The sequence below is a fragment of the Sceloporus occidentalis genome, unplaced genomic scaffold, assembly GCF_023333645.1.
Source record: "Sceloporus occidentalis isolate IW3139 unplaced genomic scaffold, rSceOcc1.0.p SCAF_242, whole genome shotgun sequence".
Lineage (NCBI taxonomy): Eukaryota > Metazoa > Chordata > Lepidosauria > Squamata > Phrynosomatidae > Sceloporus > Sceloporus occidentalis.
In genome coordinates this window covers 438,605-510,693 of record NW_028317222.1, presented here as the reverse complement: position 1 = coordinate 510,693, position 72,089 = coordinate 438,605, and the positions used below count along the sequence as shown (strand labels likewise).

Here is a 72,089-nt window from a genome sequence, read left to right as displayed (position 1 = left end):
TTTTAAAGGGCGGCCGCCATCTTGCGATTGGCGAAATCACTCGCAGTGGCGGTTGTGAATTAGGGGGTGCCAAACAAGCCCAAATGAGTCATAGAGCCACAGACACGCTTCCACCTGTGCCCTGTAATGTGCAGAAAAGCAAAACATCGCCTCTGCATGTATTTCCGTAATCCTCCACGGCGCAGTACAATACGTGTCATTATGAAATATATGACGTTACTGGGGCTGCAGATAGTGTTCCTGAGCCACAAGTCACGTGAATCCTCCCTACATGCCCTAAGAGAAGGTCCACACTCTGCAGAAGAGTATGTAGCAGAATTCCCTAGAAGCGACCATCGGTTTAGTTGTCCGTACAGATCGAAGGTTCCGAGAGAGACGCATGGAAAAAACACAGCATGGATCCCTGCCTATTCGGCCTGCTGCTGAAATGAAACAAGAGGGAGCTATGCAAACGGGACTGGTTCGCGGTCCTCTCTCGGCATCAGAAAAGGCCCAACGTAGACTCAGCCTCTGTCTGTACTGTGGTCAAGCAGGGCACACCGAACGCCCATCAGTGTCTAAATGTAATCCCAGTGAATCTATGTTTCTTGGAGGGGTCTGGCTCCTAAATTTGATCAGACCTGTCTCTTTATAGTGGAGCCTTGAGAAGAACGGCTTTGATGCCATCATCAGTTCTGGGGCCAGCAGCTGCTTCTTGGATGCCACAACTAGTAAAGAAACCCAACAGACCTTCACAGATAAAGAAACATCCAACTTCAACTCGTCAACGGGAGACCAAACCAGTCTGGATCTGTCACCTCAGAGCCTCAATTAATAACATTCGACAGTCAATCTCGCTCATTTGCGCTTATATTGGGACTCCCTTGCTTCGGTAAACACAATCCTCATATTAACGGCTCCACAGGTTCTGTGTCCTTCCATTCCCGAGAGTGTCGTGATATCTGTTATATACGCTAGCTCTGCGCTAATGGGCGCCCTCGCCCCTACAATACCTTCCACCCAAGAGACTTTACAAAAAAACACCTAAAATATATCATTCTTTTCAATAAAAGGGGAACAGAAACCCTTCCTACTCGCCGAACATATCATTGGCCTATCGATTTACTGGAGCTACAGTTCCATTTGGGCGCATATATATATATATCCGTTAGCCGAACCAGAGCTTAGCCCTTATCACGTTTCCAAGAACCTACAGAAAGGGTCTATTGACCATCCTGCTTTCCTGCCGGTGCCAGTATTTTCTATGTCGGAAAAAAAAGAGGGCGCTTGCCAGAACTCAATAAAATACAAAAAAAACCCCTGTACCCACTACCTCTTATTCCAGAACTGATGGGTCGCCTGAAAGCTGCGCATATTTACTCAAAACTGAACGTATAATTTAGTACGCATTCAGGGGGAAGACAAGTGGAAAACAGCATTTAGATTAAGGACATTTTCTAACAATATCTTCCGAGGCATGTTGGACACATTCATTGCAATCTACTTGGATAATATCCTCGTGTATTCTTCCTCCTTGGAAGAACACAGGCATCATATGCAGCTTGTTCTCACTAGATTATGCTAGTTCTAGAAGCTAATACTGTTGACAGTTGGGATACGGATTGTCACCCGACAATATCCAGATGGACCCCCAGAATCCTCCGATGGCCTATTCCGACTACAGCAAAAAAAGATTCAGCAGTTTCTCGGGTTCGCTAACTTTCACCAAACCACTAAGAGCTCTTACCAAAAACACTGCTTGTTTTCAGTACTAAAACGACGCTTTGCTCCTGTCCTGGTTATTCCTGACCCGCTATACATACTTATCCTAGAGGTCGATGCCTCTGAGACTGCAGTAGGAGCGGGTCTACCACAAAGACATGGACTTATGAAAAGTTACACCCTGTATCATTCTCCAAAAAGTTGATTCCAGCTGAAAAAAATGATACCGTAGGAGATCACAAACTTCTAGCCATTAACACAGCCATGGAAGAACCGATCCCAGCCAAACGTTTCTGCCCCAGACAAGCACGAAAGGCTTTGTTTATTATGCGATTCGTGTGGCATATTACAGACCATCTGTCCTGCCTGCACGAGGGACGCAAGACACTAGTATAGGCCACCGAGACATGATCCGAGCACTTGCCAGCTTGTGGGTCATGCTAACGGGTTTAAAACATAATGTATTGTACCCTAAAATAAATGAGACGGACAACCAACTGGATTTTGAAAAGGCCACAGCTTTATTTATTGTAAAATCACTGTGACACATAAAACTTTATTTGAATTTTAAAACGTACACAACTTTGTAACATTGTAACCTCCATGACTTAGGGTCCCTCCACCCCTACTACCACACTTCACCCCATGGAGGTTACTACCACACCCCTTAAGGATAAACCGACATCCTTTCCAGACAGCTCCACCTCCGCCGGGAGCTGCCACCAACTTTTGCCGTGCACCCCAACCACGAGCCGTAAACCGCACCAGCACGTGGCATAAGCACAACGGCCCCCTCATTCCCTTGGGACCGTGCCCGTGGGAAACGCCCACAAAACGTGACAAATAAACACGGTTCCCATACCTCGGATGAGAAACCACCCAATTATAACCAGGTACCACGAATAAGTATCCTAAAAACAGCCAACCGGAACCTCAGTTCCCCGCCAATGAAGTCAAGCTGCCCCACGTGCCCCCACCACAAGGACACAAACCGGAAACAACACACCAACAGTAGGGCGGGCGGGAGGGAAAAACTTCTTCACTGCTTCCAAAATTTTAAAAAGTGGAAGGCCACGACCCCTGGCCTTCCTTAAATAGCCAAGTGGCCACACGCCCACTTGATCTGCCTAGGGCCAATCTGAGGTCAAGCCTGACCCTTACAATAATCAAGGCCGGATCATGGGGCCCCTCCTGCTATTTTGTGGTGTCTCCGGGGCCTACTTGATCCGAGCACTTGCCAGCTTGTGGGTCATGCTAACGGGTTTAAAACATAATGTATTGTACCCTAAAATAAATGAGACGGACAACCAACTGGATTTTGAAAAGGCCACAGCTTTATTTATTGTAAAATCACTGTGACACATAAAACTTTATTTGAATTTTAAAACGTACACAACTTTGTAACATTGTAACCTCCATGACTTAGGGTCCCTCCACCCCTACTACCACAGTTCACCCCATGGAGGTTACTACCACACCCCTTAAGGATAAACCGACATCCTTTCCAGACAGCTCCACCTCCGCCGGGAGCTGCCACCAACTTTTGCCGTGCACCCCAACCACGAGCCGTAAACCGCACCAGCACGTGGCATAAGCACAACGGCCCCCTCATTCCCTTGGGACCGTGCCCGTGGGAAACGCCCACAAAACGTGACAAATAAACACGGTTCCCATACCTCGGATGAGAAACCACCCAATTATAACCAGGTACCACGAATAAGTATCCTAAAAACAGCCAACCGGAACCTCAGTTCCCCGCCACGGCCAATGCATTCGAACCTACTTGAATGCATTGGCTCCTCCACACAGCAACCGCCTTCTCCAAACCGAAGCGAACATCCAGCAACCAAATATCAGAACCTATATCCGTCAGATGAACACCATCCGCCCGAAACAAAGACGAATTATCACCCTCAAGATCCGGGTGGGGCACAACTATCCCCCCAAACCTGGACACAAAACGGGAAATAGATTTATTAACCTTCACCCGAGCCCTGTTGACGCCCTGAAGAGATTTTGCCCCCCTCCAAAACAGCCGAGGGGCGATATGGGACCAAACCACCACTAGCCCAGGGAAACGGGTCCACAACCGCAGCAAGTCGCACTTAATATTCCGAACTAACACCCGCAAAGGAACCACGCAAAGATCGTTACCCCCCCCATGCAACACTAAAACATGAGGGGGCGAACCAACGGCAGCCCGAGCATAAAACTCCGACAGAACAAAATCCCAAGACTTGCCCCGAAACCCAAACCAGCGAACCTGAGCATCACTGAGCGGGAGACCCAGCTGAGTACCCTGAACCCGCACCGCAGCCCTCTTTTCAGCCCAGTAGACGAAGGAGTGCCCGAAAATCCAGACACGGCAACGCACACGATCTGAAAAAGAGCGAGAAAGTAACAACAAACATCAGAGCAAGAAACCACTAAACCAACGAAGGCCGAACATAAGAGCGATAGCGAGCAGAACCCCAACGCCCCAATCTCATAATCGTCGCCTCTGGAAGACCCCACCTAGCCGCCTCCGTAGCGGCCCCAATACGGAAGGAATGAGAGGCAAATTCCCCAGGAGACAGGCCCAGACCCAATAAACCCTTACGGAAAACGGCCACAAATTGAAACCGGGACAAAAAGGAGCCGTCAGCGTGAACAAAAAGGGGGCCCGGGACCTGCGGACGTAACCGCAAAAATTGAACCAAGCAATCCACAGGACAGAGGTCAGAACCGACCAACTTGCGCAGCACGACAGCAAAACCCCTGCCCGACTGATCGGTTTTAGATCGCCTGATAACCAGACGAACGTCGTCACGACCCACACACACATCCTCAAGGGCTGACCAACTCACTAATGCGGGTCGCCCCAAAAAAGGCCACCACAAAAGCCGCGCGAAACAACACCTGTTCATAGAGATCCGTACAAACCAAAACCAAACGGCCACAGAGCTGACCCAGAATAGAAAAAGTCACCGGCCTACGCGTATCCCGCGTCCGAAAACCCTTCCGAAAACCCCGAAGCGCCTGCCGAACAAGAAATTCTTTACAAAAATCAGCGTCACCAACCAACTTGCACCTGAAGGACACCGCGGCTATCAGCTGATTGACCCTGGACACCGACACACCTTGTTCAAAGGCCTCACCCAGATACCTCAACATAGCCAACACTCTTCCTTCAGTTGAAGACGAGTCGCCAGCCGAAGCCAGGAACGCATCCCACACCGACCAAGCCCTCTGGTAGGCCGTCCAAGTAGAGGGAGCCAGGGACCGCTGCAGCAACATCAACGTGCGACGTCCCCCATGGTCCAAAGCCAAGGTGGGCAAGCCAGACCCTCCTGCGACGCTCCCGGCGCCAGCTCCCGGAACCGCGACCACAGCTGTCGAGACAAAGCATCCGCTAAGGAATTGTCCACGCCAGGGATATGGGCAGCCGTCAAAAACATGTTCAACTGCAGGCAGCGCAACACGAGATGCCGCAGCAAACGTAACACAGGGGGGGAGAAAGCAGAAATATTGTTAATGGCCAACACCACGCCCATGTTATCACAATGAAGCCGAACCCTCTTATTCCGCAGCAACTCCCCCCAGAGTTCCACGGCCACCACAACTGGAAAGAGCTCCAGGAACACCAGATTCTTGCAAAGTCCAGAGGCCGTCCAAGCCGCGGGCCAAGAGGCCGCGCTCCACCGACCCTGGAAGAAAGCCCCGTAACCCACGCCACCAGCAGCATCAGTATAAAACTCCATATCGATGCTAGCCACCGCCTCGTCCATCCAAATAGCCTTCCCATTAAACTCACTCAAGAAGACGTCCCAAACAGCGAGATCTTCCCTCAAATCCGAGGTAATCCGAATGAAATGATGAGCCGAACGGACGCCCGCTGAGGCCAGAGCCAACCGCCTGCAAAAAACCCGCCCCATCGGGATAATGCGACACGCAAAATTGAACTTCCCCAACAAAGACTGCAACTGCCGCAACGTGACCTTTCGAGCCGCACGGAAACGACCGACCCACGAACGCAAATCAGTAACTTTATCCTCGGGCAGCTGGAAAATCATAGACACCGTATCGATTTCGATGCCCAAGAACTTCAGCCGGGTAACAGGGCCCTCCGTCTTATCCAGGGCCAACGGAACCCCGAAACGACTCATGACCCCCTGCAACGTTGCTAAAATCATGGCACAGACCGGAGAACCACTCGGACCGACACACAGAAAATCATCCAGATAATGGATGACGGACGGAACCCCAGACTCCTCCCTGACCACCCATTCCAAAAAACAACTAACCGTTTCGAAATAAAAACAGGAGATCGAGCACCCCATAGGCAAACACTTGTCAACAAAAAACTGCCCATCCCACATACAGCCCAGGAGGTGAAAACAATCCGGATGAACCGGCAATAGCCGGAAGGCCGCCTCTATATCGGCCTTAGCCAACAAGGCACCACGGCCATAGCGCCGAACCCAATGTAAGGCAGAATCAAAGGAAGCGTATGAGACCCTACACAGCTCCTTATCAATACCATCGTTAACTGAGCCCCCCTTAGGAAAGGAGAGGTGATGTATCAAACGGTACTTGCCCAGCTCCTTCTTGGGCACCACACCCAAAGGGGAAACCCGCAAATTAGGAAGAGGAGAACTATGAAACGGTCCCGCCATGCGCCCCAACTCAACCTCTTTGGCCAATTTCTCCCCCACCACCCCAGGAAACGACAAAGCGGATTTCAAGTTCCGAGGGGCCCGAAAAACATCCCCCTCCCGAAACGGAATGTAGAAACCCTCCGAAAAACCCGAAAAAATCAACTCCGCCGCCTGCCTATCAGCATACCTATCCAACCAGGGGACCATCTCATTTACCCTCACCGGAGTCGCCCCCTTTTCCTCCAGCACCAGAGGCCTTTCCCTCTTTTGCCCTTTTAAAGCACTTGGACAGGGGGTGGGAACCGGCACACCCTGAACACTCATGTTTGAACCTACAAGTGGAGCCCCACTTACACTGGCCTTCATTGAATTGCCAGCAATAGCCCTTTCTGGGACCCGCCGAGGGCGAGCTATGGGCTCCGCCGGCAGACCCTGAAAAGGGCTGACGTACCGGAGCCGTAACCTTAAGCCACAAAGCAATGTCCTTGTGATCCCAACGAATGGAGGGACGCACCGCCTTGCGCTGACGGAATTGCTCATCATAACGGAGCCAAGCCAAACCGCCATAAACCCTATGCGCTTCGCCAATACTATCCATATAACAGAACAGCTGCGAGCAGTGATCAGACGCCCTTTCACCGATAACACTAGCTAATATGGCAAACGCCTGGAGCCAATTTTGAAATGTCCTAGGAATCAGCCGAAACCTACGCCGTTCCTCATCCTCCTTCTTTTTCTCCAAATTAAATCGCTCCAAAGGCAGCAGGGTGAAAATGTCTACATATTCACCCTTCCATATCTTTTCCTTAACCTCCTGCTTGAGATGGGCCCCCAAAGGGCCCTCGAAGCAAACATAAACTTCCCCTTTCGCCGTGTCAGAAGGGCGAGCCAAATCCCCTGAATCTTTTGCACCAGCCACAGCCGTAGGGGACACAACTGCAGAAGAGCCCGCGCCGGCACCCCCTTCCCCCACAGCAGCCGATCCTAAAGAAGAGCCAGGGACAGACGGCACTTCACCGGCGCGAGCCACACCACTCTCCCAGACAGAAGCCGGGGACGCGCTCCCAAGCGTAGCAGACGGAACAGCAGCAGAAGCAGCCGGAAACTTGTCTAAAACCGCTTTAAAAGCTGCAACCAGAGATCCCCAATCCCCAGGAGTAACCACCGGACCCTGTGCAGCCGCCCCAGCCCCAGCCACATGCGCAATGGACTGCTGAGAAGCCTGAGATAACCCTGCGGGACCAGTATCCCCTGTAGACTCACCGAGCTGGCCTTGAGATCCGTGCACAGCCGTTCCAGACGCGCTTACATCGCCAGCAGCAGGTGTAGAGAAGATAGCAGGAGTAGCCGACAACCGCTGAGACGACCGCGCCCTACTACGCCGTCTGGAACCGCTGCCCGCATCGCCGTGATCCCGGGAATAACGGTCGCCCGTCCGAGAACGGGGGGTGGAACCCCGCCGAGAGCGAGACCGCCATGAAGGGGGGGGGGGTCCGACCACGCGCCCGGCCCCGGGCCCGACTAGAAGCCGCGGCAGAAGAAAGCGATCCCCGAGACGGGGACCGCCGTCGCGGGACATCCTCCGGCCGTACACTCCCCCGCCGGCCACCGGTAGACGCCGCATCCAGCCGCCCACGGGACACAGGCGCCGGCGAAGCCGAACGCCGACGACACCCGCCGTCCCGTTGTCCCTCCGACTCGCTGGCACGACGCCAGCCACGTCACCCCACCTCAACCGCCGACTCGCGCGCCTCAGATGAGGCCTGCTCACCACTCGCCGCGACGGCCGACGGCCGGGATCGAAGTCGTCTGCTCGGGCCAGTCGACACCTCCGGGCTCAGCCTCACCGGTGGACGAGTCCTCCGAGTCCTCGTAGACCTCTCCTGCGGCACCACCGGATCCTGCGTCGCTCCTGCCGACAGCTGAGCCGTTTCCGCCGCCAGCTGGGCCAAACGCTCCTCGATCCAGGACGTCCCGAACTGCACCGCCGAATCCCGGACCCGAGACAGCAGCCCATCCAGGTCAGCCATGGCACTGAAAAGAGAGAGCAGGTAATAACAAAATAGGCCTCCTGTTAGTTTTTTTTTTTTTTTTTTTTTTTATAGGAAACAGAAAAACTTCTTCACTGCTTCCAAAATTTTAAAAAGTGGAAGGCCACGACCCCTGGCCTTCCTTAAATAGCCAAGTGGCCACACGCCCACTTGATCTGCCTAGGGCCAATCTGAGGTCAAGCCTGACCCTTACAATAATCAAGGCCGGATCATGGGGCCCCTCCTGCTATTTTGTGGTGTCTCCGGGGCCTACTATACTTCCATCTGGTCATCTCCTTGCAAGTATATTAGATGAACTATAAAGCGAGTATGACCTGAATTCTGCCATAGGGGCTGACGCAATCGCATGGACTTTATCATAAGGGGAAACTTGTATACATATGTAATGCCCTTTGACCAAGATTATATCTACATGGTCTTCTTACAGCTTCTATCACAAAGTCATCTTTCTGGTGGGCCAAACTTCGTTGTGATGTTACCCCGTACTAAAACCCTACATCAGAAACTGATGGTCATCCTTCAACCTCTACCCATACCATCTCAGCCTTGGGAGGAGGTCACCGTAGACTTCATTGTAGAACTATCCCCCATCTTAAAAAAGTTCTGCGATCATGGTGGTAGTGGACAGACTCACAAAAGTGGCAAATTTCATTCATGGCTCAGGAACAGCTGTAGATGACAGCACACAGTTATTTGTCAAAGACATATTTCACCCATTTTAAAAGAGTTTAAGAGGTGATCAAGGAGAGCGGTCACAACCGCCACTGCGAGTGATGTTGCCACTTGCAAGATGGCGGCGCGTCCTGTAAAAAGAATAATGTTTAAACACGTTTCCCAGAGGGTCTTTCCAGACCCTCCTGAGAACTCTGGCTCCCCTTGCAGGTTGAATACAGGTACTGCACTCAACCATGCAAGTCAATGGAGCCCAGCTTACCAATCACAGTGTGATTAGTAAAATACATTTAAAAATTAAAAATTATTTCCCACTGATGTCACCATCAGGGAAACCTTCAAGTTCCAAATAATTAAAAAAAATATATAAATAAAGGCAAAAAAGCCATAAAATATATATATATATAAAAAATATTTTTATGAGCAAGTCCTAAAATTTGTGCATTATCTTCAAACAGTTCTCGCATGGAAAGAGTTAAAATACTGGCATGTTAAATGCCCATGGGGTGTCTTCTTTAAAAAAATGTACAATTTGATGGGGTGTATTAAATTGACCGGGTTCAACAATGTACCAATGAACACCGGGGAAAGGATGACCACATGTCTAGAAAAATGCACACGTCCCAAATGTGGCCCTTTTCCCCCAAACAGCCAGGGAATACCCTGGGGTGTCTAGTTTTCAAAGATATATGGTTTGATGGGGTAAATTGCATGGGCCGGCTTCAAAGATACCCGAAATAGCACATGGGGGCAGAATCAACAGATTTGGAAAAAAAGGTTTAAAAATAGCAAAGTGCTACTTGTACTCATTGCCCCAATAACGTGCAAAAAACATAAAAACATTGGGTATTTCTAAACTCAGGACAAATAGTAGAATCCATTTAGCAGGTTTTTTCATTAGATTTTATAGATGAGTAAAAGTAAAAGTTTTTCTAAATGTTTCATCATATTTTACACTTTTTTTTATAGTAAATAATATGATGCAATCAAAACAATGTAATCTAAAGAAAGCCCTTCTTGTCCTGAAAAAAAAATAATAATGTGTGTGGGTTCAGTAAACGGGAAAGAATAAAATTACAGCTGAACACGAGCAGCGCAGAAATGTTAAACGGCCATTGTCACGAAGGGTACAAAAAGTAAAATCAGCCTTTGTCTCGAAGGGGTTAAAGAAGTGGACGAAGGCGAGGTACACAGCTACACATTTTCATCCAAATTAGCGTTCTCTTTCACGCCCTCTCTCCTTCTCTGCTGACCGCTTCCGTGTCTCGCAGCTCTGCGTCCGTGTCTTGCATCTTCATGCTCTTCTCTTTTCTCTCTTCTTTTCTCTCTTTCTTCTTCCGCATCTCCGTGGATTGGAGGATCGGGAAGGAGATGTCGCCGCAAGTCTCGCTATTTTGCCCTAAGATTACCCCGTGGGAGCTTCCACCAAAATGACGGATCTCCTAAAAATGACTTTTTATTGTGTGTTTTGATCCGTCTCTCCTGTCCGTCACCTGTTATCGGTATCCAGTCCCGCGCAGCTGCTTATTTTATGTATGGAATGGAGCGCTCTGCTATTCTTAGCGGCTATTGTCAAAATATACATTTTTATGGATTTGTGTGATATCAGCGCTGCGGGGGTTAACATCACCCGCGTATTTATTGATTTCATGTGTGGTCGGGGCTGCTGCTGGATTTAGGTATTTTTGGGGGGGGATCTGGTTTTATGTATAGTAGATCATTTACTCCAGTCGTGCAGGGGTTAATAATACTGCCATAATTGTTGGCGCATGTTTCTAACATGTATATTTTGATGATATGATTTTGTATACATGTCAGCTATGCCTAGGACAGGAGGCTGTTTGTCCATCAGTGCCAGCAAGTACAACGAGCAAAGGTGCTAATGTGGGTGGGGCTAAAGACAAGCTCCTCCCACATATCCACTTTCTTGCGGGAAGTGCGAAATATAAATATTCCTGATGGGCTGCCTGCACCGGGGCCAGTCTTTAGGCCATTCATCCATGGGCAGCCGGCCCACTCGCGGAGGTAGTCAAAGTCATGAGTGTGTATGTCTAAATGTGTCTGTGTGTTGGAGTGTGTTTTATCATAAGTGTGTGTAAGCATTTTTTGTATGTGAAAAAAGTTAGAGTAGGTGAGCTGTGGATAATAAATCACTAAATCAATATAAATCAATAAAGAACCCCACCTTTTGATTTTTGTATGTGTCTGTCTGTAACTATGTGTGCCATATGGGGTGATAATGCTAAACTTTAGGGCTGCAACTAACGATTATTTCCATAATCGATTAGTTGGCCGGTTATTTTTTCGATTAATCGGATAAAAATAAATGTAAATCTTTCATTTATTTTAAATAACTGGATGTTAAAAACAAACGCCAGAACAAAAGAATTAAAAAAAACTTTGATAAAAATGCATTTCTTGTTTTTATTTCCCACCCTGCCCCCCAGATATGCACATCTGAGCCCAGGCTTGCCACTCTACCTCCCAGATGTCACATACCCCCAGATATGCCACTCCGCCCTCCCCACATAAGCCTTATATACCCTACATGCCTTATACCCCCTGATATGCCACTGTGCCCTCCCCACATAAGCCTTATATACCCTACATGCCTTATACCCGCTGATATGCCACTATACCCCCTGATATGCCTTATACCCCAGATATGCCTTATACCCCCCAGATATGCCATAGTGCCCTCATAGATTCACAGACTCGTTAGCAGCACACTGACACTATACTTTTATAAATAAATACAGGATTAATCTTCACTGCCCCCAGGATTTAGATTCCCCTTAGTTTGCCCCCCTTTATCTCTAACGGCATCTTAAGTTAACCTTATTAAATTAACTAAATTAACCATAACAACCCCATCAAACATAACTGCCCCTAAATTAACCCTGAAGACCCCATCAACCATAACTGCCCCTAAATTAACCCTGAAGACCCCATCAACCATAACTGCCCCTAAATGAATCGATTTTATCGATTAGTTGTTGCAGCCTTAATATACTTAAACACACATACAGCCACCCTAACACCTCTCACATACATACACACGCATACAGCCACTCTAACACCACACACTAACGCATACACACACACTCTAACACCTCTCACATACATACACACACATACAGCCACTCTAACACCACACACTAATGCATACACACACACTCTAACACCTCTCACCAGTAGCGTACCTAGCGGGGGGAGGTCTGCACCGGGTGCCAACTTGCCGGCACCCCTCCAGAGACGGACAGTAATGTCCGCCGCTGGAGGAGCAGACTCGCAAGGGAGCGGTATCGAAGATCTTTAACAGACCTCCGGCTCCCTTGAGTGATTTTAAGCCGGTTCAAGGATCTCCCTTAAACCCTGCTTATAATCACTCAAGGGAGCCGGAGGTCTGTTAAAGACCTCCGATACCGCTCCCTTGCGATCCGCGCGGCAACTGCTGCTGTGCGCCGGGGTTTGTTGTCAGATCCCGGCGAACAACACTGAAGCCGCGCCCACCGCTGTCCGTGCCCTCTGACCCGGAAGAAGGCAGAAGAACTGAAGAGGAGGAGCGAAGAGGAGGAAAAGGAGCTGTAAGGAGAAAAGGTAGGAAAGCATTCAGTGAGAGTGACAGTGAGAGTGGATTGGTATGTGTGGATTGGTATATGTGTGGATTGGTATATATGTGGATTGGTGTGTGTGTGGATTGGTATATGTGTGGATTGGTGTGTGTGTGGATTGGTATATGTGTGGATTGGTGTGTGTGTGGATTGGTGTGTGTGTGGATTGGTATTTGTGTGGATTGGTATATGTGTGGATTAGTATATGTGTGGATTAGTATATGTGTGGATTGGTGTGTGTGTGGATTGGTATATGTGTGGATTGGTATATGTGTGGATTGGTAAATGTGTGGATTAGTATATGTGTGGATTGGTGTGTGTGTGGATTGGTGTGTGTGTGGATTGGTGTGTGTGTGGATTGGTGTGTGTGTGGATTGGTATTTGTGTGGATTGGTATATGTGTGGATTGGTGTGTGTGTGGATTGGTATTTGTGTGGATTGGTATATGTGTGGATTGGTGTGTGTGTGGATTGGTGTGTGTGTGGATTGGTGTGTGTGTGGATTGGTATATGTGTGGATTGGTAAATGTGTGGAGTGGTATATGTGTGGAGTGGTATATGTGTGGAGTGGTATATGTGTGGAGTGGTATATGTGTGGATTGGTATATGTGTGGATTGGTATATGTGTGGATTGGTATATGTGTGGATTGGTATATGTGTGGATTGGTATATGTGTGGATTAGTATATGTGTGGATTGGTGTATGTGTAGATTGGTAAATGTGCATTAGTGTATGTGTGGATTGGTGTATGTGTGGATTGGTATGTGTGTGGATTGGTATGTGTGTGGATTGGTATATGTGTGGATTGGTATATGTGTGGCTTGGTAAGTGTGTGAGAGTGATGGGTGTTATGCTGTACCATTTCCAATGTATTTTTCATTATATAATTATGCTCTAAAGTACATCATAACTCCCATCACTCTATACTGTTCCATACAGTGGCAGAGCTGGGAGACAGAGGCCTTGCACCCCCACCGCAGGACTCCTGAAAGGTAAGTGAACTTTAAAGAGGGAGAGGGAAGATAGTTAGGAGGGGTAGATAGGGAGAAGGGAGTGAGACGGGGGATAGGGGGTAGATGGGGAGAGGGGGGGAGAAGGGGTAGATAGGGCAGAAGGGAGTGAGAAGGGTTAGATAGGGCAATCATACTCCTATCATGCCAAGTCTGCGAGTACATCCTGGAATCTGGGTATGCCTGGGCATGATAGGAATGTGATTGCTGTTAACTGTCACGGGGTCAGGGAGAGAGGAAGGATCCTACTATGCAGATAAGCACTGTAGAGAAGTCCAGTATACAGTCCGTAATCAAAAGGGCAAAGGCAGGCAGCGGTGTCAAACGTATCCGAGGTCGAGGCAGGCAGGATAGGAGCAAAACGGTAAAACAGGTCCGAGGTCGTGGACAGGCAGCAGGAATCGTAGTCAAAAAACAGGCAATGGTCGGTACACAAGGAAATCGAGATAATATAGTAATCAGCACACCCAGAAAGCATAACACTTTGAACGGGTGACTACAGGAGAGAAAAAGTGGTGTTTAAATAGGTAAGTGATTACAAACAGCTGTGCAGCGTAATCTACGCACGTTGCGTACGCCGCGTACGCTGCATAGGCTGCGTACGCTGCGTATTTTGCGTACGCTGCGTAGATTGCGTACACTGCGGTACGCCAGATGCGGACCTACGCCGCGTCATACCCGCGTCCCCTTCGGCACGCGCGGGGGACGCGCCGGCGCGACCACGGACAGCAGACGCGACCCTCTCCGAACAGGAGGAGGTGGGACCGCGACACCGCCTTGTGCGCCCGGCGGGGACCGCCGCGGAGTAGTCGGGACCAGGCGTGGCAGCCCTGGCGTCAGAGGTAGGGACGGCGGCGCGCGTGACATTAACAATCATATATATATATATATATATATATTAATATTGTTATTTAATTGTTTTGTCCTATTTTGGTGTGTTACTTACTTTAAATAAAAGTGTTAGATTTTTTTTTATGGTGTGGGGGGGGGGTCATATTCGGTTTCGGCCAGGTAAATGCTGCATTTTCGGTTTCAGTCCAGAATTTGTTTCGGTGCATCCCTACTACTAATGAAGTGGTAGGCCTACACTACATCAATGTTTGGCTTAGTATATAGTGATAGGAGTTATGCTGCACTATTGTCAATGTCTGGCTCAATGTATAGTGATAGGGATTACGCTGTACCACCGTCAATGTGTGCCTCAGTATATAGTGATAGGTGTTATGCTGTACCACCGTCATTGTCTGCCTCAGTATATAGTGGTAGGTGTTATGCTGTACCACCGTCAATGTCTGCCTCAGTGTATAATGATAACAGTAATGCTGCGCCGGTATATAACGGTAGAAGCTATGCAGTTTAAAGTGTGTGTGGGGGGGTGCCACATACAGGATCCGCCCCAGGTGCCAAATACTTTAGGTACGCCCCTGCCTCTCACATACATACACATGCATACAGCCACTCTAACACTACACACTAACGCATACACACACACTCTAACACCTCTCACATACATACACACGCATACAGCCACTCTAACACCACACACTAACGCATACACACACACTCTAACACCTCTCACATACATACACACGCATACAGCCACTCTAACACCACACACTAACGCATACACACACCCCCTAACACCTCTCACATACATGCACACACATACAGCCACTCTAACACCACACACTAACGCATACACACACACTCTAACACCTCTCACATACATACACACGCATACAGCCACTCTAACACCACATACCATGCATAGACTTACACACACTCTAACACCTCTCACATACATACACACGCATACAGGCACTCTAACACCACACACCATGCATATACTTACACACACTCTAACACCTCTCACATACATACACACGCATACAGCCACTCTAACACCACACACCATGCATATACTTACACACATCCATGCAGCTCACCCTCCCCAACCTCCCTCTTACATGTTTAGCGCTAATTTTGTTTTAGGAGAGTTGCAGGTTTTTTGCGCTGTTTATTATTTACAGTGGAAGTGATTTTTGGGCTTTAAAGAGCGTTCAGTAATTTATTTAAAACAGTTGAAAATGGTTAATTTAGTTTTTCACATTATTTGGACTGTAATAGTGCTCTCCCAGTCGGTGTGAACCCGTTACACGTCATGGGCCACAGCCACATCAGGGACAATGTGCTTTCATATGTACCTTATTTATGACTAACGTGTTCTTCAAATATAGTTTAGAAGATGTTGGCGCTGGGACCGCACGCATGTGCCGTGTACACAATAATAGCGCCATGAAATTCAATTATTTCCAGGGCTGCTTTTTATCCCTAGTTTGGCCCTAAAGTATATAAAGTCCAAAAATAGTTACCAGCACTCCAGGGACTTTCCAAATAACCACACAAACAACTTCGGTTTTCAAGTTTATATATATCATATATATATATGATTAACAGCAATCACATTCCTATCATGCCCAGGCATACCCAGATTCCAGGATTTACTCGCAGACTTGGCATGATAGGAGTATGATTGCCTTATCTACCCCTTCTCACTCTCTTCTGCCGTATCTACCCCTTCTCACTCCCTTCTCCCTATCTACCCCCTTTCCCCTGTCTCACTCCCTTCTCCCTATATACGGCCTCCTAACTATCTACCCTTTCCCTCTTTGAAGTTCAGTTACCTTTCAGGAGTCCTGCGGTGGGGGTGCAAGGCCTCTGCCTCCCAGCTCTGCCACTGTATGGAACAGTATAGAGTGATGGGAGTTATGATGTACTTTTAGAGCATAATTAGATCATGAAAAAGACATTGGAAATGGTACAGCATAACACCCATCACTCTCACACACTTACTAATCCACACGCATACCAATCCACACGCATACCAATCCACACGTATGCCAATCCACACGTATACACTAATCCACACATATATACCAATCCACACTTACCAATCCACATGTATACCAATCCACATATATACCAATCCACACACATACCAATCCATACACACACCAATCCACACATATACCAATCCACACACATACCAATCCACACACATACCAATCCACACATATATACCAATCCACACATACACCAATCCACACACATACCAATCCACTCTCACTGAATGCTTTCCTACCTTTCCTCTTTTCTCCTTACAGCTCCTTTTCCTCCTCTTCGTTCTTCTTCTTCAGTTCTTCTGTCTTCTTCCGGGTCAGAGGGCACGGACAGCGGTGGGCGCGGCTTCAGTGTTGTGCGCCGGGATCTGACAACAAACCCCGGCGCACAGCAGCTGTTGCCGCGCGGATCACAAGGGAGCGGTATCGGAGGGAGATCCTTGAACCGGCTTAAAATCACTCAAGGGAGCCGGAGGTCTGTTAAAGACCTCCGATACCGCTCCCTTGCGAGCCTGCTCCTCCAGCGGCGGACATTACTGTCTGTCTCTGGAGGGGTGCCGGGTGCCCCCCTGATGAGCAGCACCGGGTGCCGCTCGCCCCCCCCGCCGCTAGGTACGCTGCTGGCGGCAGCGGTACGCTACGGTGGCGGCGGCGCCCCCTGGAGTGTGGCGCCCTGTGCGGTCGCACAGGTCGCACACCCCAAAGGCCGGCCCTGTTATGGGGTAACATAGAGCCCCAGGTTAGGAGAACGTGAGGGGGCAGATGACCCATGTGGATAAAAACTAATCTATAGTATTTTGGCGGGTAAGAGGGTCTCTTACTGACATCCCAGAGCTTCCTACTCCGTTACGAGACATTGTTACTTGCACACGGGGTAAAAGGTAATGTTACTTACCCCGTACATTGTACGCCGGGGGTAATGGTTCCTGCCCCATTCCCAATAATATTTCTGTATGAATCCTCTACGTCTCGCCCCATTCTGCCCAGTGTCCATTCAGCCTTTACCTAAACTGACCAGCTGCAGCGACACGTAATAGACGGAATTTACAGGACAAGCTGACAAATACCCCTCTCAGGGCAAAATATTCTCTTGGTTATTTCAAGACATGAAAGAGAAAGTTATTGTTGAAAAAGTTTTTATTGAGGAACATCTGTCCGAGGCCTGCTGGGTGGTCTCCAGCCTCTGATGTACTGAGAGAGGCGAGCGCTGTAGGGTGGTCTCCAGCCTCTGATAGTATATTAGGTTGAAAAAAGGCTTCCGTCTATCAAGTTCAACCTTTCACACCTATCTAGTTCTAAAGTTGATCCCAAAGAAGGAAAAAAAAAACCCTACTTGGGGCAATTGCCAATTATGCCACAACAGGGAAAAAAATTCCTTCTTGATCCAATGGCGGCAATCGGATTATTCCCTGGATCCACTTTCTAATGTGTAGAAAGTACTGAGAGAGGAGAGGCTGTAGGGTGGTCTCCAGCCTCCGATGTACTGAGAGAGGAGAGGCTGTAGGGTGGTCTCCAGCCTCCGATGTACTGAGAGAGGAGAGGCTGTAGGGTGGTCTCCAGCCTCCGATGTACCGAGAGAGGAGAGGCTGTAGGGTGGTCTCCAGCCTCCGATGTACCGAGAGAGGAGAGGGCTGTAGGGTGGTCTCCAGCCTCCGATGTACTGAGAGAGGAGAGGGCTGTAGGGTGGTCTCCAGCCTCCAATGTACTGAGAGAGGAGAGGGCTGTAGGGTGGTCTCCAGCCTCCGATGTACTGATAGGAGAGCTGAAAAAGAGAAGAGAATGTATTTAAAATGAGGTCATGCCGGCAGTTTATAGAAGATGTCTAATGTGATCTCCCTTATAAACTTTCAGAGTCGGGAGCCATGTGCCAGCCTGTATTACTATTATTATCGGTTTATAAAGCTCCTGCGTATTCTAGAGCGATGTACAAAAGGCAGACGGTATGTAATATGAGTCGGAGGCATTGCTGGATTACCATAACCGGGAACTTCTGGGCTCCGGCTACCCGGAACCTACCCATGCGGGGCCCGAGCAGGTGCTGAAACACAGAGAATTTCCAGGTTAGACGCTGATTAGCTCACGTGAGCTTACACTCTCTAACGTGTATTCCCTCCCCATGGCCTCTCTGCTTTGCCTTCCGCATTTTACACTCTTCTACTTCCTCACTTACCTTGGGAGAAGCCGACTTTGTTTGCCTGATTTGCCCCAATGACTGAAGTAGTGGATTCGGGCTCTTCTACTCCATGATCTGGACCTGTATGAGGAGGTAAAAGTGAAGACATGATAAAGATGTGAGATGTAGGGAGGGTGCACGTTACAGACGGCAGGAGGGGACAATGTCAAAACTGTTTAGGAATCAGGGTAATGGGCAGAAGGTGCCTATGGGGTATTTGTTTCTTTGGGTGGGTACTAAATGAATGAGGGAGGAGAGGTTATTAAATCACTGTGAGACGGGGCATCTCTAGTCAAATACGTACATGAGGTGCGACCGGCCTCGCCATCCTGTAGAAGCAACTCCATGAAGACCTCTAGTCCCGCAGCTTTGGGCTCTGGAATGAGAAGTCGGGGAGACGCCGACTGTCGAGTGGAACAAAGCTGTCCTGGGTGTCGTTCAGGAAGGACGGGATCTCCTGGAACCGCTTCAGTTTCCTTTCAGGAATCTACAAGGAGAAGAGACACAAATGGACAGAGTTAATGTGAAGTCACCGCCATCTGGAGGACGCAAGAAAGAGACGTCAGGTCTCGCAGGCTCCATGAATGACACGAAGCCCGGCTTGGTTATTTCTTTACTTACTTGAGGTGGTCTTAACGGGGGAGTCAGACTCCTGCTCTCCATCGCTTCCCAGTTAATGTGCTGGAAGAACGGGTGATGTCTGATGGAACCGGTCACCCCGAGGCGTTGGAGAGGATCCTTGGCTAAAAGCTGTAAAGGCAGACGAGAGGAACATGTTATGGATACGTGTTAGCGTGTTAGCATGTTCTGCTTTTCTCTATATATCTCTATATAACGCCCCCTCCCAGTGTCTCCCCAATTGGCGTCTCCCTGTACCTCCCGCCATTAATGTCTGATACTCACATTATTCAGGATGTCCACAGCTTCACGGCTGAGCTCCACGGTGTAAAAAGGGCTGTCATTGACGATGGAATAAACCACGGCCGACCTGACGCCGCGATCAACGAAAGGAGAGGATCCGTTGAGCATCTTGAATAGCACCACCCCAAAGGACCACCAGTCTACAGCGGCGCCATAACCGCTCGCATCCATTAAATGCATCTGACGAGGCAAAGAAACAACGTATCAGACGCTTCCGAGACGTTCTGCCGGAGCCCGTAACCACTTCCATTCTTGTGGATCAACCCCTAACTCTACCCCTCCCCGCTCTGAACTTTCATCCAGTGATTCCTAATCCGTATCGGCCCTATTGCCCTGCAGGGCCCATAATAATATATGAAACACAAGTAGATCCCCTCACCTCTGGAGCCATGTAGGCGAATGTCCCGCAGGCCAAGGTCATGAAGGCGTCTCCAAATATTCCTTCCCCGACCAAACCAAAGTCGCCAATTTTAACGTGGCCCTCCTTATCGAGCAAGATGTTTTCCAGCTTCAGATCTCTGAATGAGAGAATAAATATCTGAGTTATTTGCGCTTATTATACGATTAAGAACCGTGGACTCCGACAACAAAGTGGGCATCGGAGGAGGAGAGAACAGAGAAGAGAGAAAGGGAAGGCGAGTGCTCGCTCACATCGTTTCATATTATAGGGGATTTATCACAAAGACATGTTCCGGCCATCTAGCCCTTCGTTGTGATCTGCCCCGTTCTTATTATAACATTAACTCCGAGAGAGGGGAGGACTAAGACAGACTCTTACTCACCGATGGACAATGCCCTGGGAGTGGAGATACTGGATGCCGCACACCATTTCTGCTGCATAAAACCTACAGGAGAGAAGAAAACACTCAGTGAGATGCATCGTCCAATATAATCGTCCCGTGATAAATAATCCCCGCGCGTGACCATCTGTGACTTACGTGGCCGTGGTCTCCTCCATACAGCCGATCCGGTCCAGACAGGTCTTCAGGCTTCCTCCGGCCATGTACTCCATGACCAGGAAAGCGCAGTTCTGTGCGGGAGAAAAGAGAAGAGATGAAGATGCGGGAGAAGTGGGAATGAAGGCGAGACGTTTGGATGACATTGTATAGAGGGGCGGCAGTTATCTAAACGGGCAGCGCGGGGAGGTATAGATTAATACTAAGAGGGGCTTTTATTCAACGCAGGCGGGTAACAGAACAGTACCTTCGTCTGGAAGGCGGCGTATCCGTGGCATAGAAACGGGCTGTTTCTTGCCACCTCCAGCGTCCTTTTTTCTTTCAAGATGGACGCGGCCTTCGCGGCTTTCTTGCGGATCACCTTCACTGCCACCAGGGAGTCCCTGCCAGCGAGAGACGCCAGCATCACCTGAGAAAAGCAAAGGGTTAAACTCTGTCATAATGTTCCAAAAACGTACGTAATGGCCATAGCTGTATGACCCGGGAGAAAACGGAGTCTTTAGACCAGCATAGAAAAGGGTGCAGGGACCTCAGTGGTCTCTTCTTCAAACACACCCAGGATGGAAATCTGGGATCGGATAAATCCTTACTTAGAAGTTACTAAAAGTAAACGGAGCGCTCACCTTCCCAAAGGAGCCTTGTCCCAAGAGCGCGTGGAAGTCGAAGCTAAACGCGGACAGCGTGGGCGGTCTCTTCAAGCCCCTCACCGCAAGCTGACGGCTTCCTCCTATTGGATAAAAACAATCCTTATTACAGATACAGGCCGGACACCGGGCGGGATTCAGGGTCTAACAGATAGTAAGAGAGCAGAAAGAGCCCGGAGCGGAAATTCTCTTATCGTCGGCCGTCTACATCCCCCGTTTTCTCTCCCCGATTCTCTTACCTGCGCTGTTCTGCTCCTCGATGATCCGCCGCTTGACGTCTTGGTCACAGCTGCCTCTGCTGCTCCGGGGACGTTTTTCGGGACGCTCTCTCTGCACCTCCTTCTCTGGCTCGTTTTTTTTGAGCGATTTCTTCAGGGGAGTCTTTCCTCTCTTCCTCCTGTATTCTTCCAGGTCCTCCTGCGGCCTCGCGCTCTTGCTTGGCTCCTCCACCTCCTTAGCAGCGCGTTTCCTCTCTCTTCTGTCCTCGCTGTCTATGCTGCTGCTCTCCTTCTTTCTTTTAGGAGCCAAGACTCCACCAGCTGGTTCCTCCACTACGTTCGGCAAACTCCTCTCTCGCTCTTTCTTAGCCAGGTCTTCATGGGCTTTGGGTTTCTCCTCCGGCCCCAGACTCTGGCTCGGCTCCTTCACCTCCTTAGCAGCACTTCTGCTCCGTTTCCTCTCTATTCTCTCCTCTCCCTCTGTGCTGCTTCTCTCCTTCCTTTTGTGGGCCGAGACTTCAGCGGCCGCTTGTCCCGCGTCTTGCCCTTTTCTCCTCCATGTTGCGGCGTTCTGTATTGCCGTCTTCACCCGAGTGAAACATTCACGCAGCCGTTTGGGGCAGCATTTTCGTATCCTCCGCTTCAGTCTAGCGGAGAGACTGCACTTCCCCGAGGTCACTGGTGAGCTTCCACTCGCACTTTTCTCTTCCTCCATAATCGCTTGTTGGGTCAGCAACACTTGAAATTCACTGATAGCAACTCGCAAGTGTCTAGTATCCAACTGAACTGAGGAGAGATGCGTTTGTCTTACATTCTGGAGTGACACCTATGATGTCACAGTGGGCATGATGTCACAGTGGGCATGATGTCACCATGCTACATCTCCTGATTGAGCTGCTGGGTTACTACATACCTTAAGTATCAATTATATACGAAGTTCACCAATGGGATTCAACCAATGGGATTAAACATTGTGTGATTTTCTCATCATTCCGGTGACTTTTATTCTTTCTAAATATAATAAATCTGCTCATCGTGTGAAGTTTATTCGTTTGCTTCCAGTTCCCTGATCCGTTATTATTACAGATATTATAATTATTTATATATCGCCGTCATACTCCGCAGCGCTGTACAATGTGTTATTATTATTTATATATCGCCGTCATACTCCGCAGCGCTGTACAATGTGTGTTGTTATTATTATTTATATATCGCCGTCATACTCCGCAGCGCTGTACAATGTGTTATTATTATTTATATATCGCCGTCATACTCCGCAGCGCTGTACAATGTGTGTTATTATTATTATTATTATTTATATATCGCTGTCATACTCCGCAGCGCTGTACAATGTGTGTTATTATTATTTATATATCGCCGTCATACTCCGCAGCGCTGTACAATGTGTTATTATTATTTATATATCGCCGTCATACTCCGCAGCGCTGTACAATGTGTTATTATTATTTATATATCGCCGTCATACTCCGCAGCGCTGTACAATGTGTGTTATTATTATTTATATATCGCCGTCATACTCCGCAGCGCTGTACAATGTGTGTTATTATTATTTATATATCGCCGTCATACTCCGCAGCGCTGTACAATGTGTATTATTATTTATATATCGCCGTCATACTCCACAGCGCTGTACAATGTGTTATTATTATTATTTATATATCGCCGTCATACTCCGCAGCGCTGTACAATGTGTGTTATTATTATTATTTATATATCGCCGTCATACTCCGCAGCGCTGTACAATGTGTTATTATTATTTATATATCGCCGTCATACTCCGCAGCGCTGTACAATGTGTGTTATTATTATTTATATATCGCCGTCATACTCCGCAGCGCTGTACAATGTGTGTTATTATTATTTATATATCGCCGTCATACTCCGCAGCGCTGTACAATGTGTGTTATTATTATTTATATATCGCCGTCATACTCCGCAGCGCTGTACAATGTGTATTATTATTTATATATCGCCGTCATACTCCGCAGCGCTGTACAATGTGTGTTATTATTTATATATCGCCGTCATACTCCGCAGCGCTGTACAATGTGTGTTATTATTATTAATATATCGCCGTCATACTCCGCAGCGCTGTACAATGTGTGTTATTATTTATATATCGCCGTCATACTCCGCAGCGCTGTACAATGTGTGTTATTATTATTAATATATCGCCGTCATACTCCGCAGCGCTGTACAATGTGTTATTATTATTTATATATCGCCGTCATACTCCGCAGCGCTGTACAATGTGTTATTATTATTTATATATCGCCGTCATACTCCGCAGCGCTGTACAATGTGTGTTGTTATTATTATTTATATATCACCGTCATACTCCGCAGCGCTGTACAATGTGTTATTATTATTTATATATCGCCGTCATACTCCGCAGCGCTGTACAATGTGTGTTATTATTATTTATATATCGCCGTCATACTCCGCAGCGCTGTACAATGTGTATTATTATTTATATATCGCCGTCATACTCCGCAGCGCTGTACAATGTGTTATTATTATTTATATATCGCCGTCATACTCCGCAGCGCTGTACAATGTGTGTTATTATTATTTATATATCGCCGTCATACTCCGCAGCGCTGTACAATGTGTGTTATTATTATTTATATATCGCCGTCATACTCCGCAGCGCTGTACAATGTGTGTTATTATTATTTATATATCGCCGTCATACTCCGCAGCGCTGTACAATGTGTGTTATTATTATTTATATATCGCCGTCATACTCCGCAGCGCTGTACAATGTGTTATTATTATTTATATATCGCCGTCATACTCCGCAGCGCTGTACAATGTGTTATTATTATTTATATATCGCCGTCATACTCCGCAGCGCTGTACAATGTGTGTTGTTATTATTATTTATATATCACCGTCATACTCCGCAGCGCTGTACAATGTGTTATTATTATTTATATATCGCCGTCATACTCCGCAGCGCTGTACAATGTGTGTTATTATTATTTATATATCGCCGTCATACTCCGCAGCGCTGTACAATGTGTATTATTATTTATATATCGCCGTCATACTCCGCAGCGCTGTACAATGTGTTATTATTATTTATATATCGCCGTCATACTCCGCAGCGCTGTACAATGTGTGTTATTATTATTTATATATCGCCGTCATACTCCGCAGCGCTGTACAATGTGTGTTATTATTATTTATATATCGCCGTCATACTCCGCAGCGCTGTACAATGTGTGTTATTATTATTTATATATCGCCGTCATACTCCGCAGTGCTGTACAATGTGTGTTATTATTATTTATATATCGCCGTCATACTCCGCAGCGCTGTACAATGTGTGTTATTATTTATATATCGCCGTCATACTCCGCAGCGCTGTACAATGTGTGTTATTATTATTAATATATCGCCGTCATACTCCGCAGCGCTGTACAATGTGTTATTATTATTTATATATCGCCGTCATACTCCGCAGCGCTGTACAATGTGTTATTATTATTTATATATCGCCGTCATACTCCGCAGCGCTGTACAATGTGTATTATTATTTATATATCGCCGTCATACTCCACAGCGCTGTACAATGTGTTATTATTATTATTTATATATCGCCGTCATACTCCGCAGCGCTGTACAATGTGTGTTATTATTATTTATATATCGCCGTCATACTCCGCAGTGCTGTACAATGTGTGTTATTATTTATATATCGCCGTCATACTCCGCAGCGCTGTACAATGTGTGTTATTATTATTTATATATCGCCGTCATACTCCGCAGCGCTGTACAATGTGTGTTATTATTATTTATATATCGCCGTCATACTCCACAGCGCTGTACAATGTGTTATTATTATTATTATTATTTATATATCGCCGTCATACTCCGCAGCGCTGTACAATGTGTGTTATTATTATTATTATTATTATTTATATATCGCCGTCATACTCCGCAGCGCTGTACAATGTGTGTTATAATTATTTATATATCGCCGTCATACTCCGCAGCGATGTACAATGTGTATTATTATTTATATATCGCCTTCATACTCCGCAGCGCTGTACAATGTGTTATTATTTATATATCGCCGTCATACTCCGCAGCGCTGTACAATGTGTGTTATTATTTATATATCGCCGTCATACTTCGCAGCGTTGTACAATGTGTGTTATTATTATTATTTATATATCGCCGTCATACTCCGCAGCGCTGTACAATGTGTGTTATTATTATTTATATATCGCCGTCATACTCCGCCGCGCTGTACAATGTGTGTTATTATTTATATATCGCCGTCATACTCCGCCGCGCTGTACAATGTGTGTTATTATTATTTATATATCGCCGTCATACTCCGCAGCGCTGTACAATGTGTGTTATTATTATTTATATATCGCCGTCATACTCCGCAGCGCTGTACAATGTGTTATTATTATTTATATATCGCCGTCATACTCCGCAGCGCTGTACAATGTGTTATTATTATTTATATATCGCCGTCATACTCCGCAGCGCTGTACAATGTGTTATTATTATTTATATATCGCCGTCATACTCTGCAGCGCTGTACAATGTGTGTTATTATTATTATTTATATATCGCCGTCATACTCCGCAGCGCTGTACAATGTGTGTTATTATTTATATATCGCCGTCATACTCCGCCGCGCTGTACAATGTGTGTTATTATTATTTATATATCGCCGTCATACTCCGCAGCGCTGTACAATGTGTGTTATTATTATTTATATATCGCCGTCATACTCCGCAGCGCTGTACAATGTGTTATTATTATTTATATATCGCCGTCATACTCCGCAGCGCTGTACAATGTGTTATTATTATTTATATATCGCCGTCATACTCCGCAGCGCTGTACAATGTGTTATTATTATTTATATATCGCCGTCATACTCTGCAGCGCTGTACAATGTGTGTTATTATTATTATTTATATATCGCCGTCATACTCCGCCGCGCTGTACAATGTGTTTTATTATTATTATTTATATATCGCCGTCATACTCCGCAGCGCTGTACAATGTGTGTTACTATTATTTATATATCGCCGTCATACTCCCCAGCGCTGTACAATGTGTGTTACTATTATTTATATATCGCCGTCATACTCCGCAGCGCTGTACAATGTGTGTTATTATTATTATTTATATATCGCCGTCATACTCCGCAGCGTTGTACAATGTGTGTTATTATTATTTATATATCGCCGTCATACTCCGCAGCGCTGTACAATGTGTGTTATTATTATTTATATATCGCCGTCATACTCCGCAGCGCTGTACAATGTGTGTTATTATTATTTATATATCGCCATCATACTCCGCAGCGCTGTACAATGTGTGTTATTATTATTTATATATCGCCGTCATACTCCGCAGCGCTGTACAATGTGTGTTATTATTATTATTTATATATCGCCATCATACTCCGCAGCGCTGTACAATGTGTGTTATTATTATTATTTATATATCGCCGTCATACTCCGCAGCGCTGTACAATGTGTTATTATTATTATTTATATATCGCCGTCATACTCGGCAGCGCTGTACAATGTGTGTTATTATTTATATATCGCTCTCATACTCCGCAGCGCTGTACAATGTGTTATTATTATTATTTATATATCGCCATCATACTCGGCAGCGCTGTACAATGTGTGTTATTATTTATATATCGCCGTCATACTCCGCAGCGTTGTACAATGTGTTATTATTATTTATATATCGCAGTCATACTCCGCAGCGCTGTACAATGTGTGTTATTATTTATATATCGCCTTCATACTCCGCAGCGCTGTACAATGTGTATTATTATTTATATATCGCCGTCATACTCCGCAGCGCTGTACAATGTGTGTTATTATTATTATTTATATATCGCCATCATACTCCGCAGCGCTGTACAATGTGTGTTATTATTATTTATATATCGCCGTCATACTCCGCAGCGCTGTACAATGTGTGTTATTTATTTATAAATCGCCGTCATACTCCTCAGCGCTGTACAATGTGTTATTATTATTATTTATATATCGCCGTCATACTCCGCAGCGTTGTACAATGTGTTATTATTATTATTATTTATATATCGCCGTCATACTCCGCAGCGTTGTACAATGTGTTATTATTATTATTTATATATCGCCGTCATACTCCGCAGCGCTGTACAATGTGTTATTATTATTATTTATATATCGCCGTCATACTCCGCAGCGTTGTACAATGTGTTATTATTATTATTATTTATATATCGCCGTCATACTCCGCAGCGTTGTACAATGTGTGTTATTATTATTATTTATATATCGCCGTCATACTCCGCAGCGCTGTACAATGTGTATTATTATTTATATATCGCCGTCATACTCCGCAGCGCTGTACAATGTGTTATTATTATTATTTATATATCGCCGTCATACTCCGCAGCGCTGTACAATGTGTATTATTATTTATATATCGCCATCATACTCCGCAGCGCTGTACAATGTGTGTTATTATTATTATTATTTATATGTCGGACTCTTCAGTATTAACCCCTCACACGACCTGTGCGAAAAATACACGGATTGGTGAAAAAGGGCAGGAAATTATTGCTAGCGATGACTTTGGAAGTGATTGGTGGCCAAATAGCTGCATGTAAAGCGACCAATCGTTGCTGACGAAACACTTTGGATTCACTGCTTTACAGAAATATGTACTTTAACCCCATAAGGACCAGGCTGTGTTTTACCTTTTGTACCATTTGAGTCCGAGGCTGTTTTAACCCTTTTGCGGCGCTCGTGTTTGGATGTAGTTTTCTCCTCACTCATTTACTGAACCCACACAAGTTATATGTTGTTTTTTTCAGGACAGGAAGGGCTTTCTTCGGATATCATGGTTTTGATCGTATTATCTAAATTCCCATTAACATTCTTTTGTGTTTTTTTATCACTAGAATTGCGCTTCAGGTATGGATTTACAGCTCCTGGTATACGACTCTTTCAAACAAGACCCCAATATGTGTTCAGCATCTCCCGAGTGCAGTGATACCCCCCATGTATGGGTTTGTCGGGTTGTTTGGGAGGTAAAAGTGCACATTTTTTAATCTGGTCCTACTGCCCCCAAGTCCTAATAGGGCCATCGTTGAAGCCGGCTAATTCAATTTACCCCAGCAAACTATATATTTTTGAAAACTAGACACCCAAAGGTACTGCAAACGCTAGTATTTTAACCCTTTCCATGCATGAGATTCTACCACCAGCCTTTGCCACAGTTTGTGGTAGTATTTTTTTTTTTTTGTTTGTTTTTCACACAAATTGTATTTCAGGTATAAATTTATAGCTCCAGGTATCCGTCACTATCAAACAACACCCCTCATGCATGGGTTTGTCTGGTGTTTGGGGTTAAAATGCCACATTTGGGAAGTGCACTCCCCCCCCCCCCCCCATTTTGGTCAGTCTGTGCCTATGCCCTATCTTTGAGCCCGGCCACTACAATTCACCCCATAAAACCATTCATTTTTTTAGATTAGACACCCCTTGGGTATTTGAAATGCTTTTATTTTAACTCTTTCCATGTCAAGATTTTTTGGAAGATACAGCACTAATTTTAGCACTTGCTCATAATAATAAACTTTATTTTTTATTTTATTCTTTTTGGACTTTTTTTCTACATTTTGCTGGAACTGGATGGTTCCTCTGATGCATAATAATTTTTAAATGTTACCATTTTTTTTAAGCTTTTTTTTTCCACATATTTTTTTTTTTATTTTTTTAATATTTTACTAATCACATAGTGATTAGAAAGCTGGGCTCCATTGACTTGCGTGGTTGCGTGCAGTACTTGTATTCAACCTGCAAGTGGAGCCAGAGTTCTCTAGAGGATCTGGAGACCGTCTAGTGAACTTTTTCAACTTTGTTATTTTTTTTAAAGGGCGGCCGCCATCTTGCGATTGGCGAAATCACTCGCAGTGGCGGTTGTGAATTAGGGGGTGCCAAACAAGCCCAAATGAGTCATAGAGCCACAGACACGCTTCCACCTGTGCCCTGTAATGTGCAGAAAAGCAAAACATCGCCTCTGCATGTATTTCCGTAATCCTCCACGGCGCAGTACAATACGTGTCATTATGAAATATATGACGTTACTGGGGCTGCAGATAGTGTTCCTGAGCCACAAGTCACGTGAATCCTCCCTACATGCCCTAAGAGAAGGTCCACACTCTGCAGAAGAGTATGTAGCAGAATTCCCTAGAAGCGACCATCGGTTTAGTTGTCCGTACAGATCGAAGGTTCCGAGAGAGACGCATGGAAAAAACACAGCATGGATCCCTGCCTATTCGGCCTGCTGCTGAAATGAAACAAGAGGGAGCTATGCAAACGGGACTGGTTCGCGGTCCTCTCTCGGCATCAGAAAAGGCCCAACGTAGACTCAGCCTCTGTCTGTACTGTGGTCAAGCAGGGCACACCGAACGCCCATCAGTGTCTAAATGTAATCCCAGTGAATCTATGTTTCTTGGAGGGGTCTGGCTCCTAAATTTGATCAGACCTGTCTCTTTATAGTGGAGCCTTGAGAAGAACGGCTTTGATGCCATCATCAGTTCTGGGGCCAGCAGCTGCTTCTTGGATGCCACAACTAGTAAAGAAACCCAACAGACCTTCACAGATAAAGAAACATCCAACTTCAACTCGTCAACGGGAGACCAAACCAGTCTGGATCTGTCACCTCAGAGCCTCAATTAATAACATTCGACAGTCAATCTCGCTCATTTGCGCTTATATTGGGACTCCCTTGCTTCGGTAAACACAATCCTCATATTAACGGCTCCACAGGTTCTGTGTCCTTCCATTCCCGAGAGTGTCGTGATATCTGTTATATACGCTAGCTCTGCGCTAATGGGCGCCCTCGCCCCTACAATACCTTCCACCCAAGAGACTTTACAAAAAAACACCTAAAATATATCATTCTTTTCAATAAAAGGGGAACAGAAACCCTTCCTACTCGCCGAACATATCATTGGCCTATCGATTTACTGGAGCTACAGTTCCATTTGGGCGCATATATATATATATCCGTTAGCCGAACCAGAGCTTAGCCCTTATCACGTTTCCAAGAACCTACAGAAAGGGTCTATTGACCATCCTGCTTTCCTGCCGGTGCCAGTATTTTCTATGTCGGAAAAAAAAGAGGGCGCTTGCCAGAACTCAATAAAATACAAAAAAAAACCCTGTACCCACTACCTCTTATTCCAGAACTGATGGGTCGCCTGAAAGCTGCGCATATTTACTCAAAACTGAACGTATAATTTAGTACGCATTCAGGGGGAAGACAAGTGGAAAACAGCATTTAGATTAAGGACATTTTCTAACAATATCTTCCGAGGCATGTTGGACACATTCATTGCAATCTACTTGGATAATATCCTCGTGTATTCTTCCTCCTTGGAAGAACACAGGCATCATATGCAGCTTGTTCTCACTAGATTATGCTAGTTCTAGAAGCTAATACTGTTGACAGTTGGGATACGGATTGTCACCCGACAATATCCAGATGGACCCCCAGAATCCTCCGATGGCCTATTCCGACTACAGCAAAAAAAGATTCAGCAGTTTCTCGGGTTCGCTAACTTTCACCAAACCACTAAGAGCTCTTACCAAAAACACTGCTTGTTTTCAGTACTAAAACGACGCTTTGCTCCTGTCCTGGTTATTCCTGACCCGCTATACATACTTATCCTAGAGGTCGATGCCTCTGAGACTGCAGTAGGAGCGGGTCTACCACAAAGACATGGACTTATGAAAAGTTACACCCTGTATCATTCTCCAAAAAGTTGATTCCAGCTGAAAAAAATGATACCGTAGGAGATCACAAACTTCTAGCCATTAACACAGCCATGGAAGAACCGATCCCAGCCAAACGTTTCTGCCCCAGACAAGCACGAAAGGCTTTGTTTATTATGCGATTCGTGTGGCATATTACAGACCATCTGTCCTGCCTGCACGAGGGACGCAAGACACTAGTATAGGCCACCGAGACAATACTTCCATCTGGTCATCTCCTTGCAAGTATATTAGATGAACTATAAAGCGAGTATGACCTGAATTCTGCCATAGGGGCTGACGCAATCGCATGGACTTTATTATAAGGGGAAACTTGTATACATATGTAATGCCCTTTGACCCAAGATTTTACATCATCTACATGGTCTTCTTACAGCTTCTATCACAAAGTCATCTTTCTGGTGGGCCAAACTTTGTTGTGATGTTACCCCGTACTAAAACCCTACATCAGAACCTGATGGTCATCCTTCAACCTCTACCCATACCATCTCAGCCTTGGGAGGAGGTCACCGTAGACTTCATTGTAGAACTATCCCCCATCTTAAAAAAGTTCCGCGATCATGGTGGTAGTGGACAGACTCACAAAAGTTGCAAATTTCATTCATGGCTCAGGAACAGCTGTAGATGACAGCACACAGTTATTTGTCAAAGACATATTTCGCCCATTTTAAAAGAGTTTAAGAGGTGATCAAGGAGAGCGGTCACAACCGCCACTGCGAGTGATGTTGCCACTTGCAAGATGGCGGCGCGTCCTGTAAAAAGAATAATGTTTAAACACGTTTCCCAGAGGGTCTTTCCAGACCCTCCTGAGAACTCTGGCTCCCCTTGCAGGTTGAATACAGGTACTGCACTCAACCATGCAAGTCAATGGAGCCCAGCTTACCAATCACAGTGTGATTAGTAAAATACATTTAAAAATTAAAAATTATTTCCCACTGATGTCACCATCAGGGAAACCTTCAAGTTCCAAATAATTAAAAAAAATATATAAATAAAGGCAAAAAAGCCATAAAATATATATATATATAAAAAATATTTTTATGAGCAAGTCCTAAAATTTGTGCATTATCTTCAAACAGTTCTCGCATGGAAAGAGTTAAAATACTGGCATGTTAAATGCCCATGGGGTGTCTTCTTTAAAAAAATGTACAATTTGATGGGGTGTATTAAATTGACCGGGTTCAACAATGTACCAATGAACACCGGGGAAAGGATGACCACATGTCTAGAAAAATGCACACGTCCCAAATGTGGCCCTTTTCCCCCAAACAGCCAGGGAATACCCTGGGGTGTCTAGTTTTCAAAGATATATGGTTTGATGGGGTAAATTGCATGGGCCGGCTTCAAAGATACCCGAAATAGCACATGGGGGCAGAATCAACAGATTTGGAAAAAAAGGTTTAAAAATAGCAAAGTGCTACTTGTACTCATTGCCCCAATAACGTGCAAAAAACATAAAAACATAAAAACATTGGGTATTTCTAAACTCAGGACAAATAGTAGAATCCATTTAGCAGGTTTTTTCATTAGATTTTATAGATGAGTAAAAGTAAAAGTTTTTCTAAATGTTTCATCATATTTTACACTTTTTTTTATAGTAAATAATATGATGCAATCAAAACAATGTAATCTAAAGAAAGCCCTTCTTGTCCTGAAAAAAAAATAATAATGTGTGTGGGTTCAGTAAACGGGAAAGAATAAAATTACAGCTGAACACGAGCAGCGCAGAAATGTTAAACGGCCATTGTCACGAAGGGTACAAAAAGTAAAATCAGCCTTTGTCTCGAAGGGGTTAAAGAAGTGGACGAAGGCGAGGTACACAGCTACACATTTTCATCCAAATTAGCGTTCTCTTTCACGCCCTCTCTCCTTCTCTGCTGACCGCTTCCGTGTCTCGCAGCTCTGCGTCCGTGTCTTGCATCTTCATGCTCTTCTCTTTTCTCTCTTCTTTTCTCTCTTTCTTCTTCCGCATCTCCGTGGATTGGAGGATCGGGAAGGAGATGTCGCCGCAAGTCTCGCTATTTTGCCCTAAGATTACCCCGTGGGAGCTTCCACCAAAATGACGGATCTCCTAAAAATGACTTTTTATTGTGTGTTTTGATCCGTCTCTCCTGTCCGTCACCTGTTATCGGTATCCAGTCCCGCGCAGCTGCTTATTTTATGTATGGAATGGAGCGCTCTGCTATTCTTAGCGGCTATTGTCAAAATATACATTTTTATGGATTTGTGTGATATCAGCGCTGCGGGGGTTAACATCACCCGCGTATTTATTGATTTCATGTGTGGTCGGGGCTGCTGCTGGATTTAGGTATTTTTGGGGGGGGATCTGGTTTTATGTATAGTAGATCATTTACTCCAGTCGTGCAGGGGTTAATAATACTGCCATAATTGTTGGCGCATGTTTCTAACATGTATATTTTGATGATATGATTTTGTATACATGTCAGCTATGCCTAGGACAGGAGGCTGTTTGTCCATCAGTGCCAGCAAGTACAACGAGCAAAGGTGCTAATGTGGGTGGGGCTAAAGACAAGCTCCTCCCACATATCCACTTTCTTGCGGGAAGTGCGAAATATAAATATTCCTGATGGGCTGCCTGCACCGGGGCCAGTCTTTAGGCCATTCATCCATGGGCAGCCGGCCCACTCGCGGAGGTAGTCAAAGTCATGAGTGTGTATGTCTAAATGTGTCTGTGTGTTGGAGTGTGTTTTATCATAAGTGTGTGTAAGCATTTTTTGTATGTGAAAAAAGTTAGAGTAGGTGAGCTGTGGATAATAAATCACTAAATCAATATAAATCAATAAAGAACCCCACCTTTTGATTTTTGTATGTGTCTGTCTGTAACTATGTGTGCCATATGGGGTGATAATGCTAAACTTTAGGGCTGCAACTAACGATTATTTCCATAATCGATTAGTTGGCCGGTTATTTTTTCGATTAATCGGATAAAAATAAATGTAAATCTTTCATTTATTTAAAATAACTGGATGTTAAAAACAAACGCCAGAACAAAAGAATTAAAAAAAACTTTGATAAAAATGCATTTCTTGTTTTTATTTCCCACCCTGCCCCCCAGATATGCACATCTGAGCCCAGGCTTGCCACTCTACCTCCCAGATGTCACATACCCCCAGATATGCCACTCCGCCCTCCCCACATAAGCCTTATATACCCTACATGCCTTATACCCCCTGATATGCCACTGTGCCCTCCCCACATAAGCCTTATATACCCTACATGCCTTATACCCGCTGATATGCCACTATACCCCCTGATATGCCTTATACCCCAGATATGCCTTATACCCCCCAGATATGCCATAGTGCCCTCATAGATTCACAGACTCGTTAGCAGCACACTGACACTATACTTTTATAAATAAATACAGGATTAATCTTCACTGCCCCCAGGATTTAGATTCCCCTTAGTTTGCCCCCCTTTATCTCTAACGGCATCTTAAGTTAACCTTATTAAATTAACTAAATTAACCATAACAACCCCATCAAACATAACTGCCCCTAAATTAACCCTGAAGACCCCATCAACCATAACTGCCCCTAAATTAACCCTGAAGACCCCATCAACCATAACTGCCCCTAAATGAATCGATTTTATCGATTAGTTGTTGCAGCCTTAATATACTTAAACACACATACAGCCACCCTAACACCTCTCACATACATACACACGCATACAGCCACTCTAACACCACACACTAACGCATACACACACACTCTAACACCTCTCACATACATACACACACATACAGCCACTCTAACACCACACACTAATGCATACACACACACTCTAACACCTCTCACCAGTAGCGTACCTAGCGGGGGGCGGTCTGCACCGGGTGCCAACTTGCCGGCACCCCTCCAGAGACGGACAGTAATGTCCGCCGCTGGAGGAGCAGACTCGCAAGGGAGCGGTATCGAAGGTCTTTAACAGACCTCCGGCTCCCTTGAGTGATTTTAAGCCGGTTCAAGGATCTCCCTTAAACCCTGCTTATAATCACTCAAGGGAGCCGGAGGTCTGTTAAAGACCTCCGATACCGCTCCCTTGCGATCCGCGCGGCAACTGCTGCTGTGCGCCGGGGTTTGTTGTCAGATCCCGGCGAACAACACTGAAGCCGCGCCCACCGCTGTCCGTGCCCTCTGAACCGGAAGAAGGCAGAAGAACTGAAGAGGAGGAGCGAAGAGGAGGAAAAGGAGCTGTAAGGAGAAAAGGCATTCAGTGAGAGTGACAGTGAGAGTGGATTGGTATGTGTGGATTGGTATGTGTGTGGATTGGTATATGTGTGGATTGGTATATATGTGTGGATTGGTGTGTGTGTGGATTGGTATATGTGTGGATTGGTGTGTGTGGATTGGTATATGTGTGGATTGGTAAATGTGTGGATTAGTATATGTGTGGATTGGTATATGTGTGGATTAGTATATGTGTGGATTGGTGTATGTGTGGATTGGTATATGTGTGGATTGGTATATGTGTGGATTAGTATATGTGTGGATTGGTGTGTGTGTGGATTGGTATATGTGTGGATTGGTAAATGTGTGGATTAGTATATGTGTGGATTGGTGTGTGTGTGGATTGGTGTGTGTGTGGATTGGTGTGTGTGTGGATTGGTGTGTGTGTGGATTGGTATTTGTGTGGATTGGTATATGTGTGGATTGGTGTGTGTGTGGATTGGTATTTGTGTGGATTGGTATATGTGTGGATTAGTATATGTGTGGATTAGTATATGTGTGGATTGGTGTGTGTGTGGATTGGTATATGTGTGGATTGGTATATGTGTGGATTGGTATGTGTGGATTGGTGTGTGTGTGGATTGGTATATGTGTGGATTGGTATATGTGTGGATTGGTAAATGTGTGGATTAGTATATGTGTGGATTGGTGTGTGTGTGGATTGGTGTGTGTGTGGATTGGTGTGTGTGTGGATTGGTATTTGTGTGGATTGGTATATGTGTGGATTGGTGTGTGTGTGGATTGGTATATGTGTGGATTGGTATATGTGTGGATTGGTGTGTGTGTGGATTGGTGTGTGTGTGGATTGGTATTTGTGTGGATTGGTATATGTGTGGATTGGTGTGTGTGTGGATTGGTATTTGTGTGGATTGGTATATGTGTGGATTGGTGTGTGTGTGGATTGGTGTGTGTGTGGATTGGTGTGTGTGTGGATTGGTATATGTGTGGATTGGTAAATGTGTGGAGTGGTATATGTGTGGAGTGGTATATGTGTGGAGTGGTATATGTGTGGAGTGGTATATGTGTGGATTGGTATATGTGTGGATTGGTATATGTGTGGATTGGTATATGTGTGGATTGGTATATGTGTGGATTGGTATATGTGTGGATTAGTATATGTGTGGATTGGTGTATGTGTGGATTGGTAAATGTGCATTGGTGTATGTGTGGATTGGTATGTGTGTGGATTGGTATATGTGTGGATTGGTATATGTGTGGATTGGTATATGTGTGGCTTGGTAAGTGTGTGAGAGTGATGGGTGTTATGCTGTACCACTTCCAATGTATTTTTCATTATATAATTATGCTCTAAAGTACATCATAACTCCCATCACTCTATACTGTTCCATACAGTGGCAGAGCTGGGAGACAGAGGCCTTGCACCCCCACCGCAGGACTCCTGAAAGGTAAGTGAACTTTAAAGAGGGAGAGGGAAGATAGTTAGGAGGGGTAGATAGGGAGAAGGGAGTGAGACGGGGGATAGGGGGTAGATGGGGAGAGGGGGGGAGAAGGGGTAGATAGGGCAGAAGGGAGTGAGAAGGGTTAGATAGAGCAATCATACTCCTATCATACCAAGTCTGCGAGTACATCCTGGAATCTGGGTATGCCTGGGCATGATAGGAATGTGATTGCTGTTAACTGTCACGGGGTCAGGGAGAGAGGAAGGATCCTACTATGCAGATAAGCACTGTAGAGAAGTCCAGTATACAGTCCGTAATCAAAAGGGCAAAGGCAGGCAGCGGTGTCAAACGTATCCGAGGTCGAGGCAGGCAGGATAGGAGCAAAACGGTAAAACAGGTCCGAGGTCGTGGGCAGGCAGCAGGAATCGTAGTCAAAAAACAGGCAATGGTCGGTACACAAGGAAATCGAGATAATATAGTAATCAGCACACCCAGAAAGCATAACACTTTGAACGGGTGACTACAGGAGAGAAAAAGTGGTGTTTAAATAGGTAAGTGATTACAAACAGCTGTGCAGCGTAATCTACGCACGTTGCGTACGCCGCGTACGCTGCATAGGCTGCGTACGCTGCGTATTTTGCGTACGCTGCGTAGATTGCGTACACTGCGGTACGCCAGATGCGGAGCTACGCCGCGTCATACCCGCGTCCCCTTCGGCACGCGCGGGGGACGCGCCGGCACGACCACGGACAGCAGACGCGACCCTCTCCGAAGAGGAGGAGGTGGGACCGCGACACCGCCTTGTGCCCCCCGCGGGGACCGCCGCGGAGTAGTCGGGACCAGGCGTGGCAGCCCTGGCGTCAGAGGTAGGGACGGCGGCGCGCGTGACATTAACAATCATATATATATATATATATATTAATATTGTTATTTAATTGTTTTGTCCTATTTTGGTGTGTTACTTACTTTAAATAAAAGTGTTAGATTTTTTTTTATGGTGTGGGGGGGGTCATATTCGGTTTCGGCCAGGTAAATGCTGCATTTTCGGTTTCAGTCCAGAATTTGTTTCGGTGCATCCCTACTACTAATGAAGTGGTAGGCCTACACTACATCAATGTTTGGCTTAGTATATAGTGATAGGAGTTATGCTGCACTATTGTCAATGTCTGGCTCAATGTATAGTGATAGGGATTACGCTGTACCACCGTCAATGTGTGCCTCAGTATATAGTGATAGGTGTCATGCTGTACCACCGTCATTGTCTGCCTCAGTATATAGTGGTAGGTGTTATGCTGTACCACCGTCAATGTCTGCCTCAGTGTATAATGATAACAGTAATGCTGCGCCGGTATATAACGGTAGAAGCTATGCAGTTTAAAGTGTGTGTGGGGGGGTGCCACATACAGGATCCGCCCCAGGTGCCAAATACTCTAGGTACGCCCCTGCCTCTCACATACATACACATGCATACAGCCACTCTAACACTACACACTAACGCATACACACACACTCTAACACCTCTCACATACATACACACGCATACAGCCACTCTAACACCACACACTAACGCATACACACACTCTAACACCTCTCACATACATGCACACACATACAGCCACTCTAACACCACACACTAACGCATACACACACACTCTAACACCTCTCACATACATACACACGCATACAGCCACTCTAACACCACATACCATGCATAGACTTACACACACTCTAACACCTCTCACATACATACACACGCATACAGGCACTCTAACACCACACACCATGCATATACTTACACACACTCTAACACCTCTCACATACATACACACGCATACAGGCACTCTAACACCACACACCATGCATATACTTACACACACTCTAACACCTCTCACATACATACACACGCATACAGCCACTCTAACACCACACACCATGCATATACTTACACACATCCATGCAGCTCACCCTCCCCAACCTCCCTCTTACATGTTTAGCGCTAATTTTGTTTTAGGAGAGTTGCAGGTTTTTTGCGCTGTTTATTATTTACAGTGGAAGTGATTTTTGGGCTTTAAAGAGCGTTCAGTAATTTATTTAAAACAGTTGAAAATGGTTAATTTAGTTTTTCACATTATTTGGACTGTAATAGTGCTCTCCCAGTCGGTGTGAACCCGTTACACGTCATGGGCCACAGCCACATCAGGGACAATGTGCTTTCATATGTACCTTATTTATGACTAACGTGTTCTTCAAATATAGTTTAGAAGATGTTGGCGCTGGGACCGCACGCATGTGCCGTGTACACAATAATAGCGCCATGAAATTCAATTATTTCCAGGGCTGCTTTTTATCCCTAGTTTGGCCCTAAAGTATATAAAGTCCAAAAATAGTTACCAGCACTCCAGGGACTTTCCAAATAACCACACAAACAACTTCGGTTTTCAAGTTTATATATATCATATATATATATGATTAACAGCAATCACATTCCTATCATGCCCAGGCATACCCAGATTCCAGGATTTACTCGCAGACTTGGCATGATAGGAGTATGATTGCCTTATCTACCCCTTCTCACTCTCTTCTGCCGTATCTACCCCTTCTCACTCCCTTCTCCCTATCTACCCCCTTTCCCCTGTCTCACTCCCTTCTCCCTATATACGGCCTCCTAACTATCTACCCTTTCCCTCTTTGAAGTTCAGTTACCTTTCAGGAGTCCTGCGGTGGGGGTGCAAGGCCTCTGCCTCCCAGCTCTGCCACTGTATGGAACAGTATAGAGTGATGGGAGTTATGATGTACTTTTAGAGCATAATTAGATCATGAAAAAGACATTGGAAATGGTACAGCATAACACCCATCACTCTCACACACTTACTAATCCACACGCATACCAATCCACACGCATACCAATCCACACGTATGCCAATCCACACGTATACACTAATCCACACATATATACCAATCCACACTTACCAATCCACATGTATACCAATCCACATATATACCAATCCACACACATACCAATCCATACACACACCAATCCACACATATACCAATCCACACACATACCAATCCACACACATACCAATCCACACATATATACCAATCCACACATATACACCAATCCACACACATACCAATCCACTCTCACTGAATGCTTTCCTACCTTTCCTCTTTTCTCCTTACAGCTCCTTTTCCTCCTCTTCGTTCTTCTTCTTCAGTTCTTCTGTCTTCTTCCGGGTCAGAGGGCACGGACAGCGGTGGGCGCGGCTTCAGTGTTGTGCGCCGGGATCTGACAACAAACCCCGGCGCACAGCAGCTGTTGCCGCGCGGATCACAAGGGAGCGGTATCGGAGGGAGATCCTTGAACCGGCTTAAAATCACTCAAGGGAGCCGGAGGTCTGTTAAAGACCTCCGATACCGCTCCCTTGCGAGCCTGCTCCTCCAGCGGCGGACATTACTGTCTGTCTCTGGAGGGGTGCCGGGTGCCCCCCTGATGAGCAGCACCGGGTGCCGCTCGCCCCCCCCGCCGCTAGGTACGCTGCTGGCGGCAGCGGTACGCTACGGTGGCGGCGGCGCCCCCTGGAGTGTGGCGCCCTGTGCGGTCGCACAGGTCGCACACCCCAAAGGCCGGCCCTGTTATGGGGTAACATAGAGCCCCAGGTTAGGAGAACGTGAGGGGGCAGATGACCCATGTGGATAAAAACTAATCTATAGTATTTTGGCGGGTAAGAGGGTCTCTTACTGACATCCCAGAGCTTCCTACTCCGTTACGAGACATTGTTACTTGCACACGGGGTAAAAGGTAATGTTACTTACCCCGTACATTGTACGCCGGGGGTAATGGTTCCTGCCCCATTCCCAATAATATTTCTGTATGAATCCTCTACGTCTCGCCCCATTCTGCCCAGTGTCCATTCAGCCTTTACCTAAACTGACCAGCTGCAGCGACACGTAATAGACGGAATTTACAGGACAAGCTGACAAATACCCCTCTCAGGGCAAAATATTCTCTTGGTTATTTCAAGACATGAAAGAGAAAGTTATTGTTGAAAAAGTTTTTATTGAGGAACATCTGTCCGAGGCCTGCTGGGTGGTCTCCAGCCTCTGATGTACTGAGAGAGGCGAGCGCTGTAGGGTGGTCTCCAGCCTCTGATAGTATATTAGGTTGAAAAAAGGCTTCCGTCTATCAAGTTCAACCTTTCACACCTATCTAGTTCTAAAGTTGATCCCAAAGAAGGAAAAAAAAAACCCTACTTGGGGCAATTGCCAATTATGCCACAACAGGGAAAAAAATTCCTTCTTGATCCAATGGCGGCAATCGGATTATTCCCTGGATCCACTTTCTAATGTGTAGAAAGTACTGAGAGAGGAGAGGCTGTAGGGTGGTCTCCAGCCTCCGATGTACTGAGAGAGGAGAGGCTGTAGGGTGGTCTCCAGCCTCCGATGTACCGAGAGAGGAGAGGCTGTAGGGTGGTCTCCAGCCTCCGATGTACCGAGAGAGGAGAGGGCTGTAGGGTGGTCTCCAGCCTCCGATGTACTGAGAGAGGAGAGGGCTGTAGGGTGGTCTCCAGCCTCCAATGTACTGAGAGAGGAGAGGGCTGTAGGGTGGTCTCCAGCCTCCGATGTACTGATAGGAGAGCTGAAAAAGAGAAGAGAATGTATTTAAAATGAGGTCATGCCGGCAGTTTATAGAAGATGTCTAATGTGATCTCCCTTATAAACTTTCAGAGTCGGGAGCCATGTGCCAGCCTGTATTACTATTATTATCGGTTTATAAAGCTCCTGCGTATTCTAGAGCGATGTACAAAAGGCAGACGGTATGTAATATGAGTCGGAGGCATTGCTGGATTACCATAACCGGGAACTTCTGGGCTCCGGCTACCCGGAACCTACCCATGCGGGGCCCGAGCAGGTGCTGAAACACAGAGAATTTCCAGGTTAGACGCTGATTAGCTCACGTGAGCTTACACTCTCTAACGTGTATTCCCTCCCCATGGCCTCTCTGCTTTGCCTTCCGCATTTTACACTCTTCTACTTCCTCACTTACCTTGGGAGAAGCCGACTTTGTTTGCCTGATTTGCCCCAATGACTGAAGTAGTGGATTCGGGCTCTTCTACTCCATGATCTGGACCTGTATGAGGAGGTAAAAGTGAAGACATGATAAAGATGTGAGATGTAGGGAGGGTGCACGTTACAGACGGCAGGAGGGGACAATGTCAAAACTGTTTAGGAATCAGGGTAATGGGCAGAAGGTGCCTATGGGGTATTTGTTTCTTTGGGTGGGTACTAAATGAATGAGGGAGGAGAGGTTATTAAATCACTGTGAGACGGGGCATCTCTAGTCAAATACGTACATGAGGTGCGACCGGGCTCGCCATCCTGTAGAAGCAACTCCATGAAGACCTCTAGTCCCGCAGCTTTGGGCTCTGGAATGAGAAGTCGGGGAGACGCCGACTGTCGAGTGGAACAAAGCTGTCCTGGGTGTCGTTCAGGAAGGACGGGATCTCCTGGAACCGCTTCAGTTTCCTTTCAGGAATCTACAAGGAGAAGAGACACAAATGGACAGAGTTAATGTGAAGTCACCGCCATCTGGAGGACGCAAGAAAGAGACGTCAGGTCTCGCAGGCTCCATGAATGACACGAAGCCCGGCTTGGTTATTTCTTTACTTACTTGAGGTGGTCTTAACGGGGGAGTCAGACTCCTGCTCTCCATCGCTTCCCAGTTAATGTGCTGGAAGAATGGGTGATGTCTGATGGAACCGGTCACCCCGAGGCGTTGGAGAGGATCCTTGGCTAAAAGCTGTAAAGGCAGACGAGAGGAACATGTTATGGATACGTGTTAGCGTGTTAGCATGTTCTGCTTTTCTCTATATATCTCTATATAACGCCCCCTCCCAGTGTCTCCCCAATTGGCGTCTCCCTGTACCTCCCGCCATTAATGTCTGATACTCACATTATTCAGGATGTCCACAGCTTCACGGCTGAGCTCCACGGTGTAAAAAGGGCTGTCATTGACGATGGAATAAACCACGGCCGACCTGACGCCGCGATCAACGAAAGGAGAGGATCCGTTGAGCATCTTGAATAGCACCACCCCAAAGGACCACCAGTCTACAGCGGCGCCATAACCGCTCGCATCCATTAAATGCATCTGACGAGGCAAAGAAACAACGTATCAGACGCTTCCGAGACGTTCTGCCGGAGCCCGTAACCACTTCCATTCTTGTGGATCAACCCCTAACTCTACCCCTCCCCGCTCTGAACTTTCATCCAGTGATTCCTAATCCGTATCGGCCCTATTGCCCTGCAGGGCCCATAATAATATATGAAACACAAGTAGATCCCCTCACCTCTGGAGCCATGTAGGCGAATGTCCCGCAGGCCAAGGTCATGAAGGCGTCTCCAAATATTCCTTCCCCGACCAAACCAAAGTCGCCAATTTTAACGTGGCCCTCCTTATCGAGCAAGATGTTTTCCAGCTTCAGATCTCTGAATGAGAGAATAAATATCTGAGTTATTTGCGCTTATTATACGATTAAGAACCGTGGACTCCGACAACAAAGTGGGCATCGGAGGAGGAGAGAACAGAGAAGAGAGAAAGGGAAGGCGAGTGCTCGCTCACATCGTTTCATATTATAGGGGATTTATCACAAAGACATGTTCCGGCCATCTAGCCCTTCGTTGTGATCTGCCCCGTTCTTATTATAACATTAACTCCGAGAGAGGGGAGGACTAAGACAGACTCTTACTCACCGATGGACAATGCCCTGGGAGTGGAGATACTGGATGCCGCACACCATTTCTGCTGCATAAAACCTACAGGAGAGAAGAAAACACTCAGTGAGATGCATCGTCCAATATAATCGTCCCGTGATAAATAATCCCCGCGCGTGACCATCTGTGACTTACGTGGCCGTGGTCTCCTCCATACAGCCGATCCGGTCCAGACAGGTCTTCAGGCTTCCTCCGGCCATGTACTCCATGACCAGGAAAGCGCAGTTCTGTGCGGGAGAAAAGAGAAGAGATGAAGATGCGGGAGAAGTGGGAATGAAGGCGAGACGTTTGGATGACATTGTATAGAGGGGCGGCAGTTATCTAAACGGGCAGCGCGGGGAGGTATAGATTAATACTAAGAGGGGCTTTTATTCAACGCAGGCGGGTAACAGAACAGTACCTTCGTCTGGAAGGCGGCGTATCCGTGGCATAGAAACGGGCTGTTTCTTGCCACCTCCAGCGTCCTTTTTTCTTTCAAGATGGACGCGGCCTTCGCGGCTTTCTTGCGGATCACCTTCACTGCCACCAGGGAGTCCCTGCCAGCGAGAGACGCCAGCATCACCTGAGAAAAGCAAAGGGTTAAACTCTGTCATAATGTTCCAAAAACGTACGTAATGGCCATAGCTGTATGACCCGGGAGAAAACGGAGTCTTTAGACCAGCATAGAAAAGGGTGCAGGGACCTCAGTGGTCTCTTCTTCAAACACACCCAGGATGGAAATCTGGGATCGGATAAATCCTTACTTAGAAGTTACTAAAAGTAAACGGAGCGCTCACCTTCCCAAAGGAGCCTTGTCCCAAGAGCGCGTGGAAGTCGAAGCTAAACGCGGACAGCGTGGGCGGTCTCTTCAAGCCCCTCACCGCAAGCTGACGGCTTCCTCCTATTGGATAAAAACAATCCTTATTACAGATACAGGCCGGACACCGGGCGGGATTCAGGGTCTAACAGATAGTAAGAGAGCAGAAAGAGCCCGGAGCGGAAATTCTCTTATCGTCGGCCGTCTACATCCCCCGTTTTCTCTCCCCGATTCTCTTACCTGCGCTGTTCTGCTCCTCGATGATCCGCCGCTTGACGTCTTGGTCACAGCTGCCTCTGCTGCTCCGGGGACGTTTTTCGGGACGCTCTCTCTGCACCTCCTTCTCTGGCTCGTTTTTTTTGAGCGATTTCTTCAGGGGAGTCTTTCCTCTCTTCCTCCTGTATTCTTCCAGGTCCTCCTGCGGCCTCGCGCTCTTGCTTGGCTCCTCCACCTCCTTAGCAGCGCGTTTCCTCTCTCTTCTGTCCTCGCTGTCTATGCTGCTGCTCTCCTTCTTTCTTTTAGGAGCCAAGACTCCACCAGCTGGTTCCTCCACTACGTTCGGCAAACTCCTCTCTCGCTCTTTCTTAGCCAGGTCTTCATGGGCTTTGGGTTTCTCCTCCGGCCCCAGACTCTGGCTCGGCTCCTTCACCTCCTTAGCAGCACTTCTGCTCCGTTTCCTCTCTATTCTCTCCTCTCCCTCTGTGCTGCTTCTCTCCTTCCTTTTGTGGGCCGAGACTTCAGCGGCCGCTTGTCCCGCGTCTTGCCCTTTTCTCCTCCATGTTGCGGCGTTCTGTATTGCCGTCTTCACCCGAGTGAAACATTCACGCAGCCGTTTGGGGCAGCATTTTCGTATCCTCCGCTTCAGTCTAGCGGAGAGACTGCACTTCCCCGAGGTCACTGGTGAGCTTCCACTCGCACTTTTCTCTTCCTCCATAATCGCTTGTTGGGTCAGCAACACTTGAAATTCACTGATAGCAACTCGCAAGTGTCTAGTATCCAACTGAACTGAGGAGAGATGCGTTTGTCTTACATTCTGGAGTGACACCTATGATGTCACAGTGGGCATGATGTCACAGTGGGCATGATGTCACCATGCTACATCTCCTGATTGAGCTGCTGGGTTACTACATACCTTAAGTATCAATTATATACGAAGTTCACCAATGGGATTCAACCAATGGGATTAAACATTGTGTGATTTTCTCATCATTCCGGTGACTTTTATTCTTTCTAAATATAATAAATCTGCTCATCGTGTGAAGTTTATTCGTTTGCTTCCAGTTCCCTGATCCGTTATTATTACAGATATTATAATTATTTATATATCGCCGTCATACTCCGCAGCGCTGTACAATGTGTTATTATTATTTATATATCGCCGTCATACTCCGCAGCGCTGTACAATGTGTGTTGTTATTATTATTTATATATCGCCGTCATACTCCGCAGCGCTGTACAATGTGTTATTATTATTTATATATCGCCGTCATACTCCGCAGCGCTGTACAATGTGTGTTATTATTATTTATATATCGCCGTCATACTCCGCAGCGCTGTACAATGTGTGTTATTATTATTTATATATCGCCGTCATACTCCGCAGCGCTGTACAATGTGTTATTATTATTTATATATCGCCGTCATACTCCGCAGCGCTGTACAATGTGTATTATTATTTATATATCGCCGTCATACTCCGCAGCGCTGTACAATGTGTGTTATTATTTATATATCGCCGTCATACTCCGCAGCGCTGTACAATGTGTGTTATTATTATTAATATATCGCCGTCATACTCCGCAGCGCTGTACAATGTGTGTTATTATTTATATATCGCCGTCATACTCCGCAGCGCTGTACAATGTGTGTTATTATTATTAATATATCGCCGTCATACTCCGCAGCGCTGTACAATGTGTTATTATTATTTATATATCGCCGTCATACTCCGCAGCGCTGTACAATGTGTTATTATTATTTATATATCGCCGTCATACTCCGCAGCGCTGTACAATGTGTGTTATTATTATTTATATATCACCGTCATACTCCGCAGCGCTGTACAATGTGTTATTATTATTTATATATCGCCGTCATACTCCGCAGCGCTGTACAATGTGTGTTATTATTATTTATATATCACCGTCATACTCCGCAGTGCTGTACAATGTGTGTTATTATTTATATATCGCCGTCATACTCCGCAGCGCTGTACAATGTGTGTTATTATTATTAATATATCGCCGTCATACTCCGCAGCGCTGTACAATGTGTTATTATTATTTATATATCGCCGTCATACTCCGCAGCGCTGTACAATGTGTGTTATTATTATTTATATATCACCGTCATACTCCGCAGCGCTGTACAATGTGTTATTATTATTTATATATCGCCGTCATACTCCGCAGCGTTGTACAATGTGTGTTATTATTATTATTCATATATCACCGTCATACTCCGCAGCGCTGTACAATGTGTGTTACTATTATTTATATATCGCCGTCATACTCCGCAGCGCTGTACAATGTGTGTTATTATTATTTATATATCGCCATCATACTCCGCAGCGCTGTACAATGTGTGTTATTATTTATATATCGCCGTCATACTCCGCAGCGCTGTACAATGTGTGTTATTATTATTTATATATCGCCTTCATACTCCGCAGCGCTGTACAATGTGTTATTATTTATATATCGCCGTCATACTCCGTAGCGCTGTACAATGTGTTATTATTATTTATATATCGCCGTCATAGTCCGCAGTGCTGTACAATGTGTGTTATTATTTATATATCGCCGTCATACTCCGCAGCACTGTACAATGTGTTATTATTATTATTTATATATCGCCGTCATACTCCGCAGCGCTGTACAATGTGTGTTATTATTATTTATATATCGCCGTCATACTCCGCAGCGCTGTACAATGTGTGTTATTATAATTATTTATGTATCGCCGTCATACTCCGCAGCGCTGTACAATGTATGTTATTATTATTTATATATCGCCGTCATACTCCGCAGCGCTGTACAATGTGTGTTATTATTATTATTTATATATCGCCGTCATACTCCGCAGCGATGTACAATGTGTTATTATTATTATTTATATATCGCCGTCATACTCCGCAGCGCTGTACAATGTGTTATTATTATTTATATATCGCCGTCATACTCCGCAGCGCTGTACAATGTGTGTTATTATTATTTATATATCGCCGTCATACTCCGCAGCGTTGTACAATGTGTGTTATTATTATTATTTATATATCGCCGTCATACTCCGCAGCGCTGTACAATGTGTTATTATTTATATATCGCCGTCATACTCCGCAGCGTTGTACAATGTGTTATTATTATTTATATATCGCCGTCATACTCCGCAGCGCTGTACAATGTGTTATTATTATTTATATATCGCCGTCATACTCCGCAGCGCTGTACAATGTGTGTTATTATTATTTATATATCACCGTCATACTCCGCAGCGCTGTACAATGTGTTATTATTATTTATATATCGCCGTCATACTCCGCAGCGCTGTACAATGTGTGTTATTATTATTTATATATCACCGTCATACTCCGCAGTGCTGTACAATGTATGTTATTATTTATATATCGCCGTCATACTCCGCAGCGCTGTACAATGTGTGTTATTATTATTAATATATCGCCGTCATACTCCGCAGCGCTGTACAATGTGTTATTATTATTTATATATCGCCGTCATACTCCGCAGCGCTGTACAATGTGTTATTATTATTTATATATCGCCGTCATACTCCGCAGCGCTGTACAATGTGTATTATTATTTATATATCGCCGTCATACTCCGCAGCGCTGTACAATGTGTTATTATTATTTATATATCGCCGTCATACTCCGCAGCGCTGTACAATGTGTTATTATTATTTATATATCGCCGTCATACTCCGCAGCGCTGTACAATGTGTGTTATTATTATTTATATATCACCGTCATACTCCGCAGCGCTGTACAATGTGTTATTATTATTATTTATATATCGCCGTCATACTCCGCAGCGCTGTACAATGTGTTATTATTATTTATATATCGCCGTCATACTCCGCAGCGTTGTACAATGTGTGTTATTATTATTATTCATATATCACCGTCATACTCCGCAGCGCTGTACAATGTGTGTTACTATTATTTATATATCGCCGTCATACTCCGCAGCGCTGTACAATGTGTGTTATTATTATTTATATATCGCCATCATACTCCGCAGCGCTGTACAATGTGTGTTATTATTTATATATCGCCGTCATACTCCGCAGCGCTGTACAATGTGTGTTATTATTATTATTTATATATCGCCTTCATACTCCGCAGCGCTGTACAATGTGTTATTATTTATATATCGCCGTCATACTCCGTAGCGCTGTACAATGTGTTATTATTATTTATATATCGCCGTCATACTCCGCAGCGCTGTACAATGTGTTATTATTTATATATCGCCGTCATACTCCGCAGCGTTGTACAATGTGTTATTATTATTTATATATCGCCGTCATACTCCGCAGCGCTGTACAATGTGTTATTATTATTATTTATATATCGCAGTCATACTCCGCAGAGCTGTACAATGTGTGTTATTATTATTTATATATCGCCTTCATACTCCGCAGCGCTGTACAATGTGTATTATTATTTATATATCGCCGTCATACTCCGCAGCGCTGTACAATGTGTGTTATTATTATTATTTATATATCGCTGTCATACTCCGCAGCGCTGTACAATGTGTGTTATTATTTATATATCGCCGTCATACTCCGCAGCGCTGTACAATGTGTTATTATTATTATTATTTATATATCGCCGTCATACTCCGCAGCGTTGTACAATGTGTTATTATTATTATTTATATATCGCCGTCATACTCCGTAGCGTTGTACAATGTGTGTTATTATTATTATTTATATATCGCCGTCATACTCCGCAGCGTTGTACAATGTGTTATTGTTATTATTTATATATCGCCGTCATACTCCGCAGTGTTGTACAATGTGTGTTATTATTATTATTTATATATCGCCGTCATACTCCGCAGCGCTGTACAATGTGTTATTATTATTATTTATATATCGCCATCATACTCCGCAGCGCTGTACAATGTGTGTTATTTATTTATAAATCGCCGTCATACTCCTCAGCGCTGTACAATGTGTTATTATTATTATTTATATATCGCTGTCATACTCCGCAGCGTTGTACAATGTGTTATTATTATTATTATTTATATATCGCCGTCATACTCCGCAGCGTTGTACAATGTGTTATTATTATTATTATTTATATATCGCCGTCATACTCCGCAGCGTTGTACAATGTGTTATTATTATTATTATTTATATATCGCCGTCATACTCCGCAGCGTTGTACAATGTGTGTTATTATTATTATTTATATATCGCCGTCATACTCCGCAGCGCTGTACAATGTGTATTATTATTTATATATCGCCGTCATACTCCGCAGCGCTGTACAATGTGTTATTATTATTATTTATATATCGCCGTCATACTCCGCAGCGCTGTACAATGTGTATTATTATTTATATATCGCCATCATACTCCGCAGCGCTGTACAATGTGTGTTATTATTATTATTATTTATATGTCGGACTCTTCAGTATTAACCCCTCACACGACCTGTGCGAAAAATACACGGATTGGTGAAAAAGGGCAGGAAATTATTGCTAGCGATGACTTTGGAAGTGATTGGTGGCCAAATAGCTGCATGTAAAGCGACCAATCGTTGCTGACGAAACACTTTGGATTCACTGCTTTACAGAAATATGTACTTTAACCCCATAAGGACCAGGCTGTGTTTTACCTTTTGTACCTTTTGAGTCCGAGGCTGTTTTAACCCTTTTGCGGCGCTCGTGTTTGGATGTAGTTTTCTCCTCACTCATTTACTGAACCCACACAAGTTATATGTTGTTTTTTTCAGGACAGGAAGGGCTTTCTTCGGATATCATGGTTTTGATCGTATTATCTAAATTCCCATTAACATTCTTTTGTGTTTTTTTATCACTAGAATTGCGCTTCAGGTATGGATTTACAGCTCCTGGTATACGACTCTTTCAAACAAGACCCCAATATGTGTTCAGCATCTCCCGAGTGCAGTGATACCCCCCATGCATGGGTTTGTCGGGTTGTTTGGGAGGTAAAAGTGCACATTTTTTAACTTTTTTAATCTGGTCCTACTGCCCCCAAGTCCTAATAGGGCCATCGTTGAAGCCGGCTAATTCAATTTACCCCAGCAAACTATATATTTTTGAAAACTAGACACCTAAAGGTACTGCAAACGCTAGTATTTTAACCCTTTCCATGCATGAGATTCTACCACCAGCCTTTGCCACAGTTTGTGGTAGTATTTTTTTTTTTTTCACACAAATTGTATTTCAGGTATAAATTTATAGCTCCAGGTATCCTTCACAAACATGCTGCTGAAATGAAACAAGAGGAAGCTATGCAAACAGGACTGGTTCGTGGTCCTCTCATCAGAAAAGGCCCAACGTAGACGACTCAGCCTCTGTCTGTACTGTGGTCAAGCAGGGCACACTGGACGCCCATCAGTGTCAGAAAATGGTTACAGTTTTAAACGCCCGATCACACAATCAGGCATTTCCTTCCGGGTCGCGTCACTGCTGACGTCACCCGGAAGGTCATTGGAGCACAGGATATCCCTGCAGGGTCTGTTCAGGGGATATCCGATCGCTGTGATGAGGCACAGACGCTTTTTTTATACAAAAAGCAATAAAGTGAACTAAGTGATGCCATTGTGACATCACTGGCATTACCAATATGTTGAAGAGGTCCCTAAGAGAACCTCTAACCATACTGCACCGATAACCTTGCAATTTGTTAACAAAAAATACAAAAAACTTAAATAAAAATTATAAAAAAGATTATAATGATAATAATAATAATAAAAGAAAAAAACCCTTCACATCGCATTGCCCTAACACAACATGTAAAAGGTATAACCCTCCTGCCCCCGTTCACAACCCCAAAAGTATAGAAATACTGCCCTATAGGGTACTATATGTAAGGGATAGATACTGCCCTCTATAAAGAAAAAAATAAGGATGTGGGGTATTTCCATAATTTTTGGAGGATTCAGAGGGGAAATGTATAAAAATGTGTTTCCATGGGTACACTATTCGCAGGAAAGGGGAATAATCGCTGAACCGACATACCCCAAAAATGGCAAAATTGCTCAGGGCTTTGAGGTACCAAAAACCCCTGGGACTGAATCCCTCCCGCAAATTAAAAAAAAACAAGCATTGTCCTCATATGTTAAAGACATGGAGGTGCATCTGCAGGGTACACGGCAGGCACCGGCAGGCAGATTTTACAGGACCAAATGTCCCCTAAAGAAGGGGATAAAGAAGAAGGCTGAGCTGCAGCAACAGCGGTAGGTGGGGAGAGCACAGGGCAGGCTCAACAGAGGTGGGTGGGGAGGGCACAGGGGAGGCACAGCAGAGGTGGGTGGGGAGGGCACAGGGCAAGCACAACAGCGGTAGGTGGGGAGGGCACAGGGCAGGCACAGCAGAGGTGGGTGGGGAGGGCACAGGGCAGGCACAGCAGAGGTGGGTGGGGAGGGCACAGGGCAAGCACAACAGCGGTAGGTGGGGAGGGCACAGGGCAGGCACAACAGAGGTAGGTGGGGAGAGCACAGGGCAGGCACAACAGAGGTGGGTGGGGAGGGGACAGGGAAGGCTCAACAGCGGTAGGTGGGAAGGGCACAGGGCAAGTTGTTGCAGGATTACATCCCTTACCAGGTGTATCGGCTTTAGAAATGCCTCCCTCTGCATGATAGATTTCCAATTCTTGTCACTTTGTCAACCCAACTCAGCGCTTACCTTTGATATTGTGGTTTCTGATCCTTTGAGTGTGTTTGTGTGTGGGGGGGGTAACCAGTGCACTGTCCGGGACAATTTTGGGCTGCCTGGCTGATATGTACCACTTATGTTTTTACAATAAGAACTTTATTGTACTATGTTGAGCGATGCGTAGTCTCCTTTCATAATTGAATTTAATAATAATCACTAATATTGTGAATGTCAGTACATACTTGCCCTCCATCACTGTCACTATGTTTGTTGAATCAACCTTGGCTTTTGTATGTACAATGTGTATTTGTTGTATTTTATGCATCCTTTGTTATAAAAAAATAAATGAAAAAGAATTGAGTAAGGAAGGAGATTGAGCGGAAGACGCAGGGTACAACATTAAACAACTGACCACGGAGCAAGGAAGGAGATAGAGCAGCAGCAGTCGTTAAGCGCGTGGGCAGGCACTGGCAGATAGGCACATCTGGCCCCTTGATGCAGTACTGAATTTCCCAAATACTAACCCTTGCCAGTTTGCCCCTTAAGCAAAGCTGTGCTGTTCTGTGTATATCGCCTAACTTCATTATGAACATAGATCTGCTGCTCTCATCTGATTGTACCTGCCCATCATCTGATTGTACCTGCCCATCATCTGATTGTACCTGCCCATCATCTTATTGTACCTGCCCATCATCTGATTGTACCTGCCCATCATCTGATTGTACCTGCCCATCATCTCACTGTACCTGCCCTTCATCTCACTGTACCTGCCCTTCATCTCACTGTACCTGCCCATCATCTCATTGTACCTGCCCATCATCTCACTGTACCTGCCCTTCATCTCACTGTACCTGCCCATCATCTCACTGTACCTGCCCATCTTCTCCTTGGTAGTAACTAAAACCACGCCTTACTTTGGTAGGTGGAGTGGACAAGATTTTAGCCGTAGTAGTAGATCGAGGCTCTGCGGTACTCTGCGGTAGTCAACTACTGACTCCAAGCGAGAAGGATTCATCCTACTTGGGACTGGAAAACCAGGGGTCGGAAGAGTGGTTGTGCCAGGTGTTGTCCTAATAACTACTGCACTCAGGCCAAGAAAGGGAGCCTCGCTTAAACGAGCCTATCTCTGCTCCCCTAACCAGAGGAGATTGTTTCCCAATTGGTCTCCATAGAAGGGAACAATATTCCAGTCTCTTTTCTTGACTCAATGGGTCGCATTAACTTGTCTTTTGGTGGATAGACATCAAGCACCTTTCTGCAGGGTATTTCTACCTTTTACTGTCTATTGATGGCTACCCCTTGCATCTGGCTACCATTACCCAGCAAACCTCCCCTCTGCTTGTCTGTGTGGGTCTACTCCACCAGGAATCAATGACATTTTGTGTCATTTTCGTTGTCCAGATATCTCATCGTTTTGGGTCTCCCGTGGCTGCAGGTGCACAATAAAGAATATGCTGATGTGTTCAATAAAAAAACAAACCAAGCAACTTCCACCCTATCGCCCCCATGACTGCCCGATTTTCACTCAGCTGGACCTCAGGGGGCATACAACCCGATTCCTATTAGGAAAGGCGACGGGTGGAAGACTGGCTCCAATACCCGCATGGGACACTACAAGAACACCGTGATGCTCCTTGGTCTGCTGTGTTCCAAGAATTTATATATGATAGATTTTGGGACATTGCCCTACAGTTTGGAATCGTTTATTTAGATGATATTCTCATTCATTGTCATGATCTTGAATCTTGTCGTAGGCATGTCTGTATCGTCCTTCAGGGGTCATGTCAAAACCATTTATCCTGTATGCCAGGCTGGAGAAGTGTCAATTCGAGATCTCTCGGGTCTGAAAAGGAGTCACAATGAGAAAATAACCCCTGAACCCATCATTCCTCCTTCTCAAATCATTGCCTCTGCTACACCCTAATTGTCATCCCCGTTATTCAATGGAATTCTGAAATTCCAGTCTGGAGCCCCCCGTTCACCGTAACTGGCCCATTGGCACTATGTCCCCGAAACGAGAGATGCAATGTGCTGCTTTTTGTGACACCCAACACACTCAGGATATTGTTTCCAGGCACCTTTCGTGGCTGAAACTACAGTTTGATTGTACAGAGTCCGTAGCAGCATGCATTCCCTGTGCTACCAGGAAATCCTCCCATTCCTGACCGGCTGGAATACTTCCTGCTAGTCCTTGGACCCACTTGACCATGGACTTTATCGTTGACCTTCGCCTTATGCCTACTATGCTTAAACTAATGGGATTTCAGGAAGAACCAAGCAGTCGTTGGAGCAATTTCTCCGGCTCATGGGAGACCACCAGGCGATTGGGCACAGCTCCTTCCGTGGGCAGATTTCGCTAGGGATAACGTTCATCGCGAAGCTTCCAAAATCTCTCCCTTCGTCTGCAGTTATGGTTACCAACCCTCTTCTTTGCTAGACTATTATGTGACTCAGTTGCACCTCTCGATGATAAGGTTTCACATAGGGCTGCAACTAACGATTATTTTAATAATCGATTAGTTGGCTGATTATTTTTTCGATTAATCGGAAAAAAAAAATAATAAAAAACGTACAATTTACCCTTTCATCTCTTTATCACAATGGCCTCTCTCTATTCACCTTCTTATTTTACTGACATAATAATAAAAGCTACAAGAACACAAACACAGTGTTTCTCAAACTAGGTTTTAATACAAAGTTATTAGTAAATATTAATTCATATGTTAACTATTTTTCAGATTTATTAAAAACTATGAGAAAAAAGCCTTGTTTATATTTTCTTTTATTTATCAAACTGCCCCCAGTTATGCACATCTGACCCCCAGCTTGCCACTCTGCCCCCATATTTGCCTTATACCTCTTATATGCCAGAGATTCCACTGTGCCCCTGATATGCCTTATACTCCTTATATGCCAGTGATATGCAACTGAGCCCCCTGATATACCTTTTACCCCAGATATGTCTTATGCCCCCCCCGATATGCCTAATATCAATATGCCTTATACCCCCTATATGCCACTGTGCCCCGATATGCCTTTTACCCCCAGATGTCTAATGCCCCCCCGATATGCCTAATATCGATATGCCTTATACCCCCTATATGCCACTGTGCCCCCTGATATGCCTTATAACTTCCAATATGCCACTCGCCCCCATTTATGCCTTATACCTCCCTATATGCCACTCCGCCCCCATAAATGCCCTGCACCACCCTGAAATTCATTATACTCCCTGATTCACCACTCTGCCTCCCCCAGATATGCCACTCTGAAATTCATTATAACCCCCATACACCACTCTACCTCCCCCTATACACCACTCTAACTCCCCCAGATATGCCACTCTGCTACCCTGAAATTCATTATACCACCCCATACACCACTACAACTCACCCATACACCACTCTGTCTCCTCCACCTCCCATACACCACTCTGCCTCCTCCCCCCTCCCATACACCACTCTGCCTCCTCCCCCCTCCCGTACACCACTCTGCCTCCTCCCCCCTCCCATACACCACTCTGCCTCCTCCCCCCTCCCATACACCACTCTGCCTCCTCCCCCCTCCCATACACCACTCTGCCTCTCTACCCGACTCCCTGGTGTCTTGTAAACCTCCGTTGCTGACAGGAGGCAGAGTGGTGTATGGGAGGGGGAGGAGGCAGAGTGGTGTATGGGATTTCTGCGGCGAGTGCTCATTCGTTAACGGCAGACGTTACATGAAGGTCTAACCACCACCAGTGGGACCTGGTACATCATGAAGATCCCTGACTTTACCGTCACTTTCCATGCTATCTTCCCCAAACATGTCAGACACTGTTGGTTTAGAACATTCTCATCTGCCCCAACTGAATAGATGATTTATGGAGCCAGGGACGTTTCCGCTGAGCGCAGCGTCTTACACGTCAACTGTAAATGCCCTGCAGGAGAAATTCAGACCACGTGTGGTAAGTAGAAGATGTCATCTGCAGGTCATCCCAAGAGTACACGCATCTCTCCTCAGTTCAGTTGGATACTAGACACTTGCGAGTTGCTATCTGATTTTCAAGTGTTGCTGACCCAACAAGCGATTATGGAGGAAGAGAAAAGTGCGAGTGGAAGCTCACCAGTGACCTCGGGGAAGTGCAGTCTCTCCACTAGACTGAAGCGGAGGATACGAAAATGCTGCCCCAAACGGCTGCGTGAATGTTTCACTCGGGTGAAGACGGCAATACAGAACGCCGCAACATGGAGGAGAAAAGGGCAAGACGCGGGACAAGCGGCCGCTGAAGTCTCGGCCCACAAAAGGAAGGAGAGAAGCAGCACAGAGGGAGAGGAGAGAATAGAGAGGAAACGGAGCAGAAGTGCTGCTAAGGAGGTGAAGGAGCCGAGCCAGAGTCTGGGGCCGGAGGAGAAACCCAAAGCCCATGAAGACCTGGCTAAGAAAGAGCGAGAGAGGAGTTTGCCGAACGTAGTGGAGGAACCAGCTGGTGGAGTCTTGGCTCCTAAAAGAAAGAAGGAGAGCAGCAGCATAGACAGCGAGGACAGAAGAGAGAGGAAACGCGCTGCTAAGGAGGTGGAGGAGCCAAGCAAGAGCGCGAGGCCGCAGGAGGACCTGGAAGAATACAGGAGGAAGAGAGGAAAGACTCCCCTGAAGAAATCGCTCAAAAAAAACGAGCCAGAGAAGGAGGTGCAGAGAGAGCGTCCCGAAAAACGTCCCCGGAGCAGCAGAGGCAGCTGTGACCAAGACGTCAAGCGGCGGATCATCGAGGAGCAGAACAGCGCAGGTAAGAGAATCGGGGAGAGAAAACGGGGGATGTAGACGGCCGACGATAAGAGAATTTCCGCTCCGGGCTCTTTCTGCTCTCTTACTATCTGTTAGACCCTGAATCCCGCCCGGTGTCCGGCCTGTATCTGTAATAAGGATTGTTTTTATCCAATAGGAGGAAGCCGTCAGCTTGCGGTGAGGGGCTTGAAGAGACCGCCCACGCTGTCCGCGTTTAGCTTCGACTTCCACGCGCTCTTGGGACAAGGCTCCTTTGGGAAGGTGAGCGCTCCGTTTACTTTTAGTAACTTCTAAGTAAGGATTTATCCGATCCCAGATTTCCATCCTGGGTGTGTTTGAAGAAGAGACCACTGAGGTCCCTGCACCCTTTTCTATGCTGGTCTAAAGACTCCGTTTTCTCCCGGGTCATACAGCTATAGCCATTACGTACGTTTTTGGAACATTATGACAGAGTTTAACCCTTTGCTTTTCTCAGGTGATGCTGGCGTCTCTCGCTGGCAGGGACTCCCTGGTGGCAGTGAAGGTGATCCGCAAGAAAGCCGTGAAGGCCGCGTCCATCTTGAAAGCAGTTATGGCCCCGCTGTAGACTGGTGGTGCTTTGGGGTGGTGCTATTCAAGATGCTCAACGGATCCTCTCCTTACGCTAACACCTAACACGTATCCATAACATGTTCCTCTCGTCTGCCTTTACAGCTTTTGGCCAAGGACGCCTCGGGGTGACCGGATGCATCAGACATCACCCGTTCTTCCAGCCCATTAACTGGGAAGCGATGGAGAGCAGGAGTCTGACTCCCCCGTTAAGACCACCTCAAGTAAGTAAAGAAATAACCAAGCCGGACCAACACTAAAACTGTCCATTTGTGTCTCTTCTCCTTGTAGATTCCTGAAAGGAAACTGAAGCGGTTCCAGGAGATCCCGTCCTTCCTGAACGACACCCAGGACAGCTTTGTTCCACTCGACAGACGGCGTCTCCCCGACATGGAGTTGTTTGTAAAGTTTGGTGAGGCCGGTCACACCTCAAGTACGTATATAAGTAGAGATGCCCCGTCTCCGGCTGACACTACAAGCCTCCCTCATTCAGTGTATACTGTGATGGCTTCGTCCTAAATCCCCCCCAGCAGTTACAAATACCCCATACGCACCTTCTGCCCATTACCCTGATCACCACACACATTTCATATTGTCCCCTCCTGCCGTCTGTAATGTACTCTCCCTATTTGCCCCATACAGGTCCAGAGCTTCCAGGTGTAGATGAGGCCTCTTCTCTCTCAGTACATCGGAGACTGAAGACCACCCTACAGCCCCCAGTCTGATCTTTCACCAATAAAATCTTTTCAACAAAGACTTTATCTTCCGTCTCTTCTGTTTGTGGGAGGAGCTTGTCTTTAGCCCCACCCACGTCAGCACCATTAGGAATATTCCGCTCCTCTCCACTGGCGCTGATGGAGAAACAGCCTTTTCCCGTTATTAACCCTTGCCTTTGTAAGATTGGCCCCAGTGCCCCTTGTCAAGGACGTGCCCCCCCCATGTGCAGTCCCCGGACTCCCCTCCCCGTGCTCCTTGGCCATTAGCTGCAGAGCATTAGTGAGATATAAAACCTCTTCGTCACCCACCCCGGGGCCCGGACCCCAGGTCTGTGCATTACTCAAGGACTGTTCCTACACCGAGTCCTCCACCAGTTGTTTGCTTTTCATATTTTTTTAATATTTTCCTCAGAAAGCATCCAGTTTGTAATAAAGAAAATCATTGGTTTGGGACGCGAGACACAATAAAAAAATGTATACACAAAAATCACTTTACATCACGGTACAAACCACTTGATACATCGAGAGGAATTACCCTGTGCGAGATCCTCTCCGTGAGACCGACCTTATGGCGGAAAGACTGACCTCCGAGATATGTATATATATATATATATATATTAGTCGTTTCTGATAACGTGTCCGGGATAATCCCCAATTCTCTAACCCTGGCAGTGAAATGAGTTAATCCTGAGTGCAAGCTCTTGGGCTCAGCGCCAGCTAATACTGATCATTTCACAATGAGGAGCCTGGCCAGGAACGGCAGAAATCCATGGAAATGGAAAACGGAGTCACAATTAGTGAAATAATTAAGTTCCGGCGGCAGGATCCGCTTCACTGACGATAAACCGGAGAACGCAGCGAATGACGAGCCGGAGGAGTGAAACGGACGGCAGACCATAACAACCGCGAGCGCCCAGGGAGCCCACGCCGACAGCCTGTAGCGCAGTGGCGGTCGGGAGTCATTTTGCAGCGGTTTTGGGGTGTTTCACGTTTCTAAACAAACCCCCCAAAGAGACGGATCTTTATGTTCAGGACTCGAGGAATCCGAAGTCTTCTCCTGATCTCCTGGTTCTTCTGCTCCATCTCCGGGAGTCCGCATGTCGCTCCGGGTCCCGTTTAGCAGCCGCGCTCCCCGTTCCAGTCCCGTTTACCGGCCTCGCTCCTGTTCCAGTCCCGTTTACGGGCCACGCTCCTGTTCCAGTCCCGTTTACCGGCCTCGCTCCTGTTCCAGTCCCGTTTACCGGCCTCGCTCCTGTTCCAGTCCCGTTTACCGGCCTCGCTCCTGTTCCAGTCCCGTTTACCGGCCTCGCTCCTGTTCCAGTCCCGTTTACCGGCCTCGCTCCTGTTCCAGTCCCGTTTACCGGCCTCGCTCCTGTTCCAGTCCCGTTTACCGGCCTCGCTCCTGTTCCAGTCCCGTTTACCGGCCTCGCTCCTGTTCCAGTCCCGTTTACCGGCCTCGCTCCTGTTCCAGTCCCGTTTAGCGGCTGCGCTCCCGTTCCAGTCCCATTTACCGGCCGCGCTCCCGTTCCAGTCTCATTTACCGTCCGCACTCCTCGTTCCGGTCCTGTTTACCGGCCGCTCACGCAGAGCTCCATTTCTTCTTGTGCTCGCTGGGCCGGTTCAGCTGAATGTGGCGCGCGGCCTGGAGGACGCGGTATCGCTCGCGCAGGTTCCTCCGTCTTACGTGTTCATTCGTTATTTCAAGAACGCGACTCGCGGGAAACCAGCCCTTCTTTCCATCCGACAGCCGTATCCCCTCGTACCAGCCTGTAAACGGGAATCAGAGTGTCAGCTCTGCGGGTTACAGATCCCTACTGTTTAAATACAGAGAAGATCCAGTATGTAGAGTGTCAGCTCTGCAGGTGGCCCATACCTCTTCTTTATATACTGCATCACCACTGTATATTGGAGTGTTAGTTCTGTGGGTTACCGACCCCTCCACTGTATACAATGTATCCTCCCTGTATAGTAGAGCGTCAGCTCTGCAGGTTACAGATCCCCCACTCTATACACTGTATCCTCTGTGTATATTTAAGCGTTAGCACTGTAGGTTATCTCCTGTCTGTACATCACAGCACCAGCCGAACCCTAATCTCTATCCACTGAATCCTCTGTATATTAGACTGTCAGCTCTGTGGGTCACTAACCTTCCCTCCTATACACTGTAACCTCTTTGTAAATTTGAGTGCCTGCTCTGTGGATTACTGGCTGTCTCCGCTCTGTATACCAGCTCTGCAGGGTTGCGGTTCCGTGTATCAGAGCCCTGCTAGCTTGCAGTTCCGCCACTCACCCTCGGGGGATTTCCTCAGCACGTTGATGATGTCAGCGGGTTCGAGGCTGAGCTCATCGGTCTGTACAGGAATATACGGTTCTATGCAGTGGACCTGGGGGCAGTCTGAGCAGAGAAGTGTGACTCAAAATCAGATCAGAAGAGATATCGGGGCAAAGCGTGACGGGGAAATGAATGAAGACTCACCCCAGTCCTCGTATATCGTGTCACTGTCAGAGAAACCGTCATCTTTCTGGCTGGGAAAAGCTGCCACCCAGCGATGGAGGTCAGACCTAGGAGGACAAATCCCAAGTAATTATCACATGGGCAGCTTCCGGTGTCACCCTGCAGGGGGAGGGGCAGACTCACAGCTTCCGGTGTCACCCCGCAGGGGGAGGGGCAGACCCACAGCTTCCGGTGTCACCTGCAGGGGGAGGGGCAGACTCACAGCCTCCCAGGTCACCCCGCAGGGGGAGGGGCAGACTCACAGCTTCCGGTGTCACCTGCAGGGGGAGGGGCACTCACAGCCCCCCAGGTCACCCTGCAGGGGGAAGGGCAGACTCACAGCTCCCCGGGTCACCCTGCAGGGGGAGGGGCAGACTCACAGCTCCCCGGGTCACCCCGCAGGGGGAGGGGCAAACTCCTACCTCCCAGTTGTACTCACTGATTGGATGCTTTAAGGAGCCGGTCGCTGGTCTTTCCCTGGTGATTCTCCAGCAGCGTCAGGAAGAAGCTGTTCTCCATCGTAGGACAGGACTGGAGCTGAACCAGAGAGCGATGAGCGTAATCCAGAACCAGGTGTTTGTCTGAACTGAACAGCGAATCAAATCAGAGAAGGTGAGAGAGGGAGGGAAACAGGAAGTGGAGGACATTGAGAGAAGAAAAAAATGGGCTTCGGGGAGGAATTAGAGCAAAAGGGAAGCATAGATGATGAAATGAGGGAGAGGTCAATGGTGGGACTGGGACACGGAACTGATTGCCAAGATCTCACCTCCTCCTCTGGGTGATGAGCAGGTAGTCATTGAAGAGGAAGAGGTAGACGGGGGTGAGTTTGGTCGGTTTGATCCCAAAAAGGCTCCCTTTCTGGTGCACCTCATTCAGCTCTCCCTGCTTCTCCAGGAACCGGCTCCGAGATATAATGGGGATCGCCTGCGGGGACAACACCATGTTCATGCGGAGCCAGGGCTGTGTGTGCGGTGCTCCAGAAAAAAAGCCTCTGCCAGCCAAAGAGAAGCCTAGGCCTGCTCTCCAATCACAAAGTGGGAACCGCCCCAGCTATAATTAAATGAACTCACCCAACCCCCCTTTTACTTTAACAGTGGTTTGGGGATATTCCCTTTTAAGAATCAGGGGCTGGGATTGGTGGCAGCCTGTGGCAGAGCCAGCATTATCTGGAGAACGCCCTGCTCCTTCCCCACCCAATCAGCAATTTAACAACAGAGATAACTTAATCCTGCAGATCCTGAGAACAGGAAGTTAAAATGGCCGCTTCCATGTGATCCAAACAAGAGGGGGGTTCTAATTCTTAGACCCCCATTAGAGGGGATTGTTTGGGATCCACTAACTCCGTCATCACGATTGGTCGAGGCTGGGGTTTAAAGGTCTAACCTTGATTTTATCAAACTCGATCTTCTGCGCGATGTGAATCAGCTCCTCCGTCTGCTTCATGCGCCCGACCTCGCGGTTGCATTCCTCGATAATCTGCGGAGCGACAGCAGGATTAGAGCTCTACCGGGGGGAAGCCGGAGCCGCGGGTCACCCCGCAGGGGGAGGGGCAGATGCCATGGGTTCAGTACCTTTGTTACGGCGTCTAAGGCTTTCGTGGCGTTTTGCTCTTTTTCGGACCCCTCGTCCGTCCGCTTCAGGATATTCTGAAAAGTCCGGAACGTCCATTAATCACAAACAGCCCTCGCACCCCCCCCACCGTCACCAACCCCCACCAGTCACGCTTTGCAGCTGACAATGCTGGGGGGACCCGGGGGGCTCTCACCTCAATGAGCATCTTAATCCGCGTGATCCTCTGGAAGGGAAGCAGCAGGAAGGACATGAACGGCAGCCGCTGGCACTGCGGCAACTCCTGCAAACGGCAAATGGCCGCATGGAACTGGGGGTTCCTCTCCCTGAAAGAGGACGCTGAAGGGTTAATATACGGGAGAGGGACAATGATGGGGGGGGGCAAAACGGCATAGGGGGCAAGACGTGGGGTATCCTCCCTGTGCAGGGTAAGACGAAAAATAAAGGGGAGGGGCACACGAAAAGGGGGAGGGGCGCGCGGAGAGGGGAAGGGGCGCGCGGAGAGCACAGAGCCACTCACATGAGCTCGCTGTACGTCTTCTCCTGATACAGCTGGTTCCGCACGTAGTCGATATACACGGAGAAGTGACTGACGGCGTGGAGATGGATTATGTCGCAAACATCAGTAATGAGTATACTGTCATCAACACGGGCCTCCAGATCCACCAGGAACCTGCAGAGATACTCAGTATCGTTATACCCCACAATGCGTACAGCACGAGTATCACTCAGTATAGATACTCGCCATCGTTATACCCCACAACGCGTACAGCTTGAGTATCACTCAGTATAGATACCCGCTATCATTATACCCCACAACGAGTACAACACGAGTATCACTCAGTATAGATACTCGCTATCGTTATACCCCACAACGCGTACAGCTCGAGTATCACTCAGTATAGATACCCGCTATTGTTATACAGCATGTGGTGTCGGAGTGGCCTCGGACACTCGGCGCCGTTGGATGGAGCGGTCTCAGACACTCAGTATGATTAGACAGAGCGGTCTCGGACACTCGGTGGCGTCAGACGGAGCGGTCTCGGACACTCGGTGGCGTCAGACGGAGCAGTCTCGGACACTCAGTATGATTAGACGGAGCAGTCTCGGACACTCAGTATGATTAGACGGAGCGGTCTCGGACACTCGGTGGCGTCAGACGGAGCGGTCTCGGACACTCGGTGGCGTCAGACGGAGCAGTCTCGGACACTCGGTGGCGTCGGACGGAGCAGTCTCGGACACTCAGTATGATTAGACGGAGCAGTCTCGGACACTCAGTATGATTAGACGGAGCGGTCTCGGACACTCGGTGGCGTCGGACGGAGCGGTCTCGGACACTCAGTATGATTAGACGGAGCGGTCTCGGACACTCGGTGGCGTCGGACGGAGCGGTCTCGGACACTCAGTATGATTAGACGGAGCGGTCTCGGACACTCGGTGGCGTCGGACGGAGCGGTCTCGGACACTCAGTATGATTAGACGGAGCGGTCTCGGACACTCGTTGGCGTCGGACGGAGCGGTCTCGGACACTCGGTGTCACTATCCACTCACCTCTCGCTGACCTCCTTGACCTTGAGGATGTTGGAGAAGAGGATCTTGCGCTCGCGGATGATGATGGCATCGAGGAGCTCGCGGGACCCCAGGAAGTGCTCGGTGAGGACGTTGAGCGATCGCAGGTAGGACGCCTCTGATGTCAGGACCTCGAACATGCTCTGGGGGGAGGGGAGGGGGGTTAGACGGGACTACAGCCTAAACACTATGGGGTGCAGACGCGCCATCACGCCCCGGGGCAACACCACCACAACGCCCCGGGGCAACACCACACACCACAACGCCCCGGGGCAACACACCACACCACAACGCCCCGGGGCAGATCAGAGAGCTCAGTATCTAATCTTAGTAACACCCATTATATTTGATGGAAGAGTATTATTTGCCTATATCAGTCCTAGAAATTAGCCCCAGGAAGGGCAGTCTCCCAGCTCCCTGTGCCCCCCCGCAGGGGGAGGGGCAGTCTGCCAGCTCCCTGTGTCACCCCGCAGGGGGAAGGGCAGACTCCCAGCTCCCTGTGCCCCACCGCAGGGGGAGGGGCAGACTCCCAGCTCCCCGTGTCACCCCGCAGGGGGAAGGGCAGACTCCCAGCTCCCTGTGCCCCACCGCAGGGGGAGGGGCAGACTCCCAGCTCCCCGTGTCACCCCGCAGGGGGAGGGGCAGACTCCCAGCTCCCCGTGTCACCCCGCAGGGGGAAGGGCAGTCTCCCAGCTCCCTGTGTCACCCCGCAGGGGGAAGGGCAGTCTCCCAGCTCCCTGTGTCACCCCGCAGGGGGAAGGGCAGACTCCCAGCTCCCTGTGCCCCCCCGCAGGGGGAGGGGCAGACTCCCAGCTCCCTGTGTCACCCCGCAGGGGGAAGGGCAGTCTCCCAGCTCCCTGTGTCACCCCCCCAGGCCGCCCGAAATCTAATCTAAATGGCCGCTGGGTGCTGATGCTGCCGGCCGGCGCTACTTTAATACTTAAAAAAAAAAAAAGTTAATATGGCAAGCCGGATCGGCTATTAAATTTAAAAAAAAAGTATTAAAGTAGCGACGGCCGGCGGCATCAGCACCCAGCGGCCGTTAACATCAGTTTCCCAGCAAGATGTCGTGTCACTGACTTCCTGTATACATAGAAAACGGTCTGTTGCTACCAGGGGGTGCAGGTCTAGACGAAACCCCCCAAAAGTGGAAGTAGAAGGTTAGTAAACCAATTTATTTTTGTACAAGCTATATAATATTTTTATTGTATTCGTTAAAAACAAAAAAATAGGTGTGTGTGTGTGTAAGTGTGTGTGTGTGTGTGTGTGTAAGTGTGTGTGTGTGTAAGTGTGTCCCCAGTGTCACTTCTGTCCCCAATCAGCCCCCCCATGTCATTGCTGTCCCCATTCCTCAGCCAGTATCATGGGGGGCAGTTAACTGGCTGAGCATCAGGGGGACATTAGGTTTTGCTTTTTTTTTTACCATCCTTTGTTGCTATTAAATTTAATTATGTTGAATCATATTTGTATTTTTATAATGGATATGCGTTCAGGAAAAGATGGGCATGTATTCGTGGCTGATTCGTGGCACAACGGGCCACTTCACTTGACTTGCCCCCCAGGCCTTAGGCTGCCAGCACTCCCCTGCTCCCAGCTCCCCGTGTTACCCCGCAGGGGGAGGGGCATTTACCTCTTGCATCTTCTTCTGTTCGTTGCTCATGCCCTCCAGCGCCCCGCTTTCCTTCACGGCGGGCAGCTCCTGCCATAACGTGTTGTGCTGGGCGGCCGATCTCCGTCCCAGCTTCGGAGACCCCCCTGATGAGAGGGGACTGTCTAACGTGGAGTCGTAGCTGGTGAAGCTGCTGTTTCGCGGGGCGGTCTGTCTCCGGATCTCCTTTTTGATGACTATTTGCCGGTACGTCTGGTAGAGCGGCTCTGCAGGGACACAAAGGGAAGGAATAAGTGCAAGAAAAGGGGACGTGAGGCATTTTATCTCTGGGAAGCTGAGATCAGAATTATCCGATCAATATCTGAACCAATCAGCAACCGAACAACAGGAAGGAGATCACTTCATGGGGAGGAATAATCCTGTAGATCCTGAGAAGAGGAAGGTAGGATGCGCATGCACTCACCGTCCCGCAGGTGGGATTCCCAGTCTATAGACTGCGGGCTCCTCACCTTCTGCAACCTGAAGGGAAAAATATAAAGAAAAAAATTAGATTACAATGAAAAACCCAGCCTCCCCCCACACTGTTACCCCAGCCCCCCACACTGTGACCCTAGCCCCCCACACTGTTACCCCAGCCCCCCACACGGTTACCCCACACCAGACAGTTACCCCACTCACCTGGACGCAGAGTCTTCCTGAGGACCGTCCAGTGAATCTAAACAGGAGACAAGAAATACTTCATTCAGGGGCAAAAAAAATAGCCCCCGCAAATCTGGATTAACCCCATCAACCCTGTATTTCCTATACACACATTCCACGTGGGAAGGGGGAGGGGCCGTCAGAATTGAGGCGGACGAAAAAAATAATATTAATAAAAATTAATCAATATTAATGAAAAATAGTAAAGAAAAAATAATAATAATAATTGCAGGGAGCCCAGTGATGTCCAGGGCATCTCTATTCACACAGCACTGGGGAGAAAAAAATTTAATTTAAATGAAAAAAGGAAAATAAAAGACATTTTAAAAAAATTACAGGGAGAAAAAAAAATAAAAAATGTAATAAAAAAAAAATCAAATTAAACAATGAAAACTTTAATATATTGTTAAGGGCTCCCTAACACTACAAGTAAAAAAAAAACAGTAGTAGTAAAATAAATAACAAATATACGCTATGGGGTAATATGTAAGGGGTGGGTGTGGCCCTCTGTATGTGGGGTATTAATGTGATCGGGGGATGGTGCAGAACATTAATTGGGTCACTGTTCATCAGTAGCTCCTACTGCAAAACAAATTTTGGGGTTTTTTTCCCCCTATTTTAACAGTTTTTTCCTCACATCACTCATTATTATATTTTATGCATTTCTCAATTTTTTTTGTTTTTTGGAAAAATGTCTAATTTGCTCGGGATCCTCAAACAAAGGGAAAAGGGGGGGAATCATGGCTGAACCAACGGTAAAGATGAGAAACCCTCTGCCGTGAAGGGGTTAATTTACTGAAACCGGTTAACGGATCCCATCACCCACCAGTACCGTTCTCCGTCGGTGCCGATTGGACCTTGCCCTGGTTTGACCCGTCCGTCAATAGGCTGGTTGATGACCCCGTCTTCTCCTTTCCCGTAACTTCTTCTGGATTCCTCTTGAGGGACCCTTTCCTCTCGAACGGTGGTGGAGCCGGCGGCGGGGGAGGGGCAGCCCCTCGAGGAGGTTTGGTTGGGGCACTAGGGGGTGGGAACAAAGAAACATCCCCAAAACCATTGGTGGACACAGGGGGGCAGCTTACTCCGTCGAGCCGGTTTGCGGATCATGACGCGGGAGTCTGGCTGGTCCCTCAGGGTTGGGGCATTAGAGTTAGGAGGCTCTGGGGCAGGGGCAATGTTTAAAGGCAAAGTTTGAGGCCTCAAAGCCTCTCCACAATCCAACTCTGCAGTTGCTGAGCGCGTCTCATTTGGAACTGGTACTTCCGAGTGAAGATCCTCAGGGGTGGAGTTACCAGCATCCTCTTTGTTCCCAATCCCAAGTGTGCTCTGAGAGAAGACATGAGCGGAGGAACCAGCCATCTCGCCATTTAACGCACACTCACTCGTGGACCTGTAAGAGGTTAGAATCACGCTGTTCCTGTCTTTATCACTAAATACCCCGTCCGCTTCCTCCCCCCGGGTACGGCGCTCGTATCTCTGCGACCTCCGCCTCACCGGGTAGCTGGCCCCAGGTGCCATCTTGTTTCTTAGGGCCCCCCATTTTCCTTCATCAGACTCATCGTTGATGGATAAGACCCCGTGGAACACGTCACTGTCGTCTGAAGAGTCGGAGGCCTCGTTTAAATGGCTTCCCCGGGACTCTGGAACCCAAACCAACACCAGCCCCGGCCTCTGCTGATGGCAAGCGCAGCGGCACTGAGAGGGGCAGGCTGCCTGCAGGGGGCAAGATCCCATCTTTACTGCCCCGTCCTCTGGGTCCTGGAAGAGCTTGGGTGGAAGAGCTGAGAAGGGAAATGAAAACGGCGTTGTTAATGGCGGGGTAATGAGAAGCGATCAGACCAGTTATTTAAAGCCTCCGTAGTCTCCCGAGTCATGCACCAGTTAAAGCTGCCGTTCCGCCTACTCGGTGAATTTAACACTTTCATAATTAAATATATTATTAAAATACCGGTTGACTGGGCCCCCGAGCATGTCGTTTACCAGGTGCCAATGGGAGATTGTAAAGAGCTGCTCACCCCGGCCACCCAAAGAATTAAACATAAACCCAGAACCCGCTGGCAGATCGGCCCCATCCGGCCCCCGTCTGTAAAGACTCAAGCCTTAATCAGCCGTTGGTCTCCTTTTAGATTCAGGAGCCATATGTCTATCCCATGCATGTTTAATCCCCTCCCTGTATTACCCTCTACCACTTCTGCTGGGAGGCTGTTCCACTTATCTACCACCCTCCCAGTACAGTAAAACTTCCTTCCGTTCTATCTCAGCCTCTGAGATTTAAACCCCTCTGGGGTCGGCTGAACCAGCGGAATCTGTTTATTTCTAGAAATCTATTTTATGAATGAGAAGTGGAGATCTATTCTGGTAACCGCCGCCCCCCCCCCCCCGAGGGGCAAATTCTGCAGATAACCCAACACCACGCGCATCTTCACACAAATCCCTGGCTTCCTGCTCTCTTGTACAAAGTCCCCAATGCGGTAAAAGACGACCGATACCCCGGAGAGAAATCCCTACATATCCCAGACACAGCCGTGTATTCCGGATCAAATCTACCTATACAGAGAACATACAGGGGCTTATTACACGAGGACGAGACCAATATAGCGCTATATAAATAATAACACATTGTACAGCGCTGCGGAGTATGACGGCGATATATAAATAATAACACATTGTACAGCGCTGCGGAGTATGACGGCGAAATATAAATAATAACACATTGTACAGCGCTGCGGAGTATGACGGCGATATATAAATAATAATAATAACACATTGTACATCGCTGCGGAGTATGACGGCGATATATAAATAATAACAACACACATTGTACAGCGCTGCGGAGTATGACGGCGATATATAAATAATAATAACACACATTGTACAGCGCTGCGGAGTATGACGGCGATATATAAATAATAACACACATTGTACAGCGCTGCGGAGTATGACGGCGATATATAAATAATAATAACACACATTGTACAGCGCTGCGGAGTATGACGGCGATATATAAATAATAATAACACACATTGTACATTGTAAGAGGAGTGAGGCTGGGGAAGGGGAGCCAGAGGTAGGTGGCAGCCGGGCAGTTAACCTGTAAGTTGATCGGCTTCACTGAAGAAGTGGGTATCAGGGAGACCTGGGAGAGTTGGATAAGCGGGGAAGGGCAGTCCAGAGGAGGGGGCAGCCATTGAGAATATATACTCGGCAGTCGGCACATGCATTAATCACATTATACATCTACATGGTATATACACGCAGAACACGCGTTACATGCACACACACGCCACGGCCTCAAACGCGCCCACATCCCACTCGTGTACCTGTTCCGGGCCCCAGCGGGACACACGCAGTCACTGAGTGAGGGGCCGGGAGGGACGACTGACAGCCGGACCAGGGTAGGGTCGGGGTATAAAATTACACATTCCAAAAACAACTGCCATTAACCCTTCCCAGCTACTAGTGTATAAATAAACACGTACGAGAACAAGCAATCACACGGCACGCGGGCAATGCGAGGGTATTCACTAACCCGGGAACCTGGAGGAGAGAACAGGATCTCCAGCCCCTGTATAATGTATAGATAAATCAGTGACCGGCCCCTGTATAATGTATAGATAAATCAGTGACCGGCCCCTGTATAATGTATAGATAAATCAGTGACCGGCCCCCTGTATAATGTATAGATAAATCAGTGACCGGCCCCTGTAGAATGTATAGTTAAAGGCACATACGGGGTTGAGAATACCAATATTTATGGTTATAAACTGTAAAAAGGAGAATAACCGGTTTATTCCGCCCCGTCTCACCCACTGGATGGGTATTTTTTTTTTATTAGGAACTTCCTTGTTCCTCTGAACCTTCTTACTCCTCATGCCGTTCCCTCATCCTTTACCCTACCCGGGTTGAGGGGGAACTCGCACACACCGGAGGGGGGCACCCGGCATTAACCCTTGATGACGTCACGAACACCTTGCACTTATTAGCATTTCATGTTGATGACATCATGGACAACTAAAAACAAAGGGGGGTTCTTATACATATATACTCATTATACCCGGGGGGGGAGGGGTAAGTTACCCCGTGACATAAACTCCAATATCCAAAAGTATACTCACGAGGGGGGCAGGAGAGGGCTTCCTCCAACGCCTTTTCCGCTTGCACCCCATTTCTTGCTGGGGTTTCCCCCCTCTCGGGTGGCGCCTTCTCCTCCTTGCACGAGAGCCCCGCTGTTTTGGGGGGTATGCCAGGGTGACCCTCCTCTCCGAGCCTCGAGAGATAATCCTTCTGGAAAAGGCCCACGATCTTCTTCACAGACACGGCGGGCACCGAGGGGTCGCCGGCTGAGGGTTCTGGGAGCTCCGAGCCGGTGGCCGCTGCCAGGCTCTGGGCACAGGGGAGCGGCTTCTGGGGTGGTTTGGGGGGCAGGTGGGGAGGAGGGTGTTTCGGGGGCTTCGCCTTGATGATACGCACGGGTTTTTGGGATAGGGGGATAGGAGGGGGGAGCGCCTCGGTGGCCGACATCATGTTGGCGACGTCACAACGGCAGAGGTGGCATTATATGAAGTCCTGCAAGAAAGGAGGAAAGGGTTAATGATAAAAATGGGGGATTAGACCAATAATGGACACCTTCCGTCAGCGGGGTCTCAGGGATTCCACCCCAGTCTCGGGATTATGGGGCAGATTCTCAGTGTTTTACCCCAGTCACGGGGTAAGTAGGCAGATTCTGGGGCCACACAGTGTGGAGCCGACTGATATTCTCCTCTGATTTAGTGATATCCCAGCTGGAATCCCTGCTTGAATACAGGTGACTCCTTTCAGAATATCGTCACCTGACCAGTCACGGTTTCCATAACGACTGTTATTAGAGCCATTCGGCTGCCAGCGTCAGCGAGTCACTGCGTGGGGTCTGTGTGACGGGGTATTAAAGGGTTAATGTTTGGTGAGTCCCGGGGCATGGATACAGGGACATCTATTGACTGGCTTGAAATCAGATACAGACAGATTCATTGAGGCACAGACATCCAATCTACCCCTAATGCCTCTCCCTCGGGGCAAATCAGTTGAGATCTTAAAGCTGTTATTTTCTGCCCTTTACACTGGAAACAGATTGGATAATATTCAAAATATTCAGGGGCAAAGTTCCTGATGTGGAGCAATCACCACGGAAACCAGCAAGATGTTCAGAATCTTCCACAATAAGAACTTTGCACCACAATCGTTATAAAGACGGCACAATGTGTTTCCAGGGCATGTTTCTCTAACAGAACAGGAATATCCCTGACCCGCCACCAGACACACGATTCCTCATATTATATATTATATACTCTCCGGCCGTATAACTAATCCCGTCCTTATAACCCGTTATATCCTGTATATTCCTCATATTATATATTATATACTCTCCGGCCGTATAACTAATCCCGTCCTTATAACCCGTTATATCCTGTATATTCCTCACATTATATATTATATACTCTCCGGCCGTATAACTAATCCCGTCCTTATAACCCGTTATATCCTGTATATTCCTCATATTATATATTATATACTCTCCTCCTCGTATAACTAATCCCGTCTTTATAACCCGTTATATCCTGTATATTCCTCATATTATATATTATATACTCTCCGGCTGTATAA

The 72,089-nt window shown here is 47.1% G+C and overlaps 1 protein-coding gene across 1 annotated transcript; it reads right to left on the bottom strand.

Annotated features, from left to right (window-relative positions):
• Positions 1-60,088: 60,088 nt before the first annotated feature.
• Positions 60,089-70,973, bottom strand: LOC149276308 (rho guanine nucleotide exchange factor 15-like). Its single transcript, XM_089503712.1, has 16 exons — positions 70,565-70,973; positions 67,532-68,230; positions 67,282-67,446; positions 66,429-66,465; positions 66,214-66,269; positions 65,772-66,016; positions 64,124-64,284; positions 63,093-63,245; positions 62,769-62,898; positions 62,575-62,649; positions 62,387-62,479; positions 61,770-61,927; positions 61,443-61,589; positions 60,986-61,071; positions 60,800-60,904; positions 60,089-60,276 (listed from the first exon to the last, which is right to left on the bottom strand). The coding sequence occupies exons 1-16, from the start codon at positions 70,971-70,973 to the stop codon at positions 60,089-60,091; spliced, it is 2,907 nt and encodes a 968-aa protein (XP_089359838.1).
• Positions 70,974-72,089: the final 1,116 nt, after the last annotated feature.

Coding starts and splice junctions, on each gene's coding strand:
- LOC149276308 (XM_089503712.1), bottom strand. CDS start 70,973: ATGATGTCGGCCACCGAGGCGCTCCCCCCTCCTATCCCCCTATCCCAA. Junction 62,650..62,768: donor GGATTAAGATGCTCATTGAG/GTGAGAGCCCCC, acceptor CGGACTTTTCAG/AATATCCTGAAGCGGACGGA. Junction 61,590..61,769: donor CTCATCACCCAGAGGAGGAG/GTGAGATCTTGG, acceptor TTCGCTGTTCAG/TTCAGACAAACACCTGGTTC.